Source organism: Telopea speciosissima, chromosome 11, assembly GCF_018873765.1.
Source record: "Telopea speciosissima isolate NSW1024214 ecotype Mountain lineage chromosome 11, Tspe_v1, whole genome shotgun sequence".
Classification (NCBI taxonomy): Eukaryota; Viridiplantae; Streptophyta; class Magnoliopsida; order Proteales; family Proteaceae; genus Telopea; species Telopea speciosissima.
Window position 1 is genome coordinate 1,795,343 of NC_057926.1, and position 62,178 is coordinate 1,857,520.

Sequence of the window (62,178 nt, forward strand, 5' to 3'; positions counted from 1 at the left end):
CCCTTTTTTTCGGTCATATAATTTGTCAACTTTATTCTTTGTGGTATATAAATTTTAATTTGAACCCTTTTGTTACAACATAAGACAAAGTTTGCTTATTGATCACTAAATTTTGGATTAGGCTGCACTTCTTTAAACTGGATTATAATGCCCCAATAGGGCTTGTTGACCAAACTGTAAATGTGGGTTGCTGCAACGTATTTTTGAGTTTAAAATCCAATAAATATGTGTCATCCTTATATTATTGTGGTTGGTCAATTCTTTTGATGAGATTTCTCTCTTTTTTTCCAAAAATTTCATTCCATAAATATAGATCTACTTGTAATCTCTCCCTGAACTGTCCTATAATTTTGTAACCTCTTTCTACTTCTATAGGCTCCAATCCAATGATCTCTCATTTCATCCAACTAAGGTAGAAACATATGATAAGGACAGAGGAAGGAGATCTGTCTGAAATCTCTTTCTACTTCTATGGAGTCCAATCTAATGCTCCAACTAATAGGGGCATAAAGAAGATAAGGCAGGAGAGACCTATGTTAAGATAGATGTACTATTTGAAATCTGTGTGTGGAATTTCTACCAGTATTTCAAACTTCAAATAAAAAGGAGAGAAAATAATGCCTTCCTAAGAATGAGCTCTTCATGACACTTGATTACATTTGGTAATGTTCTCATAGAGTGTTTCTGTTCTTCTTTTGTTCCTCGGTAACAATAATACAATTGGTAATACCAGTTTTTTCTCTTATTTTGTTTTTTTGGTTCTTGTGGAGTTAAGTGAACTGGGCTTTTGGAACACAAATGTTGAGAAATAGAGAGACAAAAATGTTTTTATTTTCTGTTCCGGGAATAATATAAAAAACAATAAAACATTTGGTAATGGCAGTTTTTCCTCTTTTTTTTGTTTTTTTTTTGTTTTTTTGGTTCTTGCGGAATGAACTAGGCATTTGATTCACAAATGGTTTTTTTTGTTTTTTTGGTAAACTTGGATCACAAATGTTGAGAGAAACAAAAATGGTTTTGTTTATCTGTTCTGGGAATACATGTAAAAGACAATTAATCATAGAGATACAGAAGAACCTGTCTTTCCCATCTCTCTCTTTTCTCATCTCCCCTCCCCCGTCCAAGCCGTGGGCAACTTCTACAGTCCTCAAAAGCACTTCAAATGGTAAAACTCCTCTCCTTCCAAAACCCAAAACATCATGAGGTTTGTGTGTTTGCCTCGCGCTTGTGTGTTCTCGCTATGTCTCGCTTATCTGTGTATGTGTCGTTCTCCCTGTATCGTGCTTGAGGGTATCAAATTCATCCCAAACTTGTTCGCTTGATCGAATCAAATCTCACACATATCGGTTTTTTTGTTTTTGGGTTGTGGTTTTTTATTTATTTATTTATTTTTTTTATGAACATAAAAAACTAATTAGATTAAAACAAATCTGACAAATCTAACATATAAAGTCCCGAAGTGTTGTGTAATCTAGCATGGTTTGCCAACCTATGAGCTGGCAAGATAATAGATACGGACCCATAAGAAGAAAATAAAGTCTGAATATCATATAGTAAATGGAAAAGTTCCCAAAGCCACGGATGTTATAGCATTATCTATTAGCCAATTCGTCACCACCAGAGAGTCAGTCCATACTGTTAAGTTATTGTATTTCATTTGGAATGCCTTTTCGATTCCTTCTTTGACTCCTCTAAATTCCGTTTTCTGTGCTGAACCTGCATTTCATTTGGGTTGTGGTTTTATAGAACTGGTAAAAGGCAAAAATGAATTGGATAAATTGAATGCACCAATCGAACCCGATATAAAATGAGATTGGATTGATAGTAAAATAAGCAATTGAAAACTAAAAAGAAAAACATGGAATTTTCCATTAATTTCCTTTTGTATCCATGTAAACCTGAAATCGGACCGGACCACATCCGATAGTAGCCTGATTATAAATTGATATAAAAAAATTTACAAGAAATCAGACCAAAATTGAAATAAAAACATTCTTACTGGTGTAAGCAATTGTAAGTACTTAGTAACCTATGTAACTATGTAAGTGGTTAATTAGATGTGGCGTAGAGATAGGAGTTAATAGAAATTAAATAGAGTAGGGGAAGTGGAATAGAGTCGTGGAGGAGACGGTGAAATTATTATGTTAATTGTTATCCTATTTAATAGGAATCGGTTATGCGATTTAATCCAAGAAGGTGGAGTACACAAAACTTACCTCCACTGTTAGAATTGAGATTCGTCATTTCTTATCCAATCGTTCATTGGTTCGCCTTTTCACAAACTCTGATAAAGACTCAAATTCTAGTATGCTTGAACTTCTTCTAGTTTCTCAAATGTCTCTCATTAAATCGCACTACGTAGGATGGATAAGTTGTGCGTTATATCCTTTTTAAAACCAGGGAGTCCAATCTCCTTAAGACTCTCACTTGGATAACTTCTCCCATCAAGGATGTTATCTTAGTGGAGTGCATATCCACACTACTATACGGTTATTAGTGTTTTCAAAATGAAATATGTGTATTTTAAATAGAATACTACTACTTGACTTGATGCTGACGTGGCATAGAGGTCACATCAACTTACATTCTCCCACTTGGCCTATAGTGTCACGTGCCAATGCCAAATAAATTAGTATTAAGTTCAAATGAATGCATGACCATGCATTAGAATAAGTTCAAATGAATGCAAGACCATGCTGAGCTTATCTTAGGGAGCAAAAAGTGTTTGAAATGAAATTTTCAATCCACGAATCATGGCAGTGCATGTCCATACAATGAACACTTCTTTCCATGTATCACTATGAAATGTCCTTCTTAGAACAAACCTTAAAGTGGTATATCAAACTTTATGAATTGACCTAATGGTTAATTCTAAATCCATTAAAATTGTCCCATGAACTTAATAGACATCAATCATTACTTTAATTTAGAGTGTACAAACACAGAAGTAGTAAAAATAATAAAAATGGTAGAGAACAATCTTTCTGTTGGTTTTTTTCTATTTTTATAATTACCTGTTATTCTGTCTGGTCTGTACGAAACAAGGTTTTATATGATGATTTTAAGGCTGACCCTATCCAAGTCATCCATTTTGTTAATCGGTGGATAACTGATCTACATTTAATTCCCCCCTCAACCACTACTTTACTTCCTCATGCACAACATACACTCTACCACACACCATATCCACAACTTACTGATGATTCTATCATTAACCTTACAATGGGCTTGCCTGGTTTGCTGGTCGCAGGAGTTTTTTATCCCAAACTTGGAATAGCCAAGTGGACATCTTCGATGTTCCATAAAGGGAAAAGATTTAAAACCAGTTTTCGGTCGAACGACTTCTAAGGATGAACTGGTGGCAGAGCTTTGTGACATTCTACATGGATGGAGGACAGCGGTTGCAGATCATATCATTTTAAGGGAGATATGGTGCTGCAACAAGACTCTTTTTGACCTTTTGTCTAGACAGACCTTCTCTTCTATTCCTTGGAGTTGCCTACCTTACTTTTTTGAATTGGCTGAACTAACGCATAACTTTTCCAACATCTCTTTTGAGTGGGTTGACAGTATAAACATTATTGTGTACATGGTCTCTTCTTCTAACTAATTATATATGTCCTTTTTTCATAAATAAAAAATAAATAAATAAATAAAAATGGTAGAGAATTTCATTAATTCTAGAATCATAAACTGTGAAACACAAGTCATAACAATGAACTTGAAAACTTAAATGTATATATTAATACAATTCAAACTTGATTCATTGCACCCAAAGAACTATATAATCTCATACGACCCACATGGTCAACAAACACTTTAGGTACAAACCCTTTAGGGAAGGGATTAGCAATCATGTCCTCAGTGCCAATATGATAAATTGCTACTCGTTGATCCCAAACATATTCCTTGAAAACAAAATACTTGATCTCAATATGTCGGCAACGGCCTATCGAAAAAGTGTTGTTGGAAAACCTCACTGCCGCAGTGTTGTCACAATATATCGGAATATGAATTTCAATAGAGGTTATAACTTTCAAGTCTGTGATAAACTGCCTTAACCAAGATGCATGAGAAACCACCTCATAGCATGCTACCACCTCTGCTTTTATAGTTGAAGAAATTATCTTTGGTTTCTTGACACTTCTCTATGAAATTGCACCAAAAGCTAGTAGAAAAATGTATCTCAATTTAGATATTATTGTATCACCACATCAAACATAAACTAAGTCAGAATAGCCAACTATTCCAAACAGAGCTTTTTGGATTGTGAACCCAAGAGAAAAAGTGGAGCATTTATCTAGACCCTCCAATTTATTGCAACAGCAGTGAACCAATCCATCGCTTATGGCCCTCTTTACGTTCTATCATTATTACCTCTTTCTCCAGAATTCCTTCTCTACAAATATCATTTCTTATTCGGTCCCACCTCTAAGGTGCTCTCTATCAAACCCAAAGTTGAGATTTAGGTCGAAATGGGTCTCAATTATTTTGTCTAATTGGCTTCCTAAGGGTGTTTAAACGGTTTGATTTGGTACAAAATTTTATAAGTAAAATAGTTTCAATGATTACGGTTTAAACGACTTCTTCAGGTTTTTTTTAATTTTATTCAAACGGTTTCTTTTTCATTTATTTATTTTTATTAAAATAGATGTAAACTTAATATTTAATTGAATAAGTTATTATTATATATTTTCTTTTAATTATTATAAGGTTATAATTGTTTATATGTTTTAATTTTTTTATTAAAAACATTTTTATTAATTTTTAGGAAAAAGAACCCTGTCCGGGAGTGTTACATAGAGCCAGCACTTCTATGAGTCTATCTCTCTCTTCCCTATATGAAAAGACACATCTGCCCCCTTTGTTCTAAGGAAGAGAGAGATAGACACATGGGAGTACTGGCGTAGGCCACACTCTCTGACAGAAAATTGCTTCCCTAATTTTTTAGTGGGATTTATTTGTTCATACCATAATTATTTATTCTAACCATGAATGGTTTAACTGACTCTGCATATATTAATCAGTTCAAATCGATTATTTAAATGGTTTATTTACACTGTTTATTAAACAGTTTCACTATTTTGATGTAAACGGACAGCTCAATTCGATTTCAGTATTGTTTTGGTTTTGACACCCGTCAGGGGAAAATTCTCACCTCCAGTTTGCTGACCAGCCCAGTTCCCCAGTTCCTCTAATAGGGGGATGGTGGACCCCACCCGGGCAGGGTGTTTGGGCATGGGTAGAGAGGTCATTTCAGCCCCCCTTTGTTAGAGGAACTGGGTAACTGGGCCGGTCAGCAAACTGGAGGTGATAAAGATCCTCACCAGGTCAGGCCAGTCCACTCCATTGTAGAATCACGAAAGAACATTGTCAAAGTCAAAACCAGAACGGACTATGTGAATCACAATGCATGCCCAATCATCCAAAATGTTTCTATAATCCTTTCACTTCTTTAGGGAGGAAAATCACAAGAAGCTAATTAAGCTGCTGAGAAAGCATCAAGATACCGTGCAGTCTCTTAGAACGGAAAAGGAAAAACAGTATTCATTTTCAGTAAAAGGCCAACAAACTCCTGGCAAAATTTCTATTTTTCAACCTTACCTTAAGTTATAGATTGAAACCATCACCTCTTTCCACCAGATCAGAGGAATGGGGATAGAAGTACCAGAAATCAATTCCATACGCAAATTTGGGTGTGACACTACAAGATGTATAAGCACATTTCATGTTTTAAAGCAAAAGCATCATGCCGAAAAATTGCCCCATTTTCCTCCAGCAAGAACTTCAACCATCCTCCACTTTTCCCATTTCTTCAGTCTGTTGGTCCATAATTAGACTGGTCATCAGCTCTGGGCAACATGTTCCATGAGCCATCAGATAAGTAACAAGGATGACAAGCTTGAAGGGTCATAATCTATGGAGTTCAGTCCAACTCATATCTGCTGCTTGATGAGAACCGGTTCAGCAAAAGCTATGTATTAAGTTGCTGACACCAAGGACAAGGAAAAATCTCACCCATCTTAATTTTGAGAATCACAGTACTGTGGAAATTCACACTGGCATGGTCCTGCTCTGACCTGAAACAAGATAACAGTGATACGTTAATAAAAAAAATAAGAGGCACCCACAAGACATTGATGATGATAATGACAATGATGAAAAAGAACTTGAACCATTTGCTTTGTTTATGTTTGTGTATCAACTACAAATTGACAGGTTTTACTGAAGTTTGTAAACTTGTTAAATCTGACAAATTTTACCAACACATCCTGGTATCACCATATTCTACTAGTTTTTCTGTATCTAAACTTGTGGGGAGTGGGGTTCCTGGTCTATCAGGTGCAGAAATCATTCCCAGCATGCACGCCTATATCTGCACATGACAGGTTGGATGGGGCTGAAATTTTGTGGACACGTAGACCCAAGCTCCCTTCTCACAGGTCGAGTTTCAGTCCAAACGGAGTTTGCCAAGTGATAAAACAAAGTATTGAAAAACCTAAGACAACCAAGAAAAGTGCATAGACAATAGACGGGGTGCTTGGACATAAATGAGAGGGAATTTCATTACATAAGGGGTATATGATTTAAATTTGACCTGAAATTTGATACACAACCTATTTAGACCATCCCTTAAATATCCAAGGCACAAATAAGTACACAACAGCACAAGACAATAAAAGGTTCCTAGACCAAGAAAATTTTTGCCTCCTTTGTTATTAGAAATAAAAGAATTTTTACTCAAGCATATGTTTTTGGCAACTATTAACAAACCATTAGCATCTTCATGTGTTTGGAAACTTATTAATGACCAAACAGAGTCTCGATCACAAAAACTAATCAGGCTGCTGCCGTGACAATCAAATAGAAATTTTAAGGAAGTTGCTTTTACGTTTTCTATTTTAGTCACAAGATCATTTATTAGGGTGGCCAATGAAATTTTTTTTTTTTAAATATATCGGTTGGGTTAAGTCATGTTTAACTTTCTCTTTTTGAGTTTGATGAGTATGTTTAGGTTCCAACCTGGTCTTATTTTAGGTGGGGTTCATATTTCTTGAAGTCAATTTGGGCAAAATCAGCAGTCATACTTGGGGGTTTTGTCTTTACTATATCTTTATCAAAGCATCATTCGCTTAGGTCTTACAGTGTCACATCTTAGACACTGTTGCCACAGACTGTTTATTCTGAGCTTTTGTTATAGTAAATAAGACTTAACACTCAAAAATAGATATAAGGGGCCCTTAATCTTTAGTCCAGAAGTATCAATTCTTATCATAGTTGTCAAGGCATCACCTAGGCAACAAGGCATGTTGGGATAGACAAGGCGTGAGGTCGCTTTCTTTTGGTGAAGATGGCACAAGGTGTCGACTAGGCATTGCCTTGTGTGCAGGCATGACACCCAATCTATCAACTAATCAATATTTTTTAAAAATAAATTAGATGTTACCATTGGTTTAGATGCTATTGTACACCATATTACAATGAAATGAGATACACTATGACATTACCAAGTAATGAAGTATAAACCCTAAAACCCAAACCTAAATAATATACGTTTTTCTTAGTTTCAATGCATGCTTTGGTCGCCTAGGCGCCAAGGCAACAAGGTGCCAGGGCACCGCCTTGGCTCACCTTGACAACTATGATTACTATGTTCTATTTCATTGCAGACAGGATGGTTGGGCCATTAGACTACAAACCACTGGTAGGAGATTGAAGCCATGCCAAATCAACAAGTGTAAGGAAAATATGTCCTGTCCATAGTACTTCAAAATATTTTGCCACTAAAGTGGATCCACAAAGAAAAGGGAGGAAAAGATGGAGGACAAACCTTGCGGAATGTGAAGGAAACCCTCCTTGAACCTCTTCTGATCATGTTGTCCCTCACCATATCAACCTATAGATACCCTTGACTGAGAAAATTAGTGGTGTGATTAAGAATAGCACTCCTCATCCCTAAAGTTCAGAAAGTTGTGAAGCAGCATGTCTAATCCATGGCACATTTACGAAAGTAAATTAAGAAAGCAAGGTACAAACCAAATAAAATATGTATTACATTTTACGGTTTATATATTCAATCATATGGATAAAATGGCATGCTATACTTCATACAAATTTAGTTGCACCTCATTCTTTTAAGTAGGGGAGAGTTGATGTAGATCAAAACATGAAGAAGAAACGACTAAAACACTGTTCACGTTACTGTTCCCATGAATAGTATCACAGCCCATATTTGCCTTGGTGGGAATATTACTAGGAGATCCTGTGGGGCCCAAGACCGCATGGAGGCTTTATTAGAAGAGTCAATTTTGTCTATGTGTGGGGAATTTAGGAGTTCAGTTTTGTTTCTATTTTAGAATTATTCTCTTAGATATTTGGTGGTTGTCTATAAAGCAACCTTAGCTCAGTTTAGTTTCTAATTTCAGATTTAGAAAGTAGGCTTAAGTTTCTATTAGTTTGTTTCCTTTTCTTGTAAGTTTCTATTTTTATAGTTTCTAATTTTAGAACTAATCAAAGTTAGACTTTCTACTTTCTTGTAACTGAAGGAGTAAGTTATTGCTGCCTATGTATATGCAAGGCTTTTAGAAGCCTCCCCCAAGATTAATGAAGTTGGTTTGATTTGCTTTGGCAAAGATGTTCTATCCTAGTGTGAGGATGAAGGGCTGGTGAGAGCCTGGCTGAGAGAGCCGAAACCCCTATCCCCTTTACCTTCTATTTTCTATCTCTTCTTCTTCATTCCTTCTCCCACTCGATCTCTACATTCTCTGTTGCTTGAGACCACAATCGAGTGTTGCTGCTGCATCAGTGGAGGACCAGAAGACATCCCAAATCAACCCCAAGGTTTGCCGTTGCTAATCACAACCAGAAAAGGATCGAGACACTCCCCTGCAGATCAGTTTCTGCCCCAGATTCTCCAGCAAATTTGAGTCATCCCTCTTCTGAAACCTGAACCCTGTTTCAGCAGAGTTTTGGAGGACTGAATCAGACCAACAAGAGGCCCACTCGATCCCAGTTTCAGGCCCTCCTGTTCACTGGATTGTTCTACAGCACTTACCTTCTAATTTGGGGCCAACTTTCTATTTCCAACTCCAGTTCAGATCTCCACTTCTGACCATCAGAATTGGCCCAAACTTGGAGAAAGTGTTCATCCCAGCAAGGCTGATACTCGATCTACTTTGGAGCCCATTCCCAGTGCCGGTTTGCAAGATATTCCATAACCTTTAATTTTGACTTAACCTCATATCTCAGCCTTTAGCCATCGGAATTGGCTGAATATAGGAGCATAGATTCTCCTCATCACCATCTCCACTCAATCTGAGTTTGGTGACATTCTACAGGCTGGTTTGGTTTGAATTCTTAAACCTTCTAATTCTTTCTTTATTGCTATTTTTAGTTATGGGTTTATTTTGGGGCTAGGTTAACCCTAATCTAGTCTTACATTAAATGAAGGGTAAATAGAGCTGGTCAACCTATTTCTTTGGAGGGGGAAAATCAGTATCTAGATAATTGGATTGGCTTCACTGATCCCGAGTTGACTTGGCTGAGTTGCCCAATCTGATTCTCTGATACTTTAAAACATGGTTTATTGTCCTATAGGAATCCCACCCCCCCTACCTTTCTGTCAAGGCTTGTTTGTATGTTTTTAAGAATCCCTCAACTACATCAATAACAGAAAGAAAAGAAAAATTAACCAAAGGGAGTATGCCGTCATTATCCATAAGGGAAAGTATATGGTTAAAAAGAAGCAAGTATTGATGAATCGATATTCTACACAGTAACTTTTATTTAACTCATTTTTTCTTCTTCCTATTCTTCCAAAGAACAGTTGAATTGATGGCAGTTTTTCATTTTGTTTAAAAAAGGAAATCTTATATTCATACTCTACCACAAACGTGTACCCCATTAAAAAACAAATGAAAACCATAAAACAATAAATGTATGATGAAAATATACCTTATGATGTGGAATATAGTGATGCCAAGCATATCGCCCCTCCCTAGATAATAGAAGCATTGACCGAGGAGGAAGGAAAATAGATCTCCTTACAAAACTTGAACTGTAGTCAGGATTTTGCTCTTGCATGTCAGTACTGGAGAGAGATGAAGGAAGCCATGTGCCTTGTAAATATCTTCTGAACTCCATAATACAAGGCCCCGCTAATGAGAGACTGAAAATTAATCCTTCAAATGTAGAATGAGTATCTATATGTGGAGACAAGCCCACTCCAGGAGGGTATTCATTGACCTATGAAATTATATGCATGGGTAAAAAACCACACAACATAGAACCTAAATATTGTAAGAAACTATAAAATAAGAACCACAGAAGTTACCAAAAGAAATAAAGGCTGAAATAATCAAAACATCAATAACCATATAAACTGAAAATGTTATTAATGTCATTAGGAAGGCAAAACAAAAAGGTGATCATGGGAGAATAAGTTAGAAATATTGCAAATTATCTGTCCTAGGCTGACTTGAAATACTGTGTCAATCGAAGTTGGAAATCTCACAATTGATTTTTGAGTCGATTTTGATTAGAGGATCAAAATATCATAATGAGAAACCAACATTTAACTGGATCTATTCAGGATTGACCTATTTTTATATCATGAGGAAGAACATCCAAACCAACCTCTACCTCTCCAGTTGACTAATGCATTCCCCATGAACACAATGTGCTTCAATTCAGTCCTATAAAACACAATCCCAGAGTAAATAGCCTCCACGTAGCATCTTTTTAAACCAAAAAGTGTTAAAAATGAGCACCTACTGTTGGCGCTTATAGTTGATATATTTTATATGCAGGAAAAAGCAAACATCATAAAGAAAGAATACGTAACCTCCATCAACTGTAATTAACTCATGTGCAAAGCAAATTACCTTTGCCTTCTATGCTTTGGCTGGGGATGGGTCTCCATTATCTAGATCCAACTATTATTGTGGGAGAAATCTGGCAATAATTAATGGTTCACCAGGGGTGTGGAAGGGTACAGGACTGTGTCAACCGATTCTGCCAGTAGGGCCACTGTAGTCATTTGGGGGCTCTGGTGGTGTTTTTGGGGGGGCTTGGTGGTGATTCTATTGCCCCTTGCTTCCAACCTTCCTCTATCCCCTCCTTTCTTCCTTTTGTGAAGCTTCAGCACTCCTTTAGTTGTAAAATTATCTTTCAACTTTCTTTTCTTTTTGTCAGCAAGCAAAAGGAACATGTTTAAGTCTCAGCAATTGCTGATTTGGAAATCCAAGTTGACTGGTATCAATAGTTTGGTAACTTTGTGACAGGCAGGTCAAATCCTAGAGATGTTTCTCAGGCTTCGGGAAGGAAAGGAATCCACTAAGGCAGGGTTCATGCTTCAAGAAGAGGAGCATAAGATCTTGATTCAAGCATTAGAGGACAACCACAGATAGATAGCAACTCATTTGGGGCTTTTTCATTAGTAGCCAATTTGACCACATGATCCTTTGGAATTGCCAGAAGTAGATATTTCGTATTCTGTACATTTGGCATAGTGACGATTCATATTCGCCCCTATGAAACTGTTCCACTGGCAACAGTTAGTAAAATCAAAATCCATCGGGAGTCTCTTCCCTAATATTCTTTCACTAATAAAGATGAATTTTTTTCCCTTTGATGCATAGCAATAGGGACTTTCACTTGGTGTGAAGGTAGAAAGTTCAGGCTGCTATTGTGAAGATGCGGGCTGAAGTGCGGGACTTGCACCAGGATACAGCCTTCTTCCTTTGAAGCATAGCATCCATACTCATCATCAGAACAGTGAGTCAAATTTCCAAATTAAACTCTGCATTCTGCATAGATGGGCAGTTGATGAGGTAGGAAAGGAAGTAAACAAATAGCTCAAGGAGGCCTTCCCTCACTAATAAGATAATTAACAATTGATCTCAGTAAATATCAGTCCCAACTCCAAGTATCAAAATAAGAAACAAAGACATTAAAATATATATATATATATATATTTGCATCAGTAGGGAAATAGGGAGACATTAGAGAACTCAACCAAATCAAAGCCTCTTGGACTGAAACTTGAAACAGTGGTGGCACCTAAACGACAATGCAGGTATGAAGGATTGGATTTCTTCAATCAAATGATTACATAGTCAAGTTTCAGTACTGCACATCAGCAGGATCAATAGTCTCTCCAGGCACTAGAGTGCTACAACTAGCAGAGCAGCCTGCACAAAAGCTACAAAGAACATAGTCTTCCAGATAACTTTCATGGAAAATCACAATTGTACTGGTCTGGCAACAACTGGAAGAGCAGCCTGCACAAAAACTACGGTGCACATAGTCTTCCAGATAGCTTTCATGGACACACACAATTGTACTGATCTGGCATGAACAGGATAGTATGGGACAGGTTCATGAGATGACCCATATAGGAAAACAAATTCTAATGTTCCTTCAACTCACTATCTAACTATTTATAGTATGCTCATTGGAAATATCCAGACAGAGATGCTGGCAAAATTTTTATTCTTGAAGTGCAACGGAAGTCATTGCTTTTGGCCCCATAAAATCACCTCTCAAAAACAGTACTGGTTCTGCAAAGAATTTTCGCAGAACTGAAGGACCATGCTTGGAATTTCAATCAGATAGATTGAACTTGAGATTTATTAAAAAGAAAACGATTTGTGACCCTTAAACAAGCAGTTGTAGAAGTGGTAGAATAGCAGTAGAAATGTTTAACAGAGAGGAAAGCAATTAACTAGCTGACTGACGTGAATACCACAGGTAGGTGCACAGAAAGCCGCACACTACTCCTAAGCTCCTAGCTTTTCAGTTCAATTCCGAAATCCTGAGTTAAGAGTGCAAGCAAGGAGCTATAGTTACAAGACAAAACCCTACTAAAAAAAATTTAAAAGATACTGAACATTTAAGTAATTTGAAATTAAAACAAGTAGCATATTCCTAACACAACTAGGACTTCTTAAAGCATTAAGAAACTAATGCTAACTAGAAAATAAGCAAAAAATATTGTTCCTACACACAACAACAACAACAACAAACTCAGCTTTATCCCAATTTAATGGGATCGGCTACATTATCTAACAAAACAAAGTAGGGAAAACTAAGGTCAAAACAAGAAAAAAGGGGGATGAGATGAGAAATGAAAAAAAGGGAACTCACAAATGTAAGATGGAAAAATAACAGCAAAATGCAAGATGAAAGATGAAAATAAGAGGAAGGAGGCACAGCCTAGCAAGTCGGGAGAATCTCAATTAAATGGGGTCTGCAACATGGATCCTTACCCTTCAACAGGCTCTATCCGATGTCATACTTGGTACAAGACCCAAACACTGCATGTCCTTCCTCACAACTTCTCCTATGGTCATTTTAGGCCTTCTCCTAGCTCTTTTAGCTCCTTCGTTTGGAATCATATCACTCCTCCTTACTGGGGCGTCCCTAGGCCTCCGTTGAACATGACCGTACCATCTCAAACGACTCTCTCGGAGCTTGTCATTGATTGGGGCAACTCCCGAGTCAGCTCTAATATGCTCATTCCGTACTTTATCCTTCCTAGTTTTCCCGCACATCCATCTTAATATACTAGACCAGTGGAACAAAAGCCCATTATATGTAACTGTTGTAATATGGGTTCAAGGGTAAAATTGTCCTAGGGGTAATTATGTCCTTGTACCTATTCTAGAATGCCCTCCATCATATTATAAATAAAGCACGGCTATGGTCATATTGATCAAGCCAATATTCACGGAATTCCACACGGCATTAGAGCTAAAAATATTCCGGGGATATGGGAATTGAAATTCTTTTCCTTTTTTTCTTTTTTCTCTCTCTTCTCCTTCGTGTTTCTGCCCTAAGGCCAGCCACCACCGCCAGCCTCATCGACCTTCCACCAGCCCTCCGCCACCTCCGCCAGCCTTTCTCCACCTCCTGCCAGGCCCTCCACCTCCTTCCGCCACCACTGCCAGCCCTCCCAGGGCCTTCTCCCTTCTTCCGCCATCACCACAAGCCCCCCCACCTCTCGCCTTCCTTTCTTTCTCGAGAGAGGGTCTCTCTCACCTTGCCGTTAATTTTTTCCTACCCTTGGTGGTGAGTTGACTCCCACCGAGGGTCCTTTTTTCCCTCCGTATGATTTCATTATTTTTGGAGGCCTTGTTTTTTGAGTTATGTGATTTTTAATTTCCAGCCACCATGCCTGACGCTTCGGAGATCACCTCTGCTTCTTCTGGTTCTGATGGTTTGTCGCACTGTGATTTTATTCCGTTTCCTATGAACACCATCAAGTTAAATGGAAGCAATTATCTTATGTGGTCTCGTTCCTGTTTATTTGTGATTGGTTCCCGTGGCTTGTCTGGCTACATCACGGGTACCACGATCAGGCCTACCGAGGCTGGTTCCACACAGGATCGCTGGATGAATTTTAATTTTTTGGTCATGTCATATCTGGTGAATTCGATGGACCAAGACATTGCTGGTCAATACCTTCTTGACTCGGCTGCAAAAATATGGAAGACAGCCAAAGATACTTATTCTCAGGTTGGGAATGCTACCCAATGCTATGAACTCCGTCAAAAAATTCACTCTACCAAACAGATGGAGTTAACTTTTTCTCAGTATTACAATACCATGTGTACGATGTGGCAACAGTTGGATTTTCTGGGCACCTTCACTGCCACCACTGATGTTGATGCCGCGGCCTACCGAAAGTGGGAGGATGGTTTACACGTCTTTGATTTCTTGGCAGGGCCGAATATTGAGTTTGATCATATCTGATCAAATATTTTGAATCGGGAACCTCTCCCAACTCTAGAACAGGCCTATGCGATCCTTTCGGCTGAGGACAGTCGACGAACAGCCATGGTTCACCCTGTTACTCAGGAGCGGTCGACTCTTATTTCTGGTTCACAGTCTTCCTGTGGGGGCTCTGTGGGAAGGAATGACATACGAAGGACCGCTGTTAGAAGCTTCATGGTTGCCCTGCAGACACTTGTGGGCGTGGTAGGGGTGGTTCCAATCAGTCCAATGGCATCCGTGCTCATCAGGCAACTACTGAGGACCAGCCTGATCATTCTCTTTCACAGGTTATGGCGGATTTGCAAAATTTACAGGATATGGTGACTCGTTTGGACACGTCTTCTTCGACATCTGTATCTCCTTCCATGGCTGCCTCAGCTTCGTCTCTGCCTACTAATCCCAATACACCTTCTTCCACAGGTATTTCATTTGCTGGATCTTGCACCTTGGTCATGCTCTATTCTTGGGTAATTGACTTAGGGGCAACCAACCATATGACCGGTTCTTCCTCTTTTTATTCCACTTATTTTCCTTTATCTGGTCATAATAAGGTTCATGTCGCTGATGGGTCTCTTTCTCCTATCTCGGAAAAAGGATCTGTGTAGTGTTCTTCCTCTCTTATCCTTTCATCTGTGTTACATGTTCCAAGGTTCACTACCAATTTGCTTTCCATTAGTAGCATAATGAAGGATTTAAACGGCAAAGTAACATTTTTTCCAACCCATTGTTTATTTCAGAACTTGGCAACGGACAGTACGATTGCATGTGGTAAGGTGGTTGGTGGTCTGTACATGCTTGATAGTTCCCGGGCAGCTTTGACATCTCAGTCTGCATCTTCTGATTTTGATTCTGCACTTTTTGAATTGAATAATTGGCATCGCCGCTTGGGCCATCGCCTGTTTGGTGTTTTGTCAGATTTATTTCCTAGTTTAGTGAAGAGATGTAATGAACATAATTTTTCTTGTGATGCTTGTACTTTGGCAAGGCAAACTAGAAGCATTTTTCCAATTTCTGATAATAGAAGCTTGCATCCTTTTGGTTTGATACATTCTGATGTGTGGGGCCCTACCCGTTGTGTGTCTAGCTCTAGATTTCGATGGTTTGTCACTTTCATTGATTGTTTCAGCCGGACGACTTGGGTATATTTGATGCATAGTAAAAGTAACGTCTTCACATGTTTCACTTTATTTTATAAGATGGTCGAGACACAATTCGATGCCAAAGTCAAGATTCTCCGGTCCGATAATGGGAAGGAGTATATGGATGGTGTCTTTGGGTCATATTTGGACAACCATGGGATCATTCACCAAACCTCTTGCGCTGACACTCGTGCTCAAAATGGGGTGACTGAACGCAGGAACTGACAACTTTTGGAGGTTGCTCGTTCTCTCATGTTCATTATGGCTGTTCCTCCTCGTTTTTTGGGGTGATGCTGTCCTTACAGCTACATATCTTATCAATCGGCTTCCTCCCGTGTTTTGGATGGTCGCTGCCCCTTGGATGTGCTTTGTGGGAAATCAACCTTTGTTGTGTCTCCAAAAGTCTTTGGCTGGGTCATGTTTGCCAGGAATCATCATGTACACAGCAAGTTTGATCTAGGGATGTAAATGGATATTCGTAAATCCGTATTCGATCCGCGTTCGTATCCGTTTAGGAGAATCCGAATCCATCCGAAACTAATCAGATACAAATATGAAAATCCCCCTATCCGACCGATTATTATCCGATTCGTTTAGCAGTCCGACGATAATAAAATATCTGAAATACAACTCTTTGTTTGTCTATCCGTTTAAGTTACCTTATTGGATTTTGTTATCTTATTTTTATAAATTTATAAGTTAAGATAATGTGATTCTTTTTCTAGATTTGCTATTGGTTTATATATATTGTTTTATGCAATGTGATACATGGAATTACATATCTATTAAAAAATCAAAAGTAAAAAAACGTAAGAGAATAAAAGACTAAGAAGAGTAGAAGAAATGGTAGTTACTGAACCCTCAAGTCTCAACACTAACCCTCATCATTAAAACGGTAAATATGTCAACGGATAGTCGAAAAATCGTATTCAATCCGTATTCATATCCATTTAGGAGAATCTGTATTCAAAAAATCACTATCCAGAAATTATCCGAATTCATCCGAAAACCGATAGGATATTATCCGAATCCGTCCGAATATAATCGGATACGAATACGATAATGCCACTATCCGACCGAATTCGATCCGTTTACATCCCTAGTTTGATCCCAAGGGACTGCGATGCATATTTTTTGGTTATTCTGCTACCCAGAAGGGGTATAAATGCTACCATCCTCCTACCCGAAAAGTGTTTGCCACTATGGATGTAGTGTTTCGGGAGTCTGAGGCTTACTTTAAACAGACGGAACCTCTGCAGGGGGAGATTATAAGTGGTGAAGAGGTCCCGCTGATTGCTCCTCTAGACATTGAGATACCTACTATAGAGGATACCTCTGTTGAATACAAAGATGGAGTTACAGGTCAAGAACAAGAAGTGGGACAGCTGCAACAAGAAAAAATTGTGTATACTTGGGAACTGATTTTCCTCTGGACAGCCCTCTATACAAAGAGACCACCCCCACTGATCCTACTCAATCGACATCTGTTCCTGCTCCAAGTCTTGCTCCCAGTCAGATTTTTGGTAAGCCCCCTCTTGATCCCAGTCTTGATTTACCCATTGCTGTTCGAAAATCAAAGAGGAGTTGTACGTTGCACCCTATTTCCAATTTTGTGCCATATAACTCACTAACTCCTGCTTTCCATGCCTTCATAGCTTCTTTATCCTCTGTTTTCATCTGTAACAACTGGCAGGAGGCTATAGCCGAACAGAAATGGAAGGATGCGATGAATGAAGAGATGCATGCCCTTGAAAAAAAATCAGACCTGGGATTTGGTGAATCCTCCACCTGGAAAAAGACCTGTTGGTTGCAAATGGGTCTTTGTAGTAAAGCACAAGGCTGATGGCTCAATGGAAAGGTACAAGGCGAGGCTTGTTGCCAAAGGGTTTACTCAAACCCAAGGTATTGACTACCAAGAGACCTTTGCTCTTGTAGCAAAGATGAATACTGTACGGGTCATTATCTCTTGTGATGTGAATCAAGGAGGGGAACTCCAACAACTTGATGTGAAGAATGCCTTCTTGCATGGAGATCTGGAAGAAGATGTTTACATGGAGATACCTCCTGGTTTTACTTCTTCAAAAACTCAGGGAAAGGTATGTAAACTGAAAAAGACCCTGTATGGTCTGAAACAGTCACCAAGGGCTTGGTTTAGCCGGTTCCATAAGGCTATGATTGCTTATGGGTACAAGCAGAGCAATGTTGATCATACGTTGTTTGTGACGAAGGTAGGACAGCAAGTGACAATGTTAATTGTCTATGTTGATAACATACAATGTTAAGTGTCTATGTTGATGACATAGTGATCACAGGCAGTGATGCACAGGAAATACAGAAGTTGAAGGCTTATTTGGGCACCGAGTTTGAAATCAAAGAATGGGGTAGATTAAGGTATTTCTTAGGGATTGTGGTTGCCTATTCAGCTAAAGGCATATCTCTCTCTCAAAGGAAATATACCTTGGATTTGTTACAAGAGACAGGGATGTTTGGGTGTAAACCAGCAGAAACCCCCCTTGAGCCCAACACACATTTGAAGAGTAAAGATGGTGACCCGGTGGACAAAGGCAGCTATCAGAGGTTAGTCGGCCGATTGATCTACCTTTCACATACCCGGCCGGATATCACATTTGTTGTAAGCCTTGTCAGTCAATGCATGATCCTCACTCTTCTCACTTGGAAGCAGCATATAGAATTCTCCGGTACCTTAAGTCATCTCCTGGAAAAGGAGTCTTGTTCTCTCCTCATAACCACCTCTGGATAGAAGCATATACTGATGCAGATTGGGCCGACAGTCCTGATGGTAGGAAGTCCACATCCGGCTATTGCACATTTTTTGGAGGAAACCTAACTACTTGGAAAAGCAAAAAGCAAGCTGTTGTAGCTCGATCTAGTGCTGAAGCTGAGTTCCGAGCTATGGCCCAGGGTATTTGTGAAGTTCTTTGGCTCAAGGGGCTTCTTCAAGATTTGGGGATGTTTGTTGATCTTCCTATGCGGCTCTACTGTGACAACAAGTCCGCAATCAGCATTGGGCACAATCCGGTTCAACATGATCGCACCAAACATATTGAGATTGACCGGCACTTCATCAAAGAGAAGTTGGAACAAGGGCTAATTTCTATTCCATTTATTCAGTCTAGTGATCAGTTGGTTGATATCCTTACCAAAGGAATCAGTCCTAAGTTATTTTTTCCTATAATTAGCAAGTTGGGCATGTTTGATATGTATGCACCAACTTCAGGAGGAGTTGTGTAATATGGGTTCAAGGGTAAAATTGTCCTAGGGGTAATTGTGTCCTTATACCTATTCTAGAATGTTCTCTATCATATTATAAATAAAGCACGGCTATAGTCACATTGATCAAGCCAGTATTCACGGAATTCCACAGTAACCAATTCCAAGACCAAACTAGACCAGACTGCTTAATTCAGCGTATCTCATTTATCCTTGAGGTTGGACCAGGGATCTTCAATATCCGACCTATTGTACAAAGAATGAAATCGACTAGAAGGACTTTTCAGGCCCAAATGCAATCATAGCCTGCATCAAGAACACTGGTTCCTTTGGCACCTGAACCCCTGCTGAATCTCAAATGTACACCATTATAATACTTCATCTAATAGAAGTCTTAACTCACCAACCTTATCTAGACTACTTGGGTTCCTACTCGTAACCTATTTCACCATTGCACTCTATTAGGTCTTATCAAAAGCACATATTTCCTACAATTAGTGGAAGGAACCAATAATATACTCTTTGGAATAAGGAATCATGTAAAAATCACTCTTCCATCATGATAATTACCTAAAAAGGGTTCCTCAATGAGACAAAATTGGCCCCCATTATCTTCTACAGGATCCATCAAGCTCAACTTTTTAGGAAGTTCAATGTGCAACTAAGGTCATGTAGGCATTAGTTAGTGTTTAAGGATTCAAAAAGCAACATCATCAATGACTTCATATTTGCTCAGGTGCCATCAGGGGAAAAGGTTCAACTACAGCTTACATTGCATATATCTAGAATGAGGATGTCTTTCTCCATTAGTGACCTAGACAGAGGTTTTATTTTTTGTTAGTTGAGAGACTTTCTTAGCTGATGGCTCATGGAGGCTCTCTCCCATCTGTTTCTTGTGGCCAGGTCCCTAGGGGTTTCTATAAAGACATTTTTTTTTTTTGGATGAATAAAAATTTAATTGCAAAGAAAACGGGGGGGGGGGGGGAAGGGATATACAAGCCCGAAGGCCAAGAGGCCCAAAACTAAGTAGGGCGCAAAATAGTGAATGGGAGACCCCAGGAGACAACAATAAGTCTGTTCCTTGGGGAATCAGTCACACTAGTCAATGGGAGGGAGTTAGCTTTAGATGAAATGTCAAAGAAGATGGCCTTCCAAATCTTGTCCAGAGAGCGAGAGTTGGACGTCCATCTTCTAAGGTTACGCTCCATCCAAATGTGGGAAATAGTAGCACAAAAGGCAAGCTTTCCAACCGTGTCACAAAGCGAGTTCCCACCAAAAGTCATATGAATCCAAACCCATTCCCAAGAAGGCGGAAGAGGTCTTCTACGAGCAGGCCAGCAATGGTGGAGAACCCGATTCCAAATGGAGGCAGCAAATGGGCAAGTGAAGAAAAGATGGTCTATGTCTTTGTAACCATTCCAACAAAGATAGCATCTGGGGGAGACTTGCATGTGGCGGTGGATGAGAAAGGCCTGAGTTGGGAGGCAATTTGCTAGGACACGCCAAGCAGTGAAACTCTGCCTAGCGATGTGGCCTTTGTACCAAACCACTTTTTGCCAAGGACAGGGGGTCCCTCTATGTCTAACCATGTCCCAAGCGGAGTGGGCGCTGAATGTGCCTGTGGAGGAGGGAAGCCATACGGTGGTGTCCCCTTTGCCTCTATGACCGGGAGGAATAGGGGGGAGGGAACTCCAGAGGTCGGCAAGGGGGGGGGGGAGATGTGGGAGGGGACCATGAGCCATTGGTAATGATGGAAGCCACTGGGGCAAGTCTGTCCAAGCCAAAATCATAGATGGCACGGGGACTGACTATAGAGGCCAGGACACCTAAAGGATGCCAATTATCGAGCCAAAGATAGGTCTGCAACCCATCGTCAATCCTACAAGAAATAGCAACCTTGGCAATCTGCCTCACTTGAAGATTTCTGCGCCAAATCCAGGAAGAGTCTGAGCTAGAGCTGACAGTCCAAATAGAGTCTCTACGCAGAGGCCTCGCATACACCCAGGAAGTCCAAATACTAGACTTGTTGGAGAGAAGCTTCCAAACCAGCTTGATAGAGCCCACTAGATTGACATCTTTAATCCTTTTGAGACCCAGACCTCCTTCAGCTCTGGGAAGGCAAATAGAGGACCAGCTCTTAGGGTGGAGGAACCTGGCAGAGTCCACAACTTTCCAGAGGAAAGCACACATAATGGATTTGGCAGCCTTGATAGTTGCCTTGGGGAGACCAAAAACACCACTCCAATATATATAGCAAGACTGGAGAACCGATCTGATGAGCTCGAGGCGACCTACATAGGATAGAAGCTTGGCTTTCCAAAGCTGAAGTCTTTTGCGGAGAAGGTTAAGGATGGGGTTACAGTGATGGGCAGTCAGTCTAGCTGGTATGAGGGGCAGGCCAAGGTAGCGGACAGGTAAGGTGGCAATGGGGAAGCCAGTGATGGTGGAGAGGGCTGCTTTGGTCGAGTCAGGAACCCCAGCAATGAAGATTTGGGATTTAAGAAGGTTAATGCGAAGACCGGAGAGATCCTGAAAAAGGTGGAGGGAGGACATAATGTGCTCAATGGAGGAGGGAATGGCCTTGGAGAAGATCATTAGGTCATCCGCAAAAGATGAGGCTCTTTAGGATTCCATGTACTTTGGTCCTCTTGGTGGATAAAAAGCTTCTAACATATCTTTAACTTCTTGTCAACTTCTTCTCCTTACAATGTGAGCTCTTCAATTTTATTATCATGCCTCAATAAATTAATAATTTTTTTTTTGGTGAATAAAAAATATATTACCAAAGCCCAACGGGGGCGAGGGAAAGAGGGGGGATATACAAAGGGGGAGAAGGGGGGGAAGGGGAAAGAGAAAAACCCTAAACCCAACTAAGGGTGGGAAGGGGACTTCAAAAGAGCACTATCTAATCCCCAGAAATCAACAATGTGCCTATTCCTTGGGGAGTCTAAGAACCTCTTGTGAGGAAGAAACTGGATTTTAGAGGAGACATTCGAAGAGATGGCTTCCCAAATCAGGTCAATGGACCTAGATTTAGAGGTCCATCTCCTGAAGTTCCTCTCCATCCAGATGTGATAAAGGGCAGCACCAAACACAAGTTTGCCTATGGTGTCACAGATAGGAGCTTCTGGAGAAAGTCATGACCAGCCAGAGCTACTCTCTGGCGAAGGGGAGGGGGGTTTTGCTGCGAGGCCAGATAGATGAGAGGGATTTTTTCCAGATGGTAAGAGGTGGAGGGGCAATCAAAGAAAAGGTGGCCAATGTCTTCGGAACCATTCCAACAAAAGATGAGAGAGGGAGGGACATGGATTCTCCGATGCAGAAGGAAAGCTTGGGTTGGGAGGCAAAGGTTAAGGGCTCTCTAGGCTAGGAAGCTATGGCGAGGGATGTGGCCTTTGAACCAGACAAGCTGATGCCAAATAGCTGTCGGGGCGTGAGGCCTAACAAGTTTCCAGGCTGATCTAAAGCTGAAAAGACCATTCGAGGATGGAAGCCAAATGACCTTGTCCACATGAGGCGGGAGGGGGGGACCAAGAACCAAGAGAGACAATGGAAGAGAGGGGGGCAGACTTGGGGATGCCAGAAGAGTAGATAGATCGAGCCCCAAAAGAATTGTAGAGGACTCCTATGGGGTGCCAGGGGTCAAGCCAAAGGGAGATGGAGGAGCCATCAGCGATAGAGGATGAAATAGCGCTGGGAGCTAAGGAGCGGAGGGATAGGATCTTGCGCCAGACCCAAGAACAGTCCGAGGGGGTGGGGGCAGTCCAAATGGAGTCAGATTTGAGAAGATGGGAGTAAACCCATTTAACCCAAATGGAGTCCTGTTTGGAAGAGACCTTCCAAATGAGTTTCAGAATACCCGCAGTATTGGAGTCGCGGATACGGCGGATACCAAGTCTGCCTTCAGATTTGGGAAGGCAGATGGTTTTCCAGCTGATGGGGTTGAGGAATTTGGAGGTTTCTTTCCCTTTCCAAAGGAAGGCACAGAAGAGGGTTTCCATAGCCTTGATGGTAGCTTTAGGGAGACCGAAGATGCCAGACCAGTAGATGTAAGAAGATTAAGAAACCTAAATTGGAATGTAATTGTTTGTCATCGCAAAATATAAGATAATCATATTATATTACAATATTCTAGACAAATGACTGATTATTGCACATTTCATGGCCTTTCTTTTTGCGCTCGTATAAAACAACAACCAAATTAACCAAAATCATATTTTCAATGCAGTTTTTATCTCCCGCCACAAAAAAGTGTCCCAGTGCACGAGGCTCCGGCTACTGCAGGATCTGGGAGGGGCAAATGTAAGCAGTCTTACCCCCACTTTGCAAAGAAGTTGTTTCCATGTTTCGAACCCGCAACCTAATGGTTGTAATACCACAACTTAACCGTTGTGCAAAGGCTCACCCACTGTGAAATGTAAAACCAGAATTAAGTTGCGAATAATAAATCCTATACCAGAAATATATATGTGGAAAACTGCTGCTCATATATTCTTTACCAAAATAGTTGTAGAAATCGCTTCCTCTAAAAGGCCGACCTTGTAGGAAAGGGAGGAAACAATATGTATATCATACAGGAGCTTTTAACACGGCGGACTATCCAATGGGGGACACGGGTGGATAAATAATTTTTTAACAACTGCCCGCTTCCAGGGGGACTTGATACCGTGACCCCTGCCTGCTCTGATACCATGTAGAAACAGCTTCCTCTAAAAGGCCGACCTTGTAGGAAAGGGAGGAAACAATATGTATATCATACAGGAGCTTTTAACACGGCGGACTATCCAATGGGGGACACAGGTGGATAAATAATTTTTTAACAATAGTGTTTTAAGAAAATCATTTCCCATAACATATTCCTTACTCCTTAGTATGAAGTATGAACAGAAAAGTACAGTTGTAATTGAGTGGCAAAATACAATTGAATAGATTTATTTTTTTTATAAATAAAAAATAGAGATTTTGTTAATACGGAAATATTACAATGCCCCAAATATCGCTAAAAAAAAGGACCTGAAACAAGCAATTCATAAATTACACAAAAGATCCATCCCCTAATCTGGTAAGGATATTGCATTCCCAGAACTCCATCTCAACCGGTGCACTGCTCGTATAGCCAATAGGTCAGAAACATAGTTGGCAGATCAATGCTTCCAGATGAATCAGCAGTTCACCTGGGAAGCAAGGGATCTGATGTGCCTAATGATATTAGCAAACTCCAAGGATCCTCTGAATAAGAACCTACCCAAGCCATGATAGTTGCTGAATCTCCCTCCACCATTATGTTGTCAAAAGTCCTCTATCAGTGCGAATTCCAATCCCTTTGGAAGCTGTAAAAGTTCAGCCCTTATAGAATTTCCATCACCATGAGAATAGATTAATATTTTGGATTCACATGAAATATCAGAAAGAAGTAAATGAATGAGAGTTCCTTTTTAACTAATTCTACAGATGATACAAGCCTGATAAATCTAAAGACCAATGGTCTTTTGAGTGAAGATCAGTGTACATGGAGTTTTCAAGAATATCATCAGCATCCAAATAATGGTTCAGGGATTGTCTAAGAACTGAAGACCAATCAAACATTGAAAATGAGGACATACATGCAGGATAAATCAAAAATAAATTACCACCATCTCATTTATGGTGCTCTTAATTATACCAATGGAAATTTATCAATCTTCAATTTGCTGAAAAACAGATATCCTACGTAGTGAATCAATGTGCAATGCCAAAATAGAGAAACATTAGAGGAAATTTTGCGGAAACAAGAAACAGATCTCTACGTACCGTCACTTGGTCCAAAGTAACATCTTCAGCATTTTCAATGTGGGGAAATGATGAGATTTTTTTAAGTATGGGAGAAACAAAGGGAGGAAGTTCACCCAACTGCTGTTTTGTGTCAACATTCCTCGTCTGTAATGCAATGGAGAGAGATTGGTAAAACTTGGAAGATGAAGTACAAGAAAAGCATATCGATCAGTTAACAATGAATCAAAGAATATCACGTGCCCTGTCAAGTGTAGGAAGAACTAAGGATTTGAGAACCACATAACTTTTATTTCCCTTTTAAATATTCCCGCATAATACATAGAATAAAATGGACTTGAAAAGAAACAATAGATATCTCAAATCTGACCAATTTTGTAAATGCCAACCTCCAAATACAACAAATTTCCTACAATTTACTGGCACCATGTAAGAAGACTATCTTTGCAACACATGGTTCAAGAAGTCGCCAGAGTTGATCGAAATTTACCCAAAATTTTTGGTTTCAACATGGCCCAAGACGAAACCTAGTATGACTCACTAGGCATTCCAAGTTTCAACCGAAACTTGAAATCACAGTAAGTTTTGGTCGTGCCATTTCTGCCAAAACGGTACATCCACTTAAGATTAAACGAAGTCGATTGAAATAGGTACTGCATCGATTGACTTCGACTTGCACTTCAACATGTTATGACCGAAACCTACTGTTAGCCTAAAAACTTCATTTTTACCTTGATTTTGGCTATTCCAATTCCAACTCTTAGTGGAACAAGTTGTTAGAAGCTTGCACAAGTCATATACAGCTAACATTTGGTGTATTTGAGGGAGATGGCTTGAAGATTCACAATTTGAGGTAGATAGTTGTCAAGGTGACCCAAGGTGGTGGAGGGATGCCTAAGCGCTTAAGCGACAAGGCGGCCAAGTTTTATTTTTTTAATTTCCCCTCTTTTCTAACATTATTTAGTATGCTACAATACATACCTTATATCATCAAAAATCAACATTAAAGCACATCAAATCATCAAAAATCAACACAGAACTAGAAGACAGCAGAACTGAAGAAGAAATCTATTGGAAGTTTGAAACAATCAAAACATACATTTGGTTTGGAATTGGCCATTGTCCTAGAATACCAAGTCTCACATTTGGTTTATACTGTTTTTAAAATTTTTATATTTGGTAATGGTTCTTAGAAAATATGACCTTATCCATAAATAATTAAACTGCTCTCGATTTAAAGAATGTTCTTATTCACTGAGAAGTTTGACTGGTCAAATGATCTTATTTTTACATGAGACTTTTTGCATTAGGTAGAGCACAAATCTAGCTTTCCAACAATTCCAAGATTGCTTAAATCTAATTATATTGAAGGAATTATGTTCCGGTTAAACTTTATTTGATGTGCGCTAATACTATCAAAATTGCTCTGAATGAAAATATTTTTTGAGTAATTATCATCCCCCTACCCTCTAAGTATCCATAACATCAAACCCCTCCCCCGGGTTTTGAATAATGATAATGCCCTCCCCTACTTTTGAAAGATTCTATCAACCGTACCCTAATCGTTAAAAAACGCCTTCAAGTGTTGACATGACATTTACAAATTTTCGAAAACCCCATAATACCCTTAAACCCCTTTTGCCACCATTCACCCATAATTATTTTTATTTCTCAAAATATAAAACCTAGCAGGACCCACATCACCGTCCCCTCCTCTTCTTCTTCTTCTTCTTCTTCTTCCTCTGCAACTCCACCAGCCTCCAGCGCCCCCCGCCCCCTTGCGACCCGACCCCATGACCACACCCGAATGACCTTCTCTGAGATATTCACAGCCCCTGGAATAAATAGATGGTTCCTTCACGGAGATGGAGGAGACTTTCGTGAATTTAAAATCCATGGAAGTAATCAATTCTAATTTAATGGCGATAATGGCGACAAATCTAACAATTTTGACATGGATGAAATAAAAGCTAGATTTTTTTTTATATATAAAAGCTTCTCCCAATTACTGAATCTGGAATAGTGGAGAGTTGAAGCACAGAAATTTGCAATGGAGAGAGAAGTTGCAGGTCTCAGAGAAGAGGACGAACCTCTAACACCTGTGGGAAGATTCTTCCTTCAACCAGAAATGAATCAGGTGATCAATTGTGTGGTTGGGATGAAGAGCCCAATTGATCTGGAAGCCGTGAAGGACGTAATCAAGGATTCACCCATGCTTCAACACCCAAGGTTTAATAGTGTCTTGGTGAGGGACCGGGAAGGGAGAGAGCATTGGAGAAGAACTCAACTTGACCTAGACAAGGATGTTTTCTTCCGAGACATCGGTAGCAATGAAAACGATGACGATGAGACGGTGGTGAATGATTACTTGGTGGATTTGGCTGTATCATCGCCGTTGAATACGGAGAAGCTGCTTTGGAATAACCCCATAATACCCAACCCCACGACCACACCCAAATGACCTTCTCTGCGATATTCATGGGGTTGTAGCGTCTGGAAGAACGAAAGTAGGGCGGGAGGTGGGTTTTTGGGGTTGAAGAAGAAGAAACGCAGAGGGGTTTTCAGGGGAAGAAGACGCAAAGGGGTTTTAGGGTTGAAGAGGGCAAAATTGAAATAAAATTACATTAAGGGTATTATAGGGTTCAGAAAATTTGTAAATGTCACATCATCACTTGATGGCATTTTTTAATGATTAGGGTAGAGTTGATAGAATCTTTCAAAAGTAGGGGAGGGCATTATCATTATTCAAAACCCGGGGAGGGGTTTGATATTATGGATACTTTGAGGGGAGGAGGATGATATTTACTCTATTTTTTTATATATCAACACTAATGAATATTTTACCGCATTTTTTAATTTTAGCAATGTTTTACCATAATAAGATTTATGGAATTTTTAGATTTGAGATAAACCCCAGCATTAGAAAGTTGAAAATTTCACCTACCGCCAAAAATTTAGTTTTTGTTCTTGAACTGGGGGGTTGACATTTTATCCCTTTTGGAATTTGATTTTTTTACTATTTTATTGGACTCAAATAGGGGGTATTTGCTTATTTATGAATAATATCTTAAGTATGATAGTTGGCATAAATAAGGGTCTAAGGGCCTAAGGTGTTCAATACCACCAAGGCGACGGTCGCCTAGGCCCCCAAAAATCCACCTAGATGCCTAGGTGGCGCCTAGTCGACACCTAGGTGACGCCTTGACAACTATGTCCGCACTACTCATGATGATCAGTCACAGGGTGTGGCATCTTTCCTGGATAGCATCTCCTCCTTCCCAGACCCCCAACAGCCCTATCAGTCCAATCCACCGAGCAACTACAGTGGAGGAACATTTGCATCATCTTTCAGACCCGATGATCTATATCTAATGTTGGGGTACCTAGAGTATGTGGCTAATGAAACATATCAGGTTGTTGTGATGATCTTTTAGCGTTTCTACCGACATACCATGACATGAGTACATGACTATCTTTTGTGATCGAATAGAGTAACGGTTTCGTCGGCAGCAGCAATCTTCCTCATCTTTCGAGCCCGCCCAGAACTCCATGTGGTATTGACATAGAGTAGGAGAGTCGGAGACTAGGAAGAAGGGTTGGAGATTTTTGCTTATCTACACCTTTGATGTGGATTCAGTGAATGTACACTTATGATGTAATATTTTGAAATTTAAATAACATTAACTGTTTTTTCTCCATTTGTCACTTGCAATTACATATTTTAATTGGTTTCACTATAATTTGTATGTTATAGTACTAAATCATGTGTAACATAGGCTATGTGATGCAGAAGCCAAGTTGTTTGGCAAGAAAAACCCTAAGGAAACAAATACATGGGAGAAGGGCTGGTTCCCTTCACCAACTGGTGAACCAACCCAATGGACCATAGGGCCAACCAACTTTAAGTTGGGCCAGCCCAATAGGGAGTTGCTGGGTCTCTCAAATCCAGAATCGTGGGGGCATAATTGTCAAAGTATTGACAATATTTTGTAACCCCAAATGTGGGCCGATATTCACTTATAGTGGTCCGCACTTGAAGGAGTGAAGTATCTATTATATTTCTAATTTAGTTCAGTCAAGTAATTAGAGTAGTTTCTAATTTTCTGTTGGGAGTTATTAAGTTCCTATTTCTTTCTTTTACTTGAGGAGCAAGTCTTGCCCTCCATTTATTGTAAGGCTGCTTTAGCCACACACCACGATTTACTAAGTTGACTGAGATTAGCTTTGCTGCAAGTATGATTACTTCTCAAGTTTTGTGCCACTTGAGGGGCTGATGGAGCCTGGCTGGGAGAGCCAAATCCATCTATCCCAACCCCTTCACTTTCACCTTCTCTATTGTTCTTCTTATCCATTGAACCAGGACTGCTGTGTGATCATTCCACTGCCCAGGGAGCCATCCAAGTGCTGTTGGTACTGTTCAAGTGCTGCTGTTGTTGCTGGAGATCCTCACTCAAGGCTGGAGTCATCTTTTCCTCGTTTGTGATTGTGCTGCTGAGAAGACCATCAACTGGAGCTGCTCCTGCACCCATGGTTCAATATCTCGCGATATATCGGTATCTCGGGCCTACCGAGATATCCGAAATATGGCGCAATTTCGCTGAAATTTTGAATTTTTTCTGCAATATTTTAGGAGTCCATCTCGGTGGGTTTTTGGCCATATCTAGGCCTGATACTTCATGGACACCCTTATTTAAGCTAAATAAACACATTTATACATTCATATTGCAAAAAAATGACCTCAAAGTGGTGTTTTGGGCTTGCACCCTTGATTGATAGTATAGGTCGCCGACTCTAATGTATAAATAGTTACATACACATTTATTAGGCCGTTAAAGAAATAAAAGAAATTTAAACAAACTAATTAAAACTCATAAGACATAATTCATAAATCATATTCTCATAAACTTCATAATAGTCAATGACTCGATTGTCAATACTCAATAGCTCAATAGTCAACACTTTAATAGGCAATACACAAAGTCACAAAGTCACAACTCACAAGTTCACAAATCAATTAAATCACACCTTACAACTTACAAGAGACAAGACTCATAAGTCACAAGTGCTAATAATAGTTGTTGTGCCTTCCTGAATCAACCCCACTCATGGCCCGCTGGAGTTGACGTCCATTGTTCTCTGTTTGAAGGACATATGTGGATCAGAATATAGTTTCGAAGAAGAAACGAGTGTAGTCATCCACAACTGTCATGTAAATGGAGTCATCAACATACTGTAGGTAACCTATCCTAGGATATGGGTTAGGGTTACCAATCGGTCCAGCCTATGAAGAAGATGATCCAGTATGATATGATGTCGGCGGAAGCGGCGTTAGCACTGGCTGCATGTATGGCTGGTGAGGTTGGTAGCTAGGGTATGCAAAGATGTCATCCACAAAAGATGATCCAGTATGTCCTTGGGACTGGGACTGGGAGTCATAGTCCCCTACCCCACTAAACTACCCATATCCATATCCACCGTGAGGTTGTGATGCACTATAATCCTATGACAATGGAGTGGTATGTGCGTCAAAAGATGGGACACACCAATGCCCAGTCGATCCTCCCTCCCTATCACCCATACTCAAACCACCAACAGAGCTAGATAAGTCATCAATGTCCATATAATCAGCTTGTAACTGTGTTTGTCGACCCCTATGCTTCCTGCTGTATGGTTGTATGGGGGCTTGTGAGGGTGGGGGTGCGGGGTCGCATGCACCGTGGTCCGTATCTTGTGTGGCATGATCAAAGTGTGTCTCTCCAGTGAATCGGACTGGCTCTACAGGCACCGTATCCTCGCCTACCACATAAAGCTCTTGCATTCCATCAAATTCTTCACCACCACCATTACCATCACCATCACCACCATCATCATCACCTGAGGACCTAGACCAGTCATCATCATCAACAACATTGTAACCAGTGAGCTGGAATGGTATGGGTGATGCTTCCCGTGTATGTATCTAAACCTCGTCAGCCATATAATCATCCACATCAACACCAATCTCGGAAGCTATCACGGGGTCGGGCCTACCTCCCTCCTGATCCAACACCGACTAACCTCTATCCCTCACCCAATCCACAATAGGGTCATCATCGTCTAAGTCAATTTGAAAGATGTCGACGAGGTCAATAGTGCCCCTTTGTCCCTCATGTCCCATGCATATGTGTTGCAGTTTCAGCCTCAAGTTGTAGTGCACATACACCATGTCAGATACACATTCAGACCCCAATCTGTTGCGCCTCTTGGAGTGGATGAGCGCAAAGGTACTCCAGTTCCTCTCACAGCCAGATGCGGAACATGTTTGGGCAAGGACCTTGATTGTTATTCTCCTTAAATTCTGAGTCGATTCCCCATACAACACCCACCATTCAGCTGCATTACAAGTTTACAACAAAAAAAGACATGTGTCAAATGTTGTTTCAATTTCAACTTTCAATACATATGTAATTTAAAACTTAAAAGAAATAGATATTGAATTGAGTACCAGCATCACCCCGTGCTCTGCCTTGTATTACAGCATCAGTTCCAAAACTTCATAATGCATCCCTAAACATCTTCATCTACACCCATGTGGAAAATTAGTAATTACTTGTTACTAATTAGTAATTACTAATTACTACTTACTAATTATATTCCAAATGAATTCTAAGACTCACCTCATTGTTGCAAATAGCTTGTAGTTGACCATCTGGCTCCAACTTCTTCACTACTTGTTCCACAGCATCAATAAGTTGAATTTCCAACCCAAGCCTATTATTATATTGATACTTGGGGTTCAAGTAGTATGCTGAAATTTGACATATAGAAATGAAATATTGTCAAATGCATAGGTAATTAGTAAATAGTAATACTATGAATTAGTTACATAAACAAATTTACTCACTAGCCTTATGCAGTGGATGCATAAGTTGATTCTCTCAGCGAACATTGATGATATCCAAGAAGTGCTTACTACTACGAGGAGCCACACTGTGGACACTATCTTTCATCAAGTCCATTGCAGCATATAGGACCGGCATGGTAGGGCCCATGAGAGCGGAGTCAGCTATATGTAGAACTTTAACTACTGGCTCCAAAACTTTCACCACTTTGCTTAGTTTTGTCCAGAAATCCTCAGATGACATGGTTTCTTGTGCTTCCCTCCCACTTGCAGTATTGGAACCCTTCCATCCAAACCACTCTGCAGAAACAAACATACTTCTCATCCCGGCCTTCTTTGTCTCAATGTTTTTTAGGGAAATGTAGTTGGTGGCAAATCTTATGATGCCCGGCCTCACCAAGTCACCCCCACATTTTTCCCTCAATAGATTAAGTGCAAAAGAGTGGTTGTATACAAAGTAGGTAACTTGTCTTGCACTTTCAACCAAAATCTTCACCAACTTTAACTTTCCCATATCCTTTAGCATTAGATCAATGCAATGGGCTACACAAGGAGTCCAGAAGAGCCAATACTTACTGTTGTTCATCATCTTCTCACCGGCCAGCTTGAAGTTGCTTCCATTGTCCGTTACAATCTGGACAACGTTCTCAATTCCCACATCTTTTTCAACTATTTCCTTTAACAATCTGTAAATGTATTTTACATCCTTTATCTCTTTGGATGCATCCACAAATTTGAGGAAAACTGTCATCCCATCACAATAAACCATAAAATTGATGATGGACTTTCTTGTAGGCCCAGTCCATCCATCTGCCATTACAGTCACCCCATATGTCTCCTACATACTCCTCATCTCCCCAATGTACTCATCAATCTCAGACTTTTGTTGAGGTAGATAAACATTCATTACCTCTTATGGGGTAGGGCCCTTAAACCCTGGGCCAACCTCTGCAATTGTATCAAGCATGGTATCATAATGGAGGCCTTGTGAAGTGTTTGTTGGGATGGTATGGTATAGCATCCACTTAGCTATTGACTCTTTAACTAACCCCTTCAACCCCTTCCATGCTCCTTTGATTCTTGGTTGACTGCTTCCTTTCTTCCTATGTAGTTTAGGATCTGATGCTGATGGTGGTACTGGTACTGATAGAGGTGTTGGGGCTGCCTTCACACTTTGTGATCTTTTAAAAGGATCGAAAGATCTAGAACCTCCAGATGTGCCAGCTCCTCCACTACCCCCTACTCTTTGTCTCTGCTGATCATCTTGAAAACTAACTCTACTCCTTGAAACAGTCTGTCGAAAGTCCCTAGCCTCCTCTACTGTTTGTATATCATCAGGTACTGCAATGTCCTCATCATCATCATCAGAGTCATCATCATCATCATCATGGTATTGTTCTCCTCCTGCCATTGAACTCCTCATTGTATCCTCAAGTTCTCTTATTCTCTGCTTGTCAGCCTTCCTCTTCTTTCCCCTCAAACTCTCACCAATCTCCCTAGCTACTTGCACAGGTGCCATATGGCAACCTACAACATCTTTAGATCCTCCAGTCAGATGTTGTTTAAGTCTACTGGACCCACCTCCCAAAAACTGCATGTGAAAATAGTTACATTGGGTGGGATTTTCTCTTATCCCCATCAATTGGAGTGCCATGTAACCATGCAATGTCACCCCTATGCTGGTTGTTCTCTCTGTTCTCTTTACTCCCTCTGCCCCCTCTGTTGACTACTTTCCCCTACCTTTTGCTTGCCCTTCGCACGTTGTCTTTCACGATCCGCCATAATAATACTTGTTTACTGCAATGTAAGTAAAACAAATAATTAAAAACTTAATGTAGAAGCCCTTCAATTGAGACTTTTAGAATACTAAAACAATTGTATAGCTATTTAATATTTTTCCCCTAACCCTTATATTTTTCTCATAATTAAGAACAATTTTTTTATATATAATTTTAATATAAATATTGACCTAACACAACAAAACTGAAAATTATTAAACATAATATATATCTAATGCATTTCAAAACATGTAGAAATTACTTTCATATTTTTTCATGATTTTTCAAACCTAAAACTCATATTTTTCCTTATTTATTTCTTTTTTTTTTTAAATATTTTTCTTAATTTTCGAAAATAAAAATAATTATTTTATGGGCAGAAAAATAAGTTCGGCACCATGAAGCCGTAGATCGGCCATTGGTGTCTAACATATATTTAATTGATCCCCATTTAAGTTATATTACCCCTAATTTTTTCCTATTTTAGCTGTAGGAAAATCAATTTTTTAAACCAAAAAATATAAAATACATATGTAAAAAAAAATTCGACACCGTGAGGTTGTAGATCAGCCTCCGATGTCTAACATATATAAATTTCATCACCATCCAACAACTCTAGTACATAGTATTTTCAAAAAAATAATTTTAAAGGAAAATGATTTACCTTAAATAGTGACAAAAGGCTTGTAGGATGTGCTTAGATGAGCCTCTGACGTGTTTTCCGGCGACAATCCGTCAACAAAGTGCTTGAACAATGCTTGGAGTCTTGGATTAGAGCTTGGAAGAGTGGAAGAAGAGGCAAAATGGTGGAATTTCTAAGCTATAGCAGGTCTCTATCGAAATATCGACCGAAACCTGCGAAATATGTTAATATATGGGCCTGCTCACGTGACAATTTAAGTTAGATTTTGATATTTCGTCGATATCTCGGGAGTCCACGATATATCGTCGATATATCATGAGATATCGACGAAATATGGTATTTTTCCATTTCGGTATGCTATCTCGTCTCAGACCACTCGAGATATATGAAATATGGCGATATTTCGGCGAAATATCGTGAGATTTTGTGCCATGCCTGCACCCCTGCAACCTTCTAATTCCATAACATCCCCAAATCATCATCAACCCTGCAGGGTTTTGAAACTCAGTTTCCCCCTTCCATTCCCTCCACTCGATTGTCACTTCCACTCCATTCCAATGCCTGAAACTTTTATATTCCAATCATTTTCTATTTTCATTCTCATCCTCCCATCTCCAATTTTCCATCAGAATTGATCCAAAGTTGCAGACCAGGCTTCATTCACCAAGTCTAACACTTGGTTGCTGCTGGAAGCCCAGAACAGCAATGTTTTGGAAGGTTTCTCCTAACCTTCTATTTTGGTGTCTCATTGATATCTTCACATCAGGCCATCAGAAAATTCAGAACTGAACCAATTTTGGAGGCAAGCTTCCCTCTATTGCTCCCTACACTCGATCCAAGTGGGGTGACCATCACTTGGCTGGTTTTGGCTTGAAACCCTAAGTTTCTAATTCTGATTTTGTTCCTATTTTGAATTTTTGTGGGTGGTTTTGGGACTAGTATTCTAGTCTTTTTCTTTGGATGAATTTAAAATTCATTAACCAAAGGAAAGAAGGGGGGGGGGGAATACAAGCACGAGGCAAAAAACAAAGCCTTGCCTAAACAAGGCAAGGACAAACAAAAGAGGGGAAGATCCCCAACAAAATTAGAGCACTAAAGAAAGGGCAAGAACTAAAACATCCAAAGCCACCCAAAGCGAAGCGAACTATCCAGGATCCATTGGCTCACGACAGAGGGCATGACCTCTAATATCCGAGCTTAGAGGCGAGATCCTCTCCGGGCAGGGCAAGGAATAGGCAATGTAGGGACAATTCTTAGGAAAAGGAGGCGAACTGGGGTTAAGGTGGCGAAAAACTCAAAGGGAAGGAGGGGCAGAAGACTGGGACGCAGAGTGGGGGAGCCCAATGTTAGAGTTTAGGCCCAAATGTGAGTGAGCCAAGACAGATGGGTTAGAGCAAAAGGTCTGATGGTTAGAGGGAGTTGGCCCATTAAGACCAGCTGGGTCAGCTAGAGGAAAGCGGGTAGCAGGCTGGGCCAGAGAAGGAAAGGCTAAAGAAAGAGAAGAGGCCATAGGGGAGTTAACCACAAGGGATCGAGGGGCTAGAAAGGCTTTAACTTGCCTTTTGAGGAAGGGGGTAATCCCCAAGCTGGGAGAAAGCGACAAAGGAAGGGAGCTAGGAGGAGAGACGTTAAGGAGAGGGAGAAGGTCCCACGATTGCAGAGAGGTTTCAGACCGATGGGGCAGGAGAACCATAGTTGTCACGGCGTCTAGGCGACCTAAGGCGATGGAGAGGGTCCAAAAGCGTGGCGACACCAACAAGGCAGCCAAGGCGTCCGCCTAGGAGACCTAGGCGCCCAAGTCGGCTAAGGCGCCGCCCGGAGAACATCTGCCAGAGAAGGTGATCTCATCGCAGAGTTCCCAATTTCGAGATCGACAGCACGGGTCTCGCATAGGTCGCGATCGGTAGGGGATCTTCAATCAGAGGGAGAAACGAGAGAGGCAGATGGGTCAACATCGCCGACAGAGCATGAAGCTAAAGCTTCAAAGCGGTTTTGTACAAGGGGCAAAACCTACAGCGGACAAAACGAAAGGAGAAGTCGAAGATTAGGGATCTGAAGACCGATGGTGATCCCGGCGGGGTCTGGTTGTGGTTCTTCCATGGGAGGGCAATCGGAGCGCCGGAATGAAGCTTTGGTCTATGGCAGAACCTGGTTGGGTCAACAAATCAATGCCAAAAGCAGGGTTGGAGGTCACGGCAGTGGTTTCTTCAGGGATCACAGGGGAGTGAGCTCTCCCACTGAAAAGCAGCCGATTCGGAGCAAGAGAGATTTCCACTACAGAGGTACCTTCATCCCCAGCAGCAGTGGTCTTTGGCTGGCAAAGAGAGGAGTGGCCAAATGTTTTGCAGATCAGGCAGTGGGGTAGGGACCAATCGTAAGCAAAATTTTGCACGAAGAGTGACCATCTTCTTCAACAACAGTGATGGTAGAAGGGAGAGCTTCATTTGCAAAGACTTCGACGCAAATACCGGGCGAATGAGAGTCATCCTTCCTACTGGTTCTGGCATCTAGTCTTACATTACTATCTTTTAGAAATATACAGGCAAGGTACAGCGTACACTGCCAACCTAGGGTACTTAACAAAACTTACAATTTGAATGTATTTTTCAACAATCTAAAGGTTCCATTGTGTTTAGGGATGCTTAATTAGGGTCTCTGCCAAGCTTTAATCCAAAATATCACAGTTTGGCCACCGAAATGGTCAAACAAAACCAACCATCAAGGGCGTACCCAGTGCGCGAGCCTCCCGCCACTACGGGGTCTGGGGAGGGTCATAATGTATGCAGCCTCACCCCTGCTTGCAGAGAGGCTGTTTCCAAACTCGAAACCAACCATCAACTCCTGCAGAATTTCGACCAGATTTCAATCAAAATAAAAAATACTTTGATTTTGACTAGGGATTTGCAACATTAGGTTGATAATGAAGGAAATTGTAAGGTCATGTTGACTTGCTCATATTCTACAAACAGTTCTTTTATAATCTCCCATATTTCTCTCAGTTAAATGACGCTTTCCTCATCAAATGATGCTTCACTTATAATTCCTTTTCTATGTTAGTCCATAATTATTCTCAGTAAAGAGAGGTACTTCTCTCATAAACCTTACTCTGGAAATTACTAATATTCATTATACTAAAATCTGCAAGGATTAACTTGTAAACATACATTACAAATTTTCTTGAAAACACTCAGAAGTAAAGCATAAACCATTAGCGATCTATTTTCCACAAACATTCATCATTAACAACCAGGTAAAGACCATATTATATCAAATGGCAAGATATATCACTAGGCATCGATGCATTTCATTAGTTTCCAGCATTCATATTGCATCACCAGTTTTTTCTTTCAAAGAAACAATACACTACTCAAGTTCCCATCATCAAAAACTAATAAATTGACTCCAGCATTATCTAACAAAGGAAACTTTTCCTATAAATCCAAGGCTTTGTAGTTAGACTCCAACTTTAAAGCTTGAACATAAGGAGTCAATTTCTACAGATAAAACTGTGAAGTTATGAAATCATGGAAATGGGCCATAGTGAAGAATCATGAGCTCAAACTGTGTACATAGAAGCAAAAAAAAATTGGCAGGGTATTTTTCTTTTCTTTACTTTTCTACTGACTATTGATCAAAAATAGTTCCCATACACCTAAGTGACTTAACATAGATTATGAACTGTAACCATTTTTTCTTTTTTTGGGTGTTTCTACATCTTTCTGATGATTTATGGTGTGTTTGCTGATCATAATATCATTTTCTCGATAAAAATAATCACTAATAGACACATAATCATAAAAAACACCAGAAACTAAATATCATCTAAAAATAAGTAAAAAACACATCATCTCAACCAACTAGTTCACAGCTATGTTTTTCTCCGCAAAAAAAAACAAATAAAGGGGGAAAAAAACTAGACCGAATTCAAGGCATTCACATGCATAAATGAAGAAATCAAACAACATGCAAATTCCCCCCAAAACCACTAAATCTTAAAAAAGAAATTTTATTTGATCTGCCTATCCTCGAGATAGTTGATGCATATCCAAGGTTCTCTCAGACAAGGTTCTAAATCTTGGTTTTGAGGCCAGTTTTGAACTTGGACGAAACCGAGATTTCCCAGGTTAAAACTAGTTGAAACTACCAAAACTGGTCGAAAGTCAAAACTTGGTATTATTCGGTCAACTACCGAAATGTGTGAAATATGGTCAAAGCTGGTCGAAACTTGGTACAAGTCAATATCGACTCAAGGTTTTCATCTTGGTTTCTTGCGGGACCAGGATATCTCACAGTTTAGAACCATGTTCTCAAAAGTACATGTGCAGGAGGAAGAACCAGCCCAATCACCAGACCTGAAGTTCTGCATGGTTCAGCACTTGGTCCAAGTTTTTGGACCAGTATTTTGTCTTAAATTGAACCCACGGCTCAAGGATTTTGGTTCAGTCTTTTTATTCCATGCATGCGGTTTTATTAAGTTGTATTTAGTTCCTATTTAATGTTTCTAGAAGGCTAAACAGGTGTCATGACTTCCAGCCCCTTAGTTGATACTTTATAGTAGTTCTAGAGACTTTCTAAATCTGGTTGTAAGTGGTTCCTCCTTCCACACATGGGAGGTTTCCTATTCTACTTGTTTCTATGAAGTTACAAATAAAATGAAGGGGAAATGAAAGTTTAGTTCAAATGTTCAAAGGGAGAAGCTTAACTTGACTCTAACAGCTAGTTAAACAGATAGATCATTTGCCTATAAAAGGATGGAGTCATTTGATGTCATTAACAGATCAATCACAAGCAAAAACAATAGCAAGAGCTAAAGAGCCTAATCCGATCATCTTCTTGAGTAGAACTGGTGTGTTTCCTTGTAAAGATCATCTTGAGAAAGTGTTGATGCTGCTGTGACTGTACTCAAGTGCTTTATCATCTTGAGAAGGGCTAATACAAGAGGTGCAACGTGTATAGTGCAAAAGAAAAGCATCTTGTAATTGATCATAGTGAGCTTAATTGGTTACAGTTATTAGGCTTGAAAGAAGAGGCCATAATTGCTGTAAAAGAAGCCTGTGTGGCTGGAAGTGAAATCCTTGGTCTGTGTGACCTAGGTAAGAAATCTATTGAAATAATGGAATGACTTGTGTCTAATGGGACACAGGCCAGCTTTATTTATAATATGGAGGAGAACATTCCAGAATATGGGTACAAGACATAAATACCCTTATGACATAAGAATGACATAAATACCCTTGTACCCCATTTTACAACACTCCCCCTCAAGTTGGTGCATAAATATCACACATGCCCAACTTGCCAATAATAGGATGAAAGACCTTAGCACTAAGCCCTTTCGTAAAGACATCAGCCAGTTGTTCGTTGCTAGGAACAAAAGGCACACTGATGAGACCCGAATCCAGCTTTTCCTTGATGAAGTGGAGATCAATTTCCACATGTTTAGTTCGGTCATGCTAAACTGGGTTGTGAGCAATGTTGATAGCTGATTTGCTGTCACAATGAAGCCGCATAGAAGGCTGATAGGTACAGCCAAATCAGTAAGGAGACGCTGAAGCTAAAGAAGCTCACAAATACCATGGGCCATTGACGGTTCTGTAATAGCGATTGGAACAATGTTGTTATCACCGACTATAATTATCTAACAGTTCGAGTATAGTTGATATAATTGAGGCGCAATCCAAATATGATTTTTGGGGGTGGAATTTGTGGCGGCAACCCATAGGGTTTGCTGTTTTTCTAATTTCTTCCCCACCCTGAATTCTGCTTCAACACTAGACCTTGCAACCACCGATTGCTTCTTGCTCTGCCAAGTGACCAGATTACCACCAACAAAGGTGGCATAACCAGAGGTAGATCTACGGTCATCAGGTGATCCTGCCCAATATACATATGTATAAGCCTCAATGCGAAGATGATCATGAGGAGCAAAGAGAATGCCACAGCCTGGGGCAGATTTCATGTAATGGAGACTACGCAGCACAACATCCATGTGAGAAGAGTATGGGTCATGCATGTATTGGCTAACCAACTTAACTGCATAGGCGATGTCAGGACAGGTTTGAGAGAAATAAATCAAACGTCCGACTAATCGTTAATAACGGCCTTTGTCCACGGGATTACCCTCCTTGCTTACCAAATAGGAATTAACTTCAATGGGAGAGTCAACTGGCTTGCACCCCAACATACCTGTCTCAGAGAGGAGATCAAACACATACTTCCTTTGAGACAAGTAAATACCACTAGAGGACCTTGCAACTTCAATACCGAGAAAGTAGCGCTGCTGGCCAAGATCCTTAATTTCAAATTCCTTGCCCAAGAAGCTCTTGAGCCTGGAAATCTCACCAATGTCGTCACCAGTAATGACTATATCATCCACATAGACTATCCAAACAGCAATCTTCCCACCTGATTTTTGAATAAATAGGGTATGGTCAGCATTGCTCTGAGAATATCCTACTACAACCATAGCTAGATGAAATCTCCCAAACCAAGCACGGGATGATTGCTTCAGCCCATACAATGCACGCTTCAGTCTGCACACTTTTCCTTGAGTTTGAGAGCTTGAGAATCCAGGTGGAATATCCATATACACTTCTTCCTCCAACTCGCCATTGAGAAAGGCGTTCTTAACATTCAATTGTTGAAGATCCCAGCCAAAGTTAGCAGCACAGGATAAGATAACACGAATAGTGTTCATCTTGGCTACTGGAGCAAAAGTCTCCTGATAGTCGATCCCATATGTCTGAGTAAAGCCCTTTGCAACAAGTCTGGCTTTATACCGGTCTATTGTACCATCAGCCCTTTGCTTGACTACAAAGACCCATTTGCACCCAACCATATTCTTCTGTGGGGGAAGACGAACCAGCTCCCATGTGTCATTCTTTTTTATAGTCTGCATCTCTTCTACCATGGCTGCCTGCCACTGCAAATGAGCAATAGCTTCTTGCCAATTTTGTGGAATAGATACAGAAGATAAAGAAGACACAAAACTATAAAAGGAGGGGGAAAGGGAGTCGTATGAAACAATCTTAGCAATGGAATGCAAGGTACAGGACCTAGTGCCTTTTCGAACGGCAATAGGCAAGTCAAGAGAAGGATCATTGTTAGAAGAGGGAAGAGAATTACCAGGATCTAAGACAGCTGGATCAGGTTCCAGAGGTGGCGATCGGTTTGGTAGAGTTGAAGATGTAATACCCGTGGTCTGATCCTGCCTTTTGCGAGTGTAGACACGTAACTGTGGTCTAGGCTGAACTGAAATGGAAGGAATCTCCCCCTGCACAGGAAGCTCGGCTGGAACAGTAGAAATGTCAAACATGAGGGGTTGCCCATCTTCAATAGTAGATGTAAGCTCCCCTTGAAGCTGAGGTACCATATAGTAGGGCGTAGTCTCATGAAAGATAACATCCAAAGTAACAAACCAACGCTGAGTGGGAGGATAATAACACCGGTAACCCTTCTAAGTGGCAGAGTAGCCCAAGAAAATACACCTAAGGCTACGAGGATCAAGTTTCCCATGGGGATGGTGGTCTCGAGCATAGCAAACACACTCAAATATTTTTGTGGAGGCTAAAAAAGCCACAGAACCCTGTAGCAGATCCAAGGGGCAGCGGAAGCCAAGGACCCGAGAGGGCATGCGATTGATTAAGAAGGCTGTAGTAACAACAGCATCACTCCAAAAATGTTTAGGAACATTTATCTGGAAAAGTAAGGACCGAGCTACCTCCAACAAATGTCGATTTTTCCATTCAGCCACACCATTCTGAGCCATAGTGTCGACACAACTAGTATTGTGAAGGATCCCATGAGAAAAAGTAAAGTGTCAAAGTATTCCCGACCATTGTCACTGCAAAGAACTTTAATGGTGGCTCCAAACTGAATCTAAACCATCTGGTAAAAGTGTTGGAAACAAGAGAAGGCCTCACCCTTGGTACACATCAAATAAACCCATGTGGTACGTGAACAACAGTCAATAAAAGTAATAAACCAGCGGCACCCATTGACAGAGACAACCCGAGATGGGCCCCAAATATCAGAATGAATTAATGAAAAGGGAACTAAACTTTTATTATCTGAAACAGAATAAGTAGTTCGGGTTTGCTTGGCCAAAACACATGCCTCACAAAACAATTCATTACAATGCTTAAAAGAAGGAAAAAGCCTAGCTAGGGTGCCCAAGGGAGGATGTCCCAATCTGCGATGCCAATTAATAAGTTCAGAAGCTGGTGGAGATGGAGAGGAAGTCTGAACGGCCTGACCAGAGACTGATGATGACTCAACATCAAGCAGGTATAGACCACGATGCAATCTACCAATACCAATCGTTGCCCCTGTTACCAAATCCTGAAAAACACAATGGGAGGGAAAAAAAGTGACTTTGTAGTTCAAAGCGGAAGTAAGACTACTTATAGACAGCAGATTATTAGGAAAAGAGGGAACCTGCAACACAGATGAATGGGATAAATTTGGACAACAAATACAAAACCAATACCAAATATAGAGGAATAAGTGCCATTAGCTAATCGAACCCTGCCTTTACCAGAGCAAGGGGAATACTGAGAAAAAAAAACAGAGGAACTTGTCATGTGATCCGAAGCCCCAGAGTCGATGATCCATGGGGAGGATAGGATAGATGTACTAAGACCACTAAACGGAATACCTGAATTACCAGAAGGAGCCTCGGCAATGGCAAAGACAGACGAGGCAAATGCTGGTGTAGATGCATGGAGCTGGTCCATTTTAGAAAGAAGATGTCTAAAAGCAATGAGCTCATCTGAAGATAGGGCAGCGCCAGTAGAGGTGGTGTCAGAGACCTCAGTATGGTGGGCCTGGCTAGAAGGAGCCGGATTGGAGTTGCCACGCCCCGGCCACGACCACGTCCAGAAGAGCCAGGAACATCAGCCAGACAACCATGCAGCTTCCAACAATAATCCTTGGTGTGACGCTCCTTACCACAGTAATCGCACTTCACAGGTGCTTTGGTAGAGGAGCTGTTAGCCCGAGAAGCATCATTACGGGGCTGCGAGCTGGATACATGAGCAGATCACTCAGGAGGTGCTGGAACATGAACAGGTGTGGGCAGCATAGAAGTACAACGCCGATCCTTGAGCTGAATCAGGGCATATGATTGTTCCAAGGTAGGGAAATCATAGACACGGATCTTATCTTCCCGTTTGTTAAACTTGGTAACATCTGCAGCAACAGTCGAAATAAAATCCTCATAAAAATCAAGCTCCTGCCATAGAGAGCAGAGCTCATTATAATACTGAGAAAGATACATTTCCTTTTGCTGCAGCCCGTGAATTTTTTTCCAGAGTTCAAAGACCTGTGCATCATTCCCCACCTGGGAATAAGTATCCTGGGCAACCTACCATATTTTTGCAACGGAATCAAGAAGAAGGTAGCATTGAGAGATGGAGAGCTGCATAGAATGAGTAAGGAATGCCATAACCAAGGAATTTTCACACTCCCATTTTCAATCTCTGTAGGCCCAGTAAGGGGCCGACCTATAGTACCAGTAAGATAGCCATAATAACCTCTAGATTTGATGAACAGAAGGCAAGATCGTGACCATATCAACCATCAAGCTTGACGGCACAGGGTGGAAAAGCAGAAAAATATAGAATTACCACTTCCACCATGAGATTCGCCAGTAGTAACATCGGAGTCTGGCATTGTTGATCAAGCAAGAAACACCACTAACGTGGGAGTGTCCTTGGAAATACTGCCACCAATAATCAGCTCCAGAAACACCAATACGAATGAAGAAAAAATATCAGATGAAGCACCAGCAAAAAACGATGTCAGAGCAGCCCTGAAAAAAACGATATTAGGGAAAACCTGAAAATCGAACAAGGATGGGGCAGAGCAGCACGAAACAGGGATTGGCCCTGTGAATCACCAACAAACAAGCAGGGATTGGCCCTGAAAAATCGTCATACAAGGTTGGCCTTGTAGATCGAAAAAAGCACAAAAAAAAAAACCTGTGGAAAAAAACGCAGACCTCTCAAAACATGGGAAAAATCCCTTGCATGATTTATATCATGAGAGGCATAATCAAGGAGAGAAAAAAGGCTCTCGGTGGATTAGAAGGAGCCCACCAAGAGCAATGGAGAAGGGTGATGGTGGAGGAGATGCAAAACCGAGAGAAGAGAGAGAGGTTTCTCGGTTTTGGTGGAGGGGCTAAAAAACGAGAAAGAGAGAGTAGAGAGAGATGGACCAAAATTAGGTTTTTTGATTAACCCACTCTGATGCCATGTTGAAATAATGGAATGACCTGTGTCTAATGGGACACAGGCCAGCTTTACTAATAATATGGAGGAGAACATTCCAGAATATGAGTACAGGACATAAATACCCCTATGACATAAGAATGACATAAATGCCCTTGTACCCCATTTTACAACAAAATCCTATGAGCATGTGTGGCTTGGGTACTCAGCCCATGATTGAGTATGTAAGGATTTGATTCTTGCCGGGGAAAAGAATCAAATAGTGGAGAAATCCTTGGTCCGTGATCAAGGTAGTGAACATAGGACAAGTTGGTCCAAACTACTCTAAATTGCTTGGGTTTCTTCTTTGTTACTTTCTCTTTATCCTTTTCACTTGCAAATTGTTGAGTTTGAGTTTTTAAGTGAAAGAAAAAGTCATCACCCAATTCACCACCCCCCCTCTTGGATGGAGCCATTCGATCCTACACACATGCTGGAAAACACTTAGTACGCCCATAGACAACTATATATCTGAAACATTTGCCCACATTGATCCGTCATAAGTCTTACCCAATTCTAGTGTCCAACACTTTTTCCTACTTGGCTCTTATAATTTTAGGTTTAAAGGGAAATATACAACATCATATTATCTAAAATAATCCATAAGATTAAAAAAAAAAAAAAAAGTGATATCAAATATTTTCTGACTGGTATAATAACATGATATCAGCAAGATTTTGCTCATATCTTGAAATCTAAAACTACACCAAGAACTGTTTCGTGAAAGGAAAATACTGGATCTACTCCATGGGAAGCAGTTAGAAAAAGAAAAATTGCCTCCAACTAGATAAAAATTCCAGAAACAAAACTAAGACAATTGTAGAAATAATGAGAAATAGCTAACACTATGTTGATGAAAATTATGGCAGTAGTTACTTCATACAAAAACTCATAGCCATAATGCTGAACCCTTCTTTTGGAGAGACTTTTCCATGGCCTACCATCCACTGCCGCAAGGAGTTCCTGACAAAAAATAAATACATAGCATGAGATAAAGAGGAAATACATCATAGAGCTTCTTCCAATTATTCCCAACACTAAAATTTGGCATATATACACAAATATAGCAGTAACAGACAAGAAATCAGCCCAAACATAATCAAAAGAGACGTAAGGATCCTAACCTCCTCTTCTTTAGTGGTAATGAAGTCATGCAACAAGTAAATGCCGGAAATTCCCAACTCTGAATCCAGCAAACATACTGACACTGAATCCTTGACCTGAACCAGAAAAACATTCAGATTTGATTCATGGACAACAAAACAACCCCATTAATTGACTGAAAGTTAAATGATTAGACTCTTTAACGAAAGAACCATGACATGAATGTTGTTTCAGGATCATTGATCCCAGCTCAAATTTGGAAGCCTGAGTCTTATATATGGTTGATTCTGATCTGTCTAATGCAGTGTTGCGGTAACAATACAAATTTCACATATGTCAGGGTTGAGATACATTCAACATGTCATATGTAAAAGAGCCCTGTCAAAAACTCATTTTGATGAGACAATCAAGACTATCAAAGCTAATGCATCATTTTGCAGGATAGATAAACACCAGATAAATGAAGGAAATGCATTGGGGAGTGTATTTACAAGCAAAGTTCAAGATCTCGTCTCGTCTCGCCATTTCAGGCAGGTCGAGATTTCCGAAATATGCGAAATTTACCGAAATTTGGCCGAAATATAGTATTTTTCCTGCTATATTTCGGTAGTCCATCTCGGTGGGTTTTTGGCCATATTAAGGCCTAATACTTCATGTACACCCTTATTTAAGCTAAATAAACACATTTAAACCTTCATATTGCAAAAAAATGAACTCAAAGTGGTGTTTTGGGTTTGCACCCATGATTGACAGTATACGGTCGAACCTTGATGTATAAATAATTAAATATACATTGTTTAAGTAATATACCGAAATTTCGATGAAATTTCACGAAATATACCGAAATTTGGACTTTTTCATTTCGTATGGTCATCTCGTCTCGGTAGTGTCGAGATATCCGAAATATCGGCGATATATCGCGAGATTTTGAACCATGCTTACAAGAACCTAGGAGATATAGGATTAACTACTATTGATCAAGCCTGTGAAACTTCAAACTTCAGGATTTTTTTTTTTTTTTGGGTAGCAATAAAAATAATTTATTAGATATTCTTCTAAGTAAAATTATTGCATCCCAGAGGGTGAGTCATATTAATTAGCAAAAAAAGTAAATAAAGGTGTTTCTGTAGTGATGCTTTCCCACTCCATGTTTATATGAATACCCCAAATGCATTTTTCTGCCATTTGAAATGATTGGTTAGCTCACTCATCGGTGATCCTATCACTGTCCGTTGTCTAATTATTTCCTTCAAAACTAAAAAGAATATTACAAACTAAAATGAAAGAGAAGAGGTAAAAGTGTCCTTCAATGTTCATCAACACACGCATGAAAAACTAAATAGTACATGAAATCACAGGAAAATATTAGTAGTACATGAATCAGTCAATTTGTAGACCCCCCCCCCCCTTTTCTCAAAGCAAATCTGCAGAGTTTTGGAAAGCTCGTCTGGAATTATGCCATGGAGATCAATGATTAAAGCTAGTACCCTTCATGTTGGCTTTATTGTCTTAGAGAAAACAATACAATAGGATCACCAGATAGCATTCAGTGGATGCTACAAAAGAAATGATATGAAGTAGAGTTATTGGTGAAATTAAGGATATGTCTGATGGAGCAGTAACTAGTTTAGAACAACTAGACAATGTAGCATGGTTCCGATCATAGTAGCTTTAAACTAGAGGTGAGCTTGTTATCCACACATTTGTTTATATAAGCCACATGAGTAACTCTGGTTGACAAGACCAGGGATGAGGTAAATGGAAAGTTACAATTATGAAGGGATGTTTTAGAATAAAAAGGTTCTAAGAGAAGCTAAACTAAAACAGAATATATGGTTAATGAAAGGAGGTAACCAAAGTAACCATTTTCATGTCTAGATTCGAGTATTCGACAAGGAAAGTGGGACTTTGAGGAAGACACTAATATGATGTGGAATGAGATGACTACTTGTATTAAGAAGGTTGCTAAAGATGTCCTAGGCAAATAAAAAGGAAAACTTCTTTCCTCTAGAGAGACTTGGTGCTGGGATGATGAGGTTCAAACAGCCATAAAGACTAAGAAAACTAGTTTTAAGACATAGCAAAGGACTAAGGATGTTGGGCATCTCCAAAGGTATAAATTTGTCAGAAATGAAACTAAGAAGATTGTGGGAAAAGCAAGGGCAAAGAAATATGAAGATCTTTATAATAATCTGAGCACAAAGGAAGGGGAAAAAGCTATTTATAAGATAGCTAAAGTGAAGGAAAGGAAGAGTAGAGATCTCGACCATGTTAGATGTATTAAAAATGACTATGGTAAAGTACTAATAAAGGATGAGGACATTAAGAAGAGATGGGAAGGTTATTTCTGTAGCCTATTAAATGAAGACACTTTGAGTAATAGTGTTCTGGAAGACTGCATTATCCATCAAGACACCACATGTCGTAGATATATACAAAGAATTAGGATGTCTGAAGTAAAAGAAGCTTTAAGGAGGATGAAAGTAGGCAAGGCACAAGGCCCAGATGAGATCCCAATAGAAGTGTGAAATGCCCCATCCCCATCCCTCTCCTTTATTTATATAAGGTTTTTCTTCACCACTTCACCAGTGGAATAGGAATAGGATTCATCCACCTATCTAGGGGCATTATTACCTTTTTTTTGTTGGTATGAAGGGGCGTTATTACTTTTTTTGTTACTTACTTTATACCTTACTGTAAGAAGTCCCAGGACACACGAATCCATGATATCCATATCAAAAAATACAAACCCATGGGCAAGGGATTCTCTATTCACCATGGGTGTGGGGAAACTGTCTCCTCTTCGTCTATCTTTTTTCAATCTCCCTTCTGTTTTTTTTCTCGTCTCAAGTATTGGAGTTCTTAATCTCCAATATCAATCATTCAGAAAACTTCCTGAACTATAATATTTGATCTTGTTGGGAATTCATGCGACAACAATAATCTCGTAGCGGACGTGAGTAGCTCGATGAGAAGGCTTATAAGTTCTTGAATACTTTCTTCTTAATAGCTAGTTTTTCAGGATGAGTTTTACTCGAGTCTCAACCCCCCCCCCCCCTTTTCCATATAACCAATCTAATTGTGTAGTATTACGAAGAACAAAACATTTCGATCCACAACGGATCAAAATCAATAACTAATTCGATCTCCTAGCTCTGATACCATGTTAGATTCCAACCAAAAATCTCAAACCATTAAGTAGATGGACCAACATGTATATGAAGTCACACCCAAGGTCCCAGACAAACGATGTGGGACAATAACTCTATAACTTCCAACACATCCCACGTGTAGTCAAAATGAGACGAAACCATACACGTAACAAGTGGAAAGACGCACAAGGGAAAGACGACCAAGAGATTGCTCTGATACCATGTTACAGCCGCTTATCCTAAAAGTTCAAGCTGTTAAGTACATACTTGTCAAGGCGCCTTGGTTGCCTTGCATCCCAGCCCCAACCAACGGCTTGGGTCGCCATGACAACTATGGCTAAGTAAGGGCAACAACAATGTAAAACAACAATTTCCCATGAATGTGACTTTGGACTATGATTTTTTTATTTTTTATTTTTTATTTTTGTTGGGGGAGGGGGGGATGGTTTGATCGAGTATGATACACCTTGTCTACAGATATTCAAATGTCAATAGATTTCCAATATTACTATACAATTTAACTCTATATATGTTTTCCATGTAGGGTTTCCTACGCTTTATGTTTAGTTATTTAACCATATATAGATGTTAACACAACCTGATATTCTGATTACTTAAGCTGCTTGTCCAATATTTCTCTAGGTCATCCAAAAATCATCCACAAAGACATCAAATCAGAAAACATACTGTCGGATGATGTCTTTGAAGCACAGGCATGCATATTTCAATATAATAGATCACTTTTATGGACCTAAAGTAGGGGTACATAAGTTGCATACGGGATTAGCTCTATACTTAGTTTATTTTCTTTTTCTTTTTTGTTTTAAATTGAATCAGTTGAACCATTGGTCCAATTTAAGGGATTTTAGTAGATTTTTTTTAAGTATTTAGTGGGGCTGGATTAGGACTCTGTTTTGAGTCTATTTCAGTTTTCTAGTCAATTTAAGTTACCTAATAGGTTAAGGATTGAGTTAGGCCTTTCCTTTTTAGTGTAGGAGTCTATTCTTGAGTCTTTTATACAAGGTTGTAAGGGGGGCAAGTATTGAATACGAATTTTGATATTAATGAAAAGCTTTTGCTGCTCTTCTTCTCCATTGAAGATTTTTGTCTTGTGTTTGATTAAGGCTAGTGGGATCGGTGTTTGATCCGATTCACACGTTGCGGTGGGAAGCCCAGGTGGTTCGTTGGTGGGATTGGTGTTTAATCCAATTGATACCTTGCGGTGTGAAGCCCGGTTGGTTCTTTGAAGCTTTCTTTCAATTCTTTGAAGATCTCCTTCAAGTGCAAGATCAAGATTCAAGATTTATTCAAGAACCTCTAACCAACTAAGCTGCCCTTGCAACAACAATAAGTTTGAATCACCCCATCAATACCCATTCTTCTCCTAATCCTCCAAACCACCCCAAAACCTTAATTTTCCTACCCATCTCTTGAAACCATTCCATCTCCCAAAATTTTTAACAAACCATTCAGCTAACAACACCTTCACATAATTGGATCGAGTATTCTCCTACCCAATTGGAATACTTGAACCAAGCTGTTTTCCCATTACCCCCATTCAAACCACAACATCCCAATTATTTCTGGAGATCATCCCATTACCTAAATTCTTCACAAACCAATCCAACCATCAAAAACACACTATACCTAAATCGAATTTCATGCCCTACACAAGGAATAATCTATCCAAACCCTAGCTCCAAATTCCCATCATAAACCCTAGATCCCCTTCTTTTCCTCTTTTCCAAAACCCGAATCCCTAAACCTAAGTTGTTGCCCATTCAAATTTACACATTTCCATCCATCAAAACATCTCATGACCTTCACTGATAGAGTCCCCTACCTTGACTTGACATAAACCTAACACCAAACCTTAACCCTAATTTCACCAAAAACCCTATTTTGACCTAGCCGATTCACCAGTTCATAACAAATCCTGGTTTACTGGCTCCTAGTTGGTCTCTTACCAATCTAGGACTACATAATTGTGGTTTATCTTGACTAACCAAGTTGTTTAATAAGATTATGAGCACAAGGAAAATGTCAGATGAATGGAGAAGCATTATGGTTCTGATTTACAAACATAACGATGATATTCAAAGCTGCAATAACTATAGAGGCATAAAACTAATGAATCATACTATGAAATTATGGGAGAGGGTAATTGAAACTCACTTGAGACAAGAAACTACTATTACGGAGAACCAATTTGGTTTTATGCCAAGAAGATTCAGGACGGAAGCAATTTACCTAATTAGGAGACTTAAGGAAAGATTTAGAAATTGCAAAAAGGACCTCCATATGGCCTTTATTGAAGCAGAAAAAGCTTATGACAGAGTCCCTAGAGAGTTAATCTGATAAGTACTAGAGAAGAGAAGTGTTTCACGTAAATATGTGGACATAATTAAAGATATGTATGATGGTGCGGTGACAAGTGTAAGAACTATGGGGGAGCCAAGGTAGTAAATTCCCAATTACAATTGGGTTACATCAAGGATCAGCTTTAAGCCCTTATTTGTTTGCGCTTATCATGGATGATTTAACTAGAGACATTCAAGATGAGGTTCATTGGTGTATGCTTTTTGCTAATGATATTGTTTTGGTGGATGAGACAAAAGCAGGGATTAATACCAAGTTAGAGTTATAGAGATCAACCTTGGAATCAAAAAGTTTTAAGATAAGTGGAAGAAGACAGAGTATATGGTGTGTAACTTTGGTTACACTAGGACATATAATGAGGTTATGAAAATTGATGAGAGGGAGATTCCACAAAGTGCTTATTATAGGTATCTGGGCTCAATCATAAATAAAGAAGGTGATATAGAGGATGACGTTTCACAGAGAATTAAAATAGGATGGATGAAATGAAGAGGTGCATCTGAAGTGTAGTGTGATCGGTGTATTCCTTTAAAACTTAAAGGAAAGTTCTATAGGACAGTCATACAACCAGCTATGATGTATGGTGTAGAATGTTGGGTAGTTAAGAATCATCATATCGATAAACTTAGTGTAGCGGAGATGAGGATGTTGAGATGGATGAGTGGCCAAACTAGGAAGGATAAAGTAAGGAATGATTATATTAGAGCCGGTTCGGGAGTAACTCTGATACATGATAAGCGATGAGAAAGTCATTTTAGGTGGCATGGCCATGTTCAACAAAGGCCTATGGATGTTCCAGTACGGTGGAGTGATTTGATTCAGATTGAAGGAACTAAAAGAGCCAGGGCAGACCTAAAATGACCTTAGGAGAAGTGGTGAGGAAAGACATGCATAGCTTAGGCCTTGTATCAAGTATGACCTTGAATAGAACTGATTGGAGGGCAAGGATCCATGTACCTGACCCCATTTAGTTGGGATAAGGCTGAGTTGTTGGTGTGGTGTTTGACCCTCAATGAGAAGGGAGAAATCAGAGCAAACATTGCCGTAATTAGTGGCGAGATGATGGAGTGGATACATGCTTCAAGAGTGTCATGTGATCAACAGTCTATAAAACTAAATTGTTAGTTTTATATGATGGTTATAGGACAGATGAGCAGCAAAACTTGAAGGACAGAGTAATACCTGAATCCAATTAAGCAAACTTAGGAGTAGTACAAAAGATGAGCGGATATCAACTGAGATGGTTCAGCCATATGCCTGAGCAATGAATGCACCAGTTAATGATTTGATTTGGTGCAAATTAAAATGGATGAAGTTGCGAGGAAAAACATTCATATCTAAGATTTAACGAAAGATATTACCGTCATTCCTTGAACGCTAGAATATGATCCATGTAGCCAACCAAGTAGTTAGTATAAGACAATAAGGGTTACGTGAACTGGGTTTGAAAGCTTTTACTTTCTTAACGAGGGGGAAGTGGCTAAAGGTTAAGAAATTAAACCCATACATCAAGTACATATAATCCTCCGATTTTGACACAGGAAATCTATATTTTTTCCATACCTGGTTACTGAACAACGTGATAGAAAAGATTGGGACTCATCAGGACAATCTCAGCATACAAAGTGAGATTGTATGCTGGTTTTAATATGGCTCTATCATTGATTTAATACGCAAAATTACACTACACTCAAACAAAAAAGGAAACCAAAGAAAATCGTAAAAAACTTTTTTGAGTTAAAAATTAAAACCTGGGTAGGAGGTCGAAGTATGGAGTTTCGTATGTGCAGAGCACGTCCTCCCAGATCAGAGCAGGGGTGACCATCTAATGCTTTCAAGGCCGCTTGGGCAGAGCCCACTTCAGAATAAGAAACAATGACACGAGCACCACTTTCGTCAGCTGGATAGACTCCAAAAACTTCCCCAAATTTGCCGAACACTGAAGCAATTTCGTCAAATGATAAGCCAACAGCCGGCCCGCAGTTGGCGACAAAGAGATTAGGAGCTGATTCACCATCTAAGCCCTTGGGGCGGGTGAATCTTGACGTTCCCATTTCTACGTATGAAATTATGGCTCGCTGATACGTCTCTGTGACTGAAAATTAGAAAATAGACGAAGGAGAGAGAGGACCAAGGAGAAGAAGGAAAGAGATAGAAGAAGAAGACGAAGAAGAGACAGAGAATTGAGGGGAGATTGAGAATTCACTATTCATTGTCTCTTACATGGGCTACTCGCCCTATTTAACCATCTATCCATTTTGCTTATCCATCTAATATATTTACCCATTTACCCCCTAACATTTTAACCCAACACCATAACCCATCATCTACCTATGATCATAACATTGCCCACCCCTTAAGAGAACCTTGTCCTCAAGGTTCAGCTGCAGATAACTGGCGCACCGCAAGCATGCCTCCCTAACACCAAACAAACCATAACCAAGAAGTGCCGCCCAAACAAAGCTGGATCGACACCCAAAAAAACGTGCCATCGTCAACCAATCTATGAGCATGCAGGAGTCCAGACCCAATACAGCCCTCTGCCAGCGACTTAACTGATTCAAGGCTGGTTTAAAACCAGCAATAACAAACCCGTGGCAAGGGTAATATGGCCACACGTTCTTTCTTCTTTCTTTTATTTCTATATTCCCTATTACTTTCCTCTCTCTTTCTTCTCTCTCTCTCTCTCTCCAAATAGCACCCATCACAAGAGAAGAACCAGATGGTCAGCACCCAATTTTGGAAGATAATAAAATTCCAACACAACTGCGCATGGAGAAGGGTGAGAAGTGGATTAAGACCCGAAATTATGGTGATCTTGATCGAGTTGCAAGCACCGCTGGGGAAGAGAAATAAACTTGAGGATACCAATCGCCTGAATTTCACTAATGAATGCCACGAAAATCTCAGTTTGCTTAAGAATAAAAGCCAAACGAAGAAAGGAGGAAACGATAGGCCTCTCGAATCAAGATTCCGGCAAGGGAGGCGGCGATCTCGTGGGAGCCTAGTAAACTCCGCTTGCAAGCCTTGGTTCCTCCACGTTTGCGTTTCCCCTTCTTCGGTCCCAACTCCCAAGTCTCCCAACCACTCGTACAACCGAGCCAATTGAAGGAATTCCAAGGTTTTGTTGCTCCAAGTTGCATGTCTGGTTTCGCGGATCCAAGGTGCAGTGGACTTGTTGAGCTACAGACAAGACTCTCGCAGCAAAGGAACTGGTATTCCTGCTCCAGCAGAAGCTCGAATGAGGTGGTGGCTCCGGTGGCTGCCGAAGTTGCCAGTTCTTGAGGTCTCGGTCGCCAGGATCCCACGATCTACGCACAAGAGCAAGATCTCGCTGGCCTCCAAGATCTTGATCACCAAGGCTCCATGACTGAACCAGAAAGGGGGGAAAAATAGAGGTGATGAAAAACCAACTTGTCCCTGTTGTTCCGCGATCGATCACCAGTGTGGTAGCTGCGCTCTGTCGTCGACAAACGCATGCCACCTTCGCCGTCACCCTGACTTCCATTTTTCCTCGATCGAACACCATACTGGCCCTAATCGGTGGATTGGGGTCTTGACCGTCGAAATCCCATGACCCCAAAATCAAAAAAGGGATCCAGATCTTTTCTCTCCCTTTCGTGCCGTGATTTTGGTCGATAAGCACAAACGGGTATGAATACGTGCCTGGATCAAAGGGTCGCAGAGCCTGCTCGATGCCGATGGTGCGAATTGCCATATCTGCCGAGAAATCCAGGGGAAGCCTGAAGGATTGTGATGCCGCATAGAATACGATGGAGGGTTGTGATGGAGTTCGGCATGACGGTAATGACCAATCTTCAGAGAGCTGCGACACAACGATCGGATGCTGGGCGATTGGTTCTTGAGTCGGTTGTTTCGGTGCCGGCTGAATCTGTTCGACTCGACCGATAAGAGGGTGGACAGTATTCACGACGCCGGAAGCCGGATCCGATTCTACGAGCGCTGAAACCAGTGGGGTTTGGTTCAAGGCAGCCGGAACCAAAGCCGTGGAGTCGGCATGTGCATCGTCGTGCTCCCTAGGAATCGACACACCTTCACCTTCCACTGTATCAAGATAGTAGATCCGCTCGAGCTCGGTGGCGATTGCAGTCTCAAGAAAATTGAGGAACGGCGATGTCGGATCGTGGTGTTTCCAGTAAAGAAAAGAACGGACCAAACTGTTGTAATGAGAGAAGAGACCCATGGGGATTAAGGGAATGAAAGAGGAAGGGCAACGAAATGGTAATGGAATGGTAGGGGGAGGTTCAATGAAAGCACCAATGTTATGAACCTAGATCTGGGGAGGAAATGATCCGGCAGGTCGGACCAATGATACGTCTCTGTGACTGAAAATTAGAAAATAGACGAAGGAGAGAGAGGACCAAGGAGAAGAAGGAAAGAGATAGAAGAAGAAGACGAAGAAGAGACAGAGAATTGAGGGGAGATTGAGAATTCACTATTCATTGTCTCTTACATGGGCTACTCGCCCTATTTAACCATCTATCCATTTTTCTTATCCATCTAATATATTTACCCATTTACCCCCTAACATTTTAACCCAACACCATAACCCATCATCTACCTATGATCATAACACTCGCGCCCGTCAGCTATGAAGACAATCTGTATTTGAAGTTCCAACTTTTGATCATGGAGCTAGAAAACCAAACAATGTACGAAAACCCTTTTTTGTGTTTCCTGCGGGGAAGCGGGTGCTGCAGGATTTTAAAACTAGGGACCGATTCCTGATTACCGATTCAGATTGGATGGGAATCGGTCTAAAATAATCCTAGAATCTGCCCATAACGGCAGAAGTTGGGGGAATCTTGGCATGAATGTTCTGATTCAAAACGCCAGAAATCGGAATCAATCCTAGCTGATTCCCAATCGGATTCACCGATTTCTTGAAACCCTAGCGCGTGGGGTTCAAGGGGAACACGCTCAGAATTGACAGAAGCATCAACAAGGGCGTTATTCTACATTTCAAGGCACCACACTCTACACATAAACCATTTGTCTTTTTCTTTTTATTTTAACCAACTTAGCCTTTTGTTGGACAAATAAAAAGGGGTAGGAATTGAGAAGTTATGGGCCTTACTTGTAATAGGGTTAAAAAACATGAAAGATAAAAAAAGGAAACTATGCCATTATGATAAATGATAGAATGGGAAAAAATCATTGCTTGGTCACGTAGTACCTGCACCAAGACATCGGAGAATGTGAAATTACTGCCTCACCCTTCCTGAAATAAAAAATCTCATCTATGTTGATGTCCCTGTGCACGCTCTCATTGCCCTCGCACTGGTGCAGTGGCTACATGACTAGGCAATGATCTCTTGCTAATAATAGAATTTTATAATTTTTTATCCCAATGTGTAGTAAAGTTCTAGACCCCCACATGTAATAAAGTCATTCTCTTTCTTTTCGCCCAAAATCTTACCTAAAATGGTAGGATAGGGTGGGATAAATGGTTTGCCACGTAGGCAAATAGGTTTCCTTAATTCATTATTGGTTGTCTGTTTAGTTTTCCATCCCAGGCAACCAAACACCTATTTTTTTTAGAATCTTGTGAAAAATCGTACAATTATTAACGACAATAGCAACTCAGCCTTATCCTAAGTGAATGGCGTTAGCTACATAGATCCTTACAAAGACAAAATATTAATGATAATAGTAAAAGGAAAAGAACGTACATCACAAAAACTTAGCATAATCTCAACTAAATAGGGTTGGTTACATGGATCCTTGCCCTCCTATCAACTCTATTCGAGGTCATACTTGGAACAAGGCCTAAACTATGCATGTCTTTCCTCACTACTTCTTCTAGGGTCATTTTAGAATTGCCCCTAGCTATTTTAGTTCCTTCAATTCGAGTCAAATCACTCCCCCACACTGGTGCATCCCAAGGCCTCCGTTGAACATGGCTATGCTACCTCAAACGACTTTCTCGAAGCTTATCATGTATTGAGCCAACTACCAAATCAGCTCTAATATGGTCATTCCCTAATTATAAGTGGGAAAATTCTACAATTATCTCACCCCTTTATTCCTATCCCACTATTTTCTAGCAAACAAATAGGGCGTTAGTTGCGGATGAGGAGTGGGGGAACTCGGATTTGGGATTTGGTCCAGGCAGTTTCAATTCCAAATTGACTTAAACCTTAGAAACATAATATGGATCGATCATTCTGGATAGCCAAAATTGGTCTTAGGCTCAATCGATTTCGATCCAATTTGGATTCTTGAAACCCCGTGTCGAGGGAATTGCCCCTTGTATATTTACCTTTAGATATATCTAAATATAATATGTGTTGGGCAAGGAAGTGGGTCTCCCCTAAAATCTATGTTGTTTTGCTTTATAGTAAATTCATGAAACAGGTAATATTTTTCCCGATTTTCTTTTGTGTAAATCCATGTTGACTAATTCTAGCAACAAAAATCCATCTTTGCTAAGAATGTGGTTTTTTTTTTTTTTTTTTTAATTTATTTTTTTTTATGAACATTAGAAAGATTATATCTAATTGTAAATTAAAAGAAGAACTTACATTGAGCATCACTGTCTAGATCATAGTTCAAGATTATGGAATAGAGGTTAAGATCGATTCCACCAATTATGATTCTATATGTTGGGATCAATCCAAAACCGGTTCAAACCCTTGAAATTGAAATTGGGAAGAAGAAGCAACTATTTTCCAAAATCTATGATTTTTGTGAGTTTTGATTAAATAAATTTAGGGATATTATTACTAAAGGTAAATTTTATTGATCATCTATAATTATGCTGAGTAAAAGAAGGGAACGATGGAAACCAAACGATTCAAAAGAGGGTTATAGAAATCAGAAGGAATCAAGCAATTCACCTGAATCAATTTCAATTCCGATTTCAATTTTCGATTTCGATTCTTATTCCTTTTCCAATTCTGATTCCTTTAACCATGATCCATACTACCTAGGGATGTCAATTGGTCCGGTTCTGGGTTATCGGTCAGGATCCTTAGCGGTTCCAGCTCTAAGGTATCAAGACCATAACCGGATCAATAAGCTTACTGGATCCAAATCTGAGATCCAGGACCGTTAACTAATGGGTGGTTTAGTTTCGATTCCGGTTCCTAATCGGTTCCAAACTTTATTGAGCCCAAAACAAGGACAATGATAGTTTCTCTAGGAAAACGAGAGCTTCATCATACATAGATATTGTCTTGTAGAGCCCAAAATAAAGATATTGATGCATATATAAATAAGGAGACAGCTATAAGAGTTCTCAAACTCAACTCATCTACTGAAGACTTAAAGAGCAACAAAAGAGCGCCAGTTAAAAGTCTCAAACAATGTAATATTTCTAATATTTTAGGGTTTTAGATTTCTAATTTCCCATTCGATTTATTTACATATCATTCAGTTTCAACGGTTTCAGTGCTACCGAGTCCTTAATAGGCTTTCAATTCTAGAATCATTGGGAGACCCGGACCAATAGTATATCACTATAACCAGATCCGTTCAAATAAGCTATTGGGTGGTCCGGTTCCAGTTCTTGTTGGTCTGGATCGGTTTCGATTTCCGGTTCTAGTCCTAAATTGACACCCCTAATACTACTGACTAGCTTTTATTCCCATGCTTGCAATGATGATCCATACTACCGCCTAGCTTTTATTCCCTTGCCTATGGTGCGCACATAACTGTTTTTGTTCATACAAATTCCACAATTGAATGACTTAACAAACACGCTAGTATTATATAAGAAAAAAAATAATTCCAATAGCTATGAGTTGTTATTGTTGGAATTGAGCCATTGGATCATCTCTGTGGAATCACTCTATTAGTCTAGAGACTAGTTCTCATTGATAATGTTTGGCTGACTCTTTGCTTAATGGCCCTTGTCTCTGTTTCTTTTGTTGAATCTAAATCCTTTAGTAACCCATTTTGCTATGTTGGTTGAAAATTCTACTGGAGTTGGGACCAGGGAGATAAGTGTTGGTGGGGTTCAGTGAGGGACTCTCTGATGCCTAAGTTAGGTCTCTCTAGCAAACAGACAAAACAATAAGAGTTTTAAGAGTGTGATCCCTTTGCATGAGATATTATCTTCCTATTTATAGGATTGGTTTGGTGGATTGACGTGGTAACGAGCATATCCCGATTTGATTGGATATGAGGCACTATTTGCTGTCAGGAGATGGAGTGTTCCTATTTATCAGGTCATGGAGAGTCCCTATCTGATAAAGTCTTCCACTTGTCAGGGAGCCTTGTTTGGTGGACATTCTTAAATGCTCATTAATGCAATTGTGGCGTAGGGTATAACTTCCTTTGTTGGATAACCATACTAGTTGGTGGTGATGTGTCAAGGTGTGATGACTCACCTTGGCCTATCCATAGTGGATTTTTCCATATGGTTAACCAGTCGACTAAGTCGTACCGGACTCGTGCATCTGGAATATCTTGCGGGTACAACCCATCGAATTTCTTCTAGGTGCCACATGTCACGCCATTATTGGGTGGCCATTTTATGGCATAACAAGTTGCTATTGTTGGAATTGAGTCATTGGATCATCTCTGTGAATCACTCTATAAACTCTAAAGACTTATTCCCATTGCTAATGCTTGGCTGACTCCTTGTTTAATGGTCCTTGTCTTTGTTTCTTTTGCTGAATTTGAATCCTTTATTTACTCATTTGGTTATGTTGGTTGAAAATTCTAGTGGAATTCAATTTCTCTGTTACAAATTACAAATACTATGGTGTTCCTTTTATATGGACATATGAAGTGGGTTGTAACAGTTGCCACTCCTATCATTTTATTTTTTAAATAATTTAATAAATTATTTTATGGGAAAAGGTTTTTTGAGCCGCTAGGGTAGGGTACACTAGCACTTGTATGTCTATCTCTCTCATCTGCACATGAAATAACCTCGCTCCTCAAGTATATGAAAGCACCAAAGACCAAACTTAACAAATGTGGGACTATAACTCTATAACTCCCAACATTTCAATACTCCTCACATGTAGCTTTGACATACTTCTCTAAATGTGGAAAGATAATTTAGAGAAGACAACGAATGGATATGGGCTCTGATACCAACATGCTCACTTTTTCAAATCCATATGAACCCTCCCACATTCATCTTCTCCCCACCCATCCATCCATATGTTGATATTGATGATTCAATCTCATATCCCCTTCCTTCTTCACCACTTCTCTCATCATCTCCTTTGTTAAGCTCACCTCACATTGATTTTCTTGTCCTTCTTAGTTGTAGCACTCGTCATAGTCATCCTCCTTGTCACATTCAAGGCTATCATTACAATATTACTATTTCCCTTCTTTTACATCTATCTCGTGTCATTATCTCTTCATTTACTATTTTTTTTATTCATCATTCACTCCTACACATCGTGCTTTTTTATGTTATTCATATTGATTATGAGTTGATGGATCTATAGAACGGTATAAGGCTCGGTTAATTGCTAAAGGATTTACTTAGCTTGAGAGTATCGATTACAAAGATATCTTTTCCCTTGTTGCCATATAAGTCACCATGCGATGTCTCTTTATTATTGCTTCATTAAAGGTTGATCTCTTTTTCAAATGGATGTTAACAATGCTTTTCTTCAAGCTGATCTAGATGAAGAGGTTTATATATCTTTACCTTCCGATTTTACTAGTGAGGGAAAAAAATTGTATTTGTCGTCTTTATAAGTCTATTTATGATTTGAAACAAGCTTCTCGTATTGATTTTCCAAATTTAACTATGTTTTACAACATATCAGATTCGACCAATCCTTAGCTGATTATTCTTTGTTTGTATCTTCTAGTGGATCTAGCATCACATTTGTTTTAGTGTATGTTGATGATATAATTAGTTGTCCAGAAGTGCCTATGCCAATGCGGGGGCCAATGGGAGCACACATGGACGCATCAACAAGGGTGGGATTTCTGCTTTTCATTAGGCAAGATGGTCATTTTACGGGGTACTGAGTTTGGGTGCATGAGCCACTCTCCTGGATAAAATCCTTTTTCTCATATAATTATTACTGGAAACAATCTAGCTGTCATCAATGTTTACAAATTGTTTATCCATAGTCAATTTCATGTAAAAAATTTAGATTTTATAAAATTCTTTCTTGGAATTGAGGTTGCTAGATCACCTAAAGGGATTTTTCTATCTTAGATAAAATATAAACTAGAGATGCTTAGTGATGCAATATTAGTTGGGTTGGATCTAAATCAGTTAATTTTTCCATGGAGCAAATTTAAAGTTGAACGATGAAAATAATGACCTTATTTCCAATCCAAGATAATATGGAAGACTTGTTGGAATATTGATTCATTCATAATAACAAGGCCTAACATTGTTTATGTTGTGTAAGTTCTCATTCAATTTATTGAGAAACCTCACTTAGATGTTGCTTTTTGGATCTTACACTACCTAAAATCCGTTCGGAGAAAGGCATTTTGTTGTCATTTTCTAGCACCCTACATATCAATGGTTATTGCAACCCCGATGGGCTAGTTGTGCTACTTGCCGTCATTCTATTATAGGATATTATGTCTTTATGTGGCTCAGTCCTATCTCTTGGAAGTGCAAAAAGCAGTCAATTGTTTCACAATCTTCTGCGGAAGTCTATTACAAAGCCATGTCTACTATGACTTGTGAGTTGACTTTGTTATTTTATCTGTTAAGGACTTAGAGATACTACATCCAAAGCCTATGGATTTATACTATGTAACAAGACAATCATACACCCATACACATTGTAGCAAATTCAGTCTTCTATAAACGAACAAAACATATTGAGATTGACTGTTATGTGGTTCGTGAAAAATTTCAGGCTCCACAAATTCAGACAATTTACGTTTCATCCAATCGAAAAGTGGCAAACGTTTTACTAAAGCTTTTAATCAAGAATAATATCATTTTCTTCTTAGCAGGTTAGGTGTACATGATATTCACGCTCCAACTTGAGGGTGAGGTTTACACTCTACATTAAATATTACATCAAATAACTTTCAGAACTAAGGCGAGAACCCAAAAAATATAGGGATACAATTTGTGCACATTCCAATAT

General features: G+C 39.9%; 1 protein-coding gene across 2 annotated transcripts; it reads right to left on the reverse strand.

Annotated features, from left to right (window-relative positions):
• Positions 1-5,599: 5,599 nt before the first annotated feature.
• LOC122646875 (alkylated DNA repair protein ALKBH8 homolog) lies at positions 5,600-55,762 on the reverse strand. Of its 2 annotated transcripts, XM_043840504.1 has the most exons (8): positions 55,718-55,762; positions 52,870-53,197; positions 45,608-45,703; positions 45,360-45,446; positions 24,936-25,061; positions 9,955-10,245; positions 7,832-7,897; positions 5,600-6,080 (listed from the first exon to the last, which is right to left on the reverse strand). In XM_043840504.1, exons 2-8 carry the CDS (start codon positions 53,170-53,172, stop codon positions 6,024-6,026), a joined length of 1,026 nt encoding a protein of 341 aa, XP_043696439.1. In that variant the 5' UTR covers positions 53,173-53,197; positions 55,718-55,762; the 3' UTR covers positions 5,600-6,023. The 2 variants fall into 2 exon arrangements, with proteins under 2 accessions (XP_043696439.1, XP_043696440.1); XM_043840505.1 differs by lacking the exon at positions 45,608-45,703.
• Positions 55,763-62,178: the final 6,416 nt, after the last annotated feature.

Bases quoted from the DNA above. Each gene is read 5' to 3' on its own strand.
- LOC122646875 (XM_043840504.1), bottom strand. From the start codon at position 53,172: ATGGGAACGTCAAGATTCACCCGCCCCAAGGGCTTAGATGGTGAATCA. The intron at 45,704-52,869 runs GTTTTAATTTTT...TTTCTGGTTCAG, and splicing joins TACTTCGACCTCCTACCCAG to GTCAAGGATTCAGTGTCAGT. The intron at 25,062-45,359 runs GTAACTACTGCC...ATTGCATTACAG, and splicing joins GCTATGAGTTTTTGTATGAA to ACGAGGAATGTTGACACAAA.